The sequence below is a fragment of the Eucalyptus grandis genome, chromosome 11, assembly GCF_016545825.1.
Source record: "Eucalyptus grandis isolate ANBG69807.140 chromosome 11, ASM1654582v1, whole genome shotgun sequence".
Taxonomy (NCBI): Eukaryota; Viridiplantae; Streptophyta; class Magnoliopsida; order Myrtales; family Myrtaceae; genus Eucalyptus; species Eucalyptus grandis.
The window spans coordinates 24,446,525-24,518,613 of NC_052622.1; the positions used below are offsets into that span (position 1 = coordinate 24,446,525).

Below are 72,089 nucleotides of genomic sequence, written 5' to 3' on the forward strand. Positions count from 1 at the left end.
TATATACTTTGTAGGACTATCTAGATTGTATATTGCCATGTTTTCATCATAACAGTTCACTGAGAGCTATGAAAGCATTGTGATTGTAAGTTTTCAAGGGAATCTCTAGGTTGATAGCCTTGTACAAGCCAATTCAATGCCATCCTCATGTTTGAACAAGAATCTAACAAGGATGAAAAATCTATTTATGGAATGCACATATTTTGATGTTATCCACAAGTTTTATGCTTCACTGATGCCTCTAGATAGTAGTATGTCTAAGTCGATTGCTCGATACTTTTGCAAAATGTGTATGTGACTAAAGATATAGATGTCCTTGGTTTGCTTAAATCTCGATGCACCTATAGATTTCATCCAAAGACACCTATAGTCATGATAATTTGCCAAGACCTCCAAAAATTTTATGCCAAATTAGTTGTCATTCGATCTCGTACCTTTGTGTTTTATTTGATCCTGACATACAAAACACAAATCTAAGGCATTGAGGAGAGATTATATCCTAAATGTATCTCTTTCTTAAATTAAAGTGCAACCTCCAAATTTTATATGTCGATTCTAAGGTGTTCTAAATGTATCTCTATCTTGTGTTTTTATGTATCGTGTGATTATAAGTTTCAGGTAACATACAGATTATAGCATGTTCAAGTATTGTTCAAGACTTGAAGTCGTTCATAAGCAACAAGCTGCAACATTAATTAATTAATTTTTGGCCTGGAACAGCAAATTTATCAGTTCCATCGAACTGGACCGCAGTGGTCGGTTGGTCTGATTCTCGATTCCAAGACCGGCTGGTCTGGTCCTTGGTCCAATTCTCAATTCCACCTTGGAACCATATCAAACCAAAAATCGATCACCCTTATTTGTTATGTCTTTCTCAAGTGAGAAGAAGACCGAGTATATAGGTTGCTTAAAGTGAGGCACCATAGCAAATCGAACCAACCGACTAAGAGATGCTCTTGGAAAAAAGATGAGGCAATAAGATTATGGCCTTTTTATAGAAGAACTTACCAAAATGACTATTTTGAATGTAAGTTTTGTAAAACTTGTGCATTTAATTTATGGTATTTCATATTGTTGACAACATGTTTATGTTGTTGCAGCTTGGGAGAAGTTTGTAGGTGGTTCTCTCTAGGTGGCCCAACTTAAGAGTTAAAGGTTGCGTCAACGAAGAGCGCTCCAAAGAAGAAGACATCGAGTGCAGTTCCAAAAAAGCCACCAACAAAGAAGCTGGCACCAGTTCCATCTTAATCAATTGATCCTAGCACTAATAATAATGAAAATTGTTGCCGCTAAGAAGAAGGTATATGGGACTTGAAGGCAAGTTGAAGAACCTGCATATCTAGTTAGAATAGGTGCAAGGAATATAAATCAAGCCAAAAGTAAATCAAAAGGAAAAGCAACTAGGGTTATGCATATTGATTGATGGGAGAGTACTGTACATAATACTAATTTTTTTTTCTTTTTGGGATGAGAAACTTGACTAATAGGGGGTTGTTGCACATTTTTTTTGTTTAGGTTGGTTTTGATATGTTTGGTGGGAAGGGAACCTTGACTAATAGAAGAAAAGCTTGATTGATGAATGTTTTTATTTGTAAAGTTGAATGTCAATGGCAACAATATTTTTGTCAATGTAAACAAATAGTCCAATGTCAAGGAAATGATGTTTTTGTCTATATTTTTATCAGTTCCCATTTTTTTGTCTTGCTTTTGGTTGGTGCTTTATATGGTTGTTGTGTTGTATAAATTTCGTTTGATATATTCTTATGTTGTTTCTAAAAGTGATAGCTTGATGTTCTATGACTAGCGCTAGTTTGTTGTGGTCTTTTGCTATTAGTGCAAGCTTTCCTTGTCTCGTGTTGCTAATGCAAGCAGCTTGTTCTTGTGCTGCTGGTATAAAGACTGCACTAGTGCTCCTAGTCTAAGAACTAGCAATGTTCATTTACACAACATTACACCAATACTTATTTTTGCTAGTTTGAGCTTGCACAAGCATGCGTTTGGGCTATAGTGCAAGCATAAGATTGCTAGTATATGTTTGGCACTGAAATGATTATTTTTTTGTTGAGATTGACATTGAAATGATCACTTTTTAACAACAACTAGCACTAAAGTAATTATTTTTTAATAACTAATAATGAAATGATTACTTTTAACAATTACTAGCACTCAAATGATCCTCATACAATTTTTTGCACTTAATAATCATTGGTCAACTAGACTTGCCATTATAGCAAACCAAACCAATAGTTCCTACAAAAATTACAGCAAACCATTACAGAACTTAGAATATACAACTAAAACAAAAAACTTGTTATCATCACATTCCACCAAAGATTGGAAATTGTAGTGATAAAGCTCATGAGATCACACAGTAAATATGTCTATCCTTAACTAAACATATAGGTTTCCAACAAGCCAACATTTCCACCAAAATTTGTAGCAAACCAGCAATACAACTAGACATACAAACTACCCAAATACAATTACATATTCTACTTATCTTCAATTATGGTAGACTAAGAAACTCCTTCCTATCATTTTCTTTACATTTAAGCATAAAATAGATCAAACAAGACAACAAAAACACAATCCACACTTGGTAACACTTTCTTTTACTTTTCATCCTTGAAACTTCCTCTTCAAATAGTTGGCTAGAGATACTAAAAACTTCATTTTTGCTTGCATAGAGTTGACCCTGTTTAACTTGTCTGATAGTGTAGGTGGAAGTTGATGTTGTTCTTCAAGTAGTTCCACGATCACTTTTGTCACTCAACATGAAAATTTTGCATTGACATTGGAAACATTTGCACTTTGAGCCTTCTCTATATTTGCAACATCCATGAAATCTTTTTCTGGGATTCAGTCGAGTTCAAGATTTTTTTCTTAGATTCAATAGCCCACAATAACGATATTGTTTAGCTTCTTCTTCACCTCATTGGAATGAATTTGAGCCACTCGTGAAGCTTTTGTTGTCCATTTGCATGATATAGCTGCTAATTTTGAGAGCAACTCAAATAGGGTTTTGATTCTCAATAGAATGGTGATTAGGGTTTCAATTTGAGAATTTTCCCAAATTTCGCAATTTAAGGTTCTTTTTAGGGCATACCTTCTAGATGACGTTGTTTTAGGGGTTATATACTACCTAGGCCACCAACAAGCCACATAGGACTAAGAAACCAATAAAATATGGCCATATCGAATTTTTGATGGCTCAAATTGGAGTTGGCACTTAAACGACCACTATTTTTTAAAAAGTGGTACTTAAGTGATTCAAAAAAAAAACTTTTGGCATTGAAGTTAGCAACGTACATAACTTTTTACACTTCTAGTGCCTTCCCTCCCTCACCCCCCCAGGTGATATTGTCATGCAAAATGTCCATTATACAAACTAATCGAAATTATTGTTGTTATGAGCAACTCAAGTGTAACAGGTTGAGGAGGCGCAACAAATCATTTGCATAAAAATCCAGATTTTGCTAACCTTAAGAATGTAAAGGACACCAAAGGTAATTTTTGGTGCCGTTGGATTCATACTAATTTCTTAAAGAAGGCTAATTTTTGGATCTCCTCCCATACGGCCGTGTGCTCTTGGGCGTGGAAGAAAATCCTTCAACTTAAGAAATACTTCAGATTGTCCTTCTTCTGGAAGACAAGTAATGGCTTTGATGTATCTTTATGGCATGACAATTGGCTATCTTGTGGTCCCCTGGACTTTTTTATTCCGGCTTCTCTACTATGGAGTTTCAACCTTCCGAGTTATGCAATAGTGGCTGATCTCTTCTCCCCCACGGGTCGCTCGCTCAAATTGCTTCTTGACAGTTTGAGTATTTCTATACGGGTTTCTTCCTTAACTCGAGATCGCTTCTCCTAGCGGTATGATCCTTCTAGTTCTTTTTCTGTTGCTTCTGCTTGGTATACCTTTAGAACTAAAAAGGACCATGTGACTTGAGCTTCTTTTGTTTGGGATAATGCAATTGCCCCTCGGTTTCAATTTAACTTGTGGTTGATCACCAAAAATCGGCTTGCTACTCAGATGCTCCTACTCTCCCATGGAAGGATTGACTACTCTATTTGTGCTTTCTGCAATACCGTTCGGATTCTATTGACCATTTATTTTTTGATTGTGAAACCCCGGCGATGCTTGCCTTCTTCTGGGCGTCCAAGTGCAACCTTCCTTGGAGGAATAGATCTTGGATGGACAATCTCTCATGGGCGTTGAAGTTCTTAATGGGTGAGGATTTCTTCCATAATATTGTGCGGTTCTCATTTGGCGCCATGTGCCATCTCATTTGGAAGAAGAGGAATAGCATCATATTTCATGGTGAAACCTTGGTGGTCTCGACCTTGAAGAACCACCTCATCAAGGTTGTCAAAGACAAAGCTATCACTTTCAAGAATGTCCCGAGTAATCCTAGAAACAAGAGACTTCAAAGGAACTGGGTTTTGACCCTATGGTCTTTCAGCATCCATCCTTTCCTCCTTAGGCGTTGTGTGTCTTTTGTATCCTCCTACTTTTGCCTGTCACTACTTACACTCTCCGTTCTTCGTCTTTCTTATTGCTAGTCAAGGTTTGTTGAGTTATTTGTAGTGTTGCTTGTTCGCCGGCCTTGGGCTATGCTGCTGTGTTTGTTGTTTCCTTTGGCTTTTACTTCGGCTCCCTTACACTCTTCCTATTGTTGCAGCTAGAGTGTAAGTTTTTGGTGCTGATTTTTTGTATAATTGTCCAAAGTTCAATATATTCTTACCTTTTACCCAAAAAAAAAGGACACCAAAAGTGTTTACATTAATTGTGTTGATGCGTTTAATTTGAGGATAGTGTCTACGAGTTTGGTATGTCAGTTCTGCAAACTTTTGATAGAGCTGAATGCCTTATAAGAGGAACTGAGAGACCAAATAGCAAAAGATTAGCACTGAGAAGAGATAGTGACTTTTATCTTCTTAAATCACATATATAAGTACAAAATTCTTAGCAATTCGTGCCTTTTCTTTCTAACATTTTTGTTAAATCGTTGTCCTATTGGATACTTTGGTCAAACAAAGTCAACTCAATATGAATCCCTAGGTAAAGAAAGGAAAGTAAAAAGAGATGTCATGCTATATCGATTCCCTTTTGAAACTTTAGGCACCTATTTGTAAACGCGAGCTTTTCTAGATTATTCTCTTCCTATACTTGTTATGTAATAGAGGTGCCTATCAACTATACCATTAAGAGAATTTGGCCCATTACTATAAATAGTTCTAATATGAGTATGTAGGCTTTGTCTCAACTTAAGCATTTTGATCAAATCATATATTAAGTCACATGCATGGTATGGGTTAAGAAAGTACAAATACTTGACACCTTGCATGTAACAATGAGCCCATTCCCTTTGAAAAGCCCAAAGCTTAGCCCTTCTTTCATTTTTTTTTCTTTCTCTAGATTAGTACCGTTGAAGCATAAAGCAACTAAACGAATAATAACAAAGAGAAAAAAAGAAGCTCATGGGAGAGAGAAAACTGAGGAAAAAGCAAAAGTTCTCACAAATAATCAATCCGGACATACCAACAAGTTTATTCAACTGCGAATTGCAATGCTAGGTAAGTATTCAAGCCCATTTCATTAAATTAGAGTAATTTCGAAGTTGGGTCTTAAATTTGGAGCTATGTCGATTTTGAACTACAACATTTGATTAAGGAGTTTTTGAGCTGTGATTTATTTATATAAGAATGGTAAAGAAGGCATTGTGGAGCTATGAAGTTTGGTGAAACTCGAGTCTGAAGTGCGGTTTGATCATAACGAAATTTGAAAGTCTCAAATATGTGTAACAAAGAAAAATGAAAGTCCGTTATAAATTAGTTTCTTTATTAGCATTAGGAGTTGATCTATTGACGATTAAGTCATTCATTTGAGTAATGTTTTACTCAGATTTTGTGACATCCCAAATTTTCAGTCATGTTTTCTACTGAATAAATCGGGCATTTCATTGACACGTCTATAGGGCTGTTCTCAGAGCTTATCACTCTTGAGATAACTAGACTATCTGGGGAAATCATTAAGAATTTTAAGACAAATAGACTTGAGAATTCGACCAAGAATCAACTTCTCAACCGTGCTCATCTTTAGAGGTCATTACGGGGTATAAAATCGATTTGAGAAGAATTTTAAGGCAAATAGACTGGGTGACAATTCAACCAAGAATCGGATTCTCAACCGGTTTTGCGGTTCATCTTTAGTTCCCGGTTCTAATCTTGGAACCGACGGCCGGTTGGTCCGGTTCCCAATTCCAAGATGGGAACCGGACCGATCGGACCGGACCAAATTTTTTTATATATAATTTATATTCATATAATATATAAACACATATAATATATTAATATTATATATGAAACTTATTACAATCAGAATTGCAATTTATGTAACAACCTCTTATGTGGCCAAGAGACCACCAAAACTCTTGTTGTTACTCTTTATTTATAGAAAAAACTCTCCTCATGCTCCTCTCACTTGCAAACGACAAGGCACTTCAAGCCTTAAGAAGTCTCATATCGACTGAACATTCAAAGTATAAAAGAGAGATTGTCTATAAAACCTAAGCCAAGCACAACCTTTAATCACGTTGTTAATGGGTTTTATGCTTAAAATTAAGCATGAAACACATAAACTATGATTGATATTCACACAAGTGAAGTTTAAATATTTTGCACGTGGAAACATGTGTGAGTAGTTTTATTAGATTGCTGAAACCGAATTTGATTGATTGGTCCGAGCATGAATATTCTTTAGTGAATGGTCATTCTTTAGTGAAAAAATAAAGTGCCAATTCTTTTGGACCGGACCGGACCCGACCGGAACCGATGGTCCGGTCCGGTTCTAGGTCCTACGACCAACGGTCCAGTCCACGGTTCCCAAAATTGGGAACTGATTCTCCCAGTCCGGTTCCCGATTCCACCTTGGAACCGGACCGAACCGGCTAATCTTAGGTGACACCACTAAATTGGAAAATTCTCGTCGATCGGCACTAGACTAATTTTCTTATTGTTTTGGTACCCTGTGTCCGTATTTGAATCATAAAGATTTCCATGACAATTGAGAGTCGCCAATGGGTCGAGTGGGTTCATTGTGGCTTGAAGAAAATCGATCATGAGTCATTTGCACTAAAAAGTTTTGAAAGTTACCCAATAGTCTAGGTTACGCTAAAAACACGTCGAATGGAAATTAACCGCCAATTCAAGTCCAATTTTAGAAATTAAAGTTTCTGTCATGTCACAATAAATTCTAGGACCCACGACTCAGTCTCAGAAGATTTTTTTTGACACTCGACACTTTCTGGGAAAAAGTCGTCGCCGGGTTGTTTTGTGCATAAAAAGCGGCGGGTTGTTTTTGATGGAAAAATTTGAAAGCATGATGGATATGTGGGTGAGGAAAATGCCGAGGTAATCGATGGATGAACAATTGAAATTATAGAAGCCAAATGAGGATGATTTGAGATTATTCAAATGTCCAATTGAGAGGAGATAATGCCAATTTCGTAACCCCCCTCATGCCTAGCCAAAATGCACCATTTAAGGGGTTGTGAGAAGTGTTGGTGTGGCTCAATGGAGGCCAAGGGATTATACATGGCCAAGACAAAGTCTTGGAGATATTTTGTGGAAAAATTAAGCCCAAGAGGCCCTCCATCCCTCCTCATCTGTATCTCTTCTCTCCCCCACCTTCACTCCACCGTCCACCTCCATCCTCCATTCCACTTCTGTTTTGATCTTCGAAGAAACCCAGCGACCGCCCCTGCTCCTTCCACCGAGGCCATCGTCCACGACATCTCCTGTCGCCGCTCCATTAATCCCTGCGCCCCCACCAGCGTGTGTTTTCTCTACAGCAAACCGATAAACAAAACCATTCCAAGCCCACTCACAAGCGCCCTCCGCTAGCTCGCGTCTTCAGCGTCTCCACCGAAGCTGATTTCAGTTTGCTGACCCCTCCACTAACTCTTGTCACCAACACACTCCACCGAATCCCAATTCACCGAAGCTTCAGTCAATCTTGCATCTTCTCAGGTGGTTTGTCGACCCAACAAACCCACCAAGCAAAGCTCCTCCATGCACATGTATTTAACCGAGCAAAGCCTAAAGCAACTCCATTCTTCACCCGCGTCTTCTTCAACTCGTACCTCCCGCGCGTGACACCAACGAAGCCAACCATGGATTGAGCCCAACAATTTCAGCCCAGAGGCCAGCGTCCATTTCTTTTGCTTGTGGACCAACCACGGCGAGCCCATTTCGATTTTCAGCGGCCCAACTTCAGCTCATTGGAAGCCCGTGAGCAAGCAGCTCGCAAGCCCAGTTCAATTCAGCTGCAGCCCAGTCTAGTTCACGTAAGTTAATTGGCCCAAGCTCAATCATGCAATTTGAAGCCCAAGCTTAGGCCAGCCCATCTCGAGCCCAAGAAGCCAGCCCGTCTTCAGCAGGCCCAATCCAACTTGGGTCCAGCCCAAAATCAAGAACAAATCTCAGTTGGGCTGAGATTTGTTGGGCCAAGTTTAAGGCCTAGTCCAAGCCCGCCGGTAACGTCGAAAGCCCGATTTCGACCATCATCGCGGTGTCCCGGTCCCCGCTTTTAATCAAGTGAGTAATCTCACTAATCATTTCTTAGTAGACTAATGATATTTAAGGTTGATTAGATTTAATTAAGTGCAATTAGGTGGTTAGATTAGCATGGATTAGTGATTATTAGCTAATTGCATTGCATATTAGTTAAGTGGTTAGTGTACTTAGCTAGAGAATTGCCTATACTATTTATTGAATGCATCTCGGAATTTTTCCCGACCCTTATTGGGCTTCAATTAGGCATTACGGGCCTAAATTAGATTTTTAGTATTTATTTATTAATTTTCAAATTTAATTATTTAATTATTTATTTTTCGGAAATTAGGCAAGGATAGCCAACGACCGAAATTTCGTGATGATTGTCGTGGCGCAATTCATTTATTTATTTGAGCTCTACGTTGTGATGAATCGAATTAATTGTACAATTTGAGGAATTGTTCCTTAATTGATTTAAATTGAGTGGAATTGAATGATTGATTGGTAGATGGCTGAGTTTGGTTATTTAACCTTTATAATGCTTTGATGAGTTGTAAAGCGGAAAGAATCGTAAAAGTGAACTGAGAATTCTATTGGCTGAGACCAATTAGGTACGAAGTATAGACAGGCGTGGTTCGGTGATTAAGGATATCATTGTGCGAAAACGGCGCCTTAAAGAACGCATGTAGACTGTCTGTGATTTGTGACAGGCATGGTTCGGTGATGAAGGACATCACTGTGCGAAAACAGCGCCTTAAAGAACGCATGTAGACCATCTGTTACTTATGTCACCTTGGCGAAATCGACGCCCAAGAGTATTAATAGAGCTCTGTGACTAAGTGTACTATTGGAGGTTATGTGGGATGGAGTGAATGACCTAGAAATGGTCCGATTGACATGTAATCGACTAGATCGGTTGATCATTGCCTTGAATTGATGTTGTAAATTGGTTGGAATAATGGAAATGACCGTGAGTGGTCTTGTTGCCGTGTAATCGACTAGGTCGATTTGATCGATGCTTCGATCAATGATGTGATTGCTATAGTGCCTATTGAATTGTGCTAATATGCAGGTGGAATATGAGGTCAAGGTAAGTCTTCTAACCCGTGCGTGTATAGGCAGCCCGGTTAGCGTATTGGTTTCCTAATCGAGTCTTAGTGGGGTAGAAATTGCTGAGACATAGTCTCATCCCGATTGTGGGACAACATTTCAGGCCCATAGATGAGCCTGTGGAGGAGGAACCAGAAGAGGATTAAGATGATCCTGAGTACGACTCAAATGAGGACTGAGATCCCATCCTCTTTTGTGAATCTTGTTTAAATGTGAATAGTGTGGAACTAGAATGTTATGAATAATCTTGTGAATAGATTTTGAGTTATGCCATGTATAAAGGTTTGGTTGTGGATTTCAATATGAAAAATATGGTCTTGCTTTTCTATCCCATTGTGTTATTGTCTAGAGATTTATAACTACTTCCGCATGTGCTTAATAAACGAAAAGGTGGGCGATACTTAGTCCTGGGATATCGCTTTTAAAATCGACCAAATGTAAGTGATGTGTGTGTACCTGAGAATCGGGGCGTGACAAATTTTGATATCATGTTTTGAATACTTGTTAGGAATTCAAGTAATTGGCTCAAGTAACTATCATAAGTTGGTTTTCGCCTTTCCCAAGTGAGTAGTGCTATCTTTTCAATGAATTTGTAACTCATGACTTGAAAATGACAAAGATTAATATATAATGAGTTATAAATAAGCATGTTTGTTGCATAAGATCTAGACCATACGTTTACTACGATTTGATATTTGTGAACTGTTTAATAGTTCTTTTAAAATGTGTCGCAAAATGTTGTATACCGATTTATGAACTTAGTTTACGAAATAGATTCTGAAATGGTTTGAAAAATGTATTATGGTTGACAAATGGAGATGAGAAAAATCATGCATTTTGTTTTATGAAATCAATTTTTGATATAGATTATGGATTTAATCCTTGGTATTGGAGGATGTGAGTTTGGCACTTAATATCACTATGAACCCTATTGAGGGTTTATGGGTATGCACATACTAGTTTTGGATATTCTTTGATCTGAGCCTCCAACAATATAAGTAGAAACCCTACCAATGGGGAAATCTTAGTTGCCTTATCACGAGGCATTATGTATAATCATGGTTAGATATTTGAGCACGAGTTTAGTCAATAGAGTGAGCCATTGACATGTGATTTGAGATTCGTCGATGGAATGGACCAATGATGGTTGATTTGTAATTGTGAACTAATATTGTTATTTATCTTATATGTCAAAAGGTTTATTGGAAAGATATTATCTACTTTTGATATATTACATATACAGTATTCTAGCTTAGGGATTGATGAATGATGATATCGTGTTTTGTAAATGTTCATAGTGATTTTTCGATTTTCCTAGAAAAGATACATTACTCATTAATGTATAGTTACTCGCCCTATTCCTTTCAACCTTTTTCAAGTTCTTTAATTAGCAATGAATAGTGCGAAAACGATATCGACAAAGGGACTTTTGAGAGTTGAATCTTGATGAATTGAGGCTATGTCCTTCTAGTGGAAGGATAGCAGTGCCATAACCATTCTTGATAATTTTGGGCAATGACATTTCATAGATCCATGAAGAAAAGACATTACTAACAATACTCTGTGAATGCCAATAGAGCAGGCCTTTTTCAATGTATCAAGTTTTCTTAACCCCACCCCCACCCCTCCCAATGATCCTCCCATAGCTTATTTCATCCCCTTTTACAAAGTTACTCATGCATCTTGTGTTGATCACACTTTTTCTCATCAAGTATATTTTCGTGGGCATTATGAGTCAGTAGATTATTGGAGGCAGCTTAAAATTCACGCATTTGAAGTCCCATGAGCACCATCTATGCTACGAATAAGACATGGTATGTTTTCAGCACACAGAAACACACCGACTTGTATTTTAGTTGGGCCTATGGTTCTTCCTTTTGTCCTTTTAGCTTGCATATTGTTGGAAAAATATGGTTTTGAATCAATAAAGCAATCAAGTTAGACTCGAGATGCGATATCACTTTTTTGAAGGATTTATTTGTCCCACAATATTGCTAATGGTTACTGGCAAATATTTTTCATGATATAACAAAGTCTCAAATGAGAATACTAGATAACAATTATAATATTTCTCCGAAGTCTCTCTAGAAAACAATTAAAAAAATGGCTGTAGTTTTCGAAAGAAAACTCAAAAATGATTTCATACTCATTCATAAAAAAACTAACATATATATATAATCAATCTTAAAGAACATAGACAACTCTTCCCGAAGGATTACAAAGTGAACAAAGGTATGCCTTCGGAAGAAGTTGCAAAATGAACAAATACATCCCTTCAAAAGAAGTTGCAAAATGAACAAATGCAACCCTTCAAAAAAGGTTGCAAACTCAACAAGTATAATTTCCAAAGGTTGTCTTAAAAAAACACACATAAAAATTTGGAATAATAAAAATGATAAAAAATAATTTTTTAATAAATAAAATTCCGAATTTTCATAATTTCCAAAAATACTTAATAAACAAAAACAACATATGAACTAATAAAGGTTAATAAAATAAATGTACAAAATAAAATAAAAATATGCCTAATAATCGCACATCCACACGCAGGTATTGTGGAGTCTAGCCCACACCCAACCTTTTCTAAATACATTAGAAAAGGCTTATATTTATAAATTAGTCCATCTCCTTCTAAGTGGGACAAGGAAAAATATATTTTGTCTATTTTACAAACAAACATCCAACACATATTACCAAACTCTGGAATTTATTCAAGTGCTAGAGAATCCCAACAATGAAAGACCAGTTCATTGTATGAGTTGTCAATGCTGGTCACTTGGGAGCCTTCGGAGCACAGAATGCTCTGGCTTGTGGTCGCACTCGAAATCTAGATGAACGAAGGCTCTTTCCACTTCAGGTAGCTCTTCGATCTTTATTTGCAACGACTCTCCAATTGCGTGCGCTTCTTTCAGCGGTGAATCTTCGGGCAACTCAACATCTACCTGATATTGTAATGTAGAATGTGCATAGTTGAAATCATTTTATGGAATTAGCAACTTGAGCATAACAGGTTGAAGAGGTGCAACAAATCATTAGCATAAAAACCCAAATTTTACTAACCTCTACAAAGTAAAGGACACCAAAGGTGTATGCACGAACTGTGTCGACACGTTTAATTTGAGGATGATGTCTAAGGGCTAGGTATGTCAGTTTCTGCAAGACTTCTGGTGGAGCTGATTGCCCAACAAGAGACACTAAGAGACCAAACAGCAAAAGATTAGCACTGAGAGGAGACAGGAATTTTTATCTTCCAAGATCACATCTATCAGTACAAAATTTTTAGTGAAGAATTGATGAAATCGTGCTTTTTCTCTGTAAATATGTTAGTTGACTTGTTTTCATATAGCATACTTTGGTCGAACAAGATGGATTGAATATAAATCCTCAGAAAAAGAAAGATAAGTAGAGAGAGAGAGAGAGAGAGGAGCCACCGGCATTTTCCAAAACTGTGCCAGACCAATTCGAAATTGTATAAACAGCCAGGGCTACGGCACCAACTGGGTCGATCCACCAATAAAACTTATCTCCAAGAACAGCAGCAACTAAACCCACCACATTTGTCACCACATCAAAGTAATGATCCTGGTGGAATTAAGATCTTGTTAAAACAACTGAACCGTTAAAGCACTAGCGCAAATGGAATTTTGTTGGCTCAACAATCCTTGTCAATTTGGTCCGCCATCTTACCTTTGCATACGCGCGAACTATCTTGTTCCCCGAGCTTCTGCAGTAGATCCAAAGGATGAGTTTCACTCCAGTTGCCGTCAGCATAATGGTATATAACCACACTAACTGATCTGATGTCATCCTTTCCGAAGGTTGGTTTCTGATAAGTTGCTCAACAGCTTGGACAAGCACCTGAAACCCTGTATCTTACAGAAAAATAGATTGCTTATGTTGTAAAGTGTAGTTCTCCTAGTGTTTCCAGCAGGATTTTTAACAAATGTTTAGTGAAAGCTTCAAGACTGAATTCTATCAATGTTTTTGCCAATGGCTTACAGTTACATAATCAGATGTATACCACAGCAAGTGGAAATGTCCTAAAGCTTTTTTGCCTACTGTATAAGTAGTAATAATGCGAAAGATGTCATCAAATTCTTACACCTGCAACCAAATATATCCTATTCAATGAATCTAAACAATGTCAGGACAGAGTAGCAAAGCTGAGAATTGGAGAAACAACTCACCCAGAGTGGCCATGATAGCAGCGAAGATGATAATGCCTACTGGCTGTACCCGAAGTTTCCCAATAGGATACTTGTATATGTTTATTGTCTTCATCGACAAGTGCGTAAACCAAAGGATACCACCAGCCATTAAATCAAGCAAGGAATCTAAGGTTGATGCTGCGATGGCTATGGACCCACTCTTCACAGTTGCATATATCTGGTAAAGGGAAACAATAAATATCAGGTCATCTAAATCATTTTTGGTGCAAAAATGCTATAAGAAGATTTAAATTATGCAGTAAGTTGGACAGCATTTGGCAAGTTGAGCTAATTCTGACGTAAACCATTTCCAAATCTATTTGTTATGATAGTGCTAATTACATTTTAGAATAGAGGTTAGCGAAACTCAGCTATATTATATCTAAATTCACAATGTAGCAAGGTTAGTCCTTGAAGTTCAATAGTACTTGAAGAGATTGCTGAAGTCGTAACTACTGGATTTGTTAGTACTTTCAAAATATTGCCCTCCTCACATTTTCAACATTTCCTGTTTCATGCACAGAATGCGTAAGTGGGAGAGATTCCGTGTAATGCATACACCATGAAGACTTTTTCTATGACCATGTGGCAGCTCAAGAAGCCATAGAAATCCATGAATGATGCATTTAAATCACAAGGACCGTAGAATTAACAGTTCTATGCGTACCTTGAATACGAGCAGTAACACATTGGCCCAATTTGATATTTTCATAGCTCTTTCGTGTCGGGCTTGCAATTTGCTGCTCTGATCTTCATCGATGACATGAGGTGATTCGAGGGACTCAACCTCTTCGAATGACTTCAAGGTGGCAAACTGTCTCTCATAGTATTCCTTCTCCCCTGACCAACGAGGAAATGAATATACTCATTTTGATTATAGTTCATTTTCTCTAAGACAATTCTTTTTATTGATAACATATGAATTGCTGGTTTTGGTTATTTGATGTTTACATAGGTCGAAAATTTTTATTTATCAGTTCTGTTGGAAGAACGCTTTTGTAGTTTGGAAACAACCTCAAATATCTAGTCTGAAAATTTACCAAATCTGACATATTCATATTCAAAATTATAAAGATGACTTAAACGACATACACCCTTCAATTGTAAGCATAATTTATGAAGCGCTCATATGTGCGTTATGCGTCAGTCTGCACCTTTGGATTTGGGATAGTTCCATTGTACTCCAAACCAAAAGCAAATCAGAAATATGAATCTTCATTTGCCGTTTAAGTTTGGAAACCAGTAAAATAGAGTTTACAGGGAAGAAACCAGCTTTATCTTGATATTCAGAAGAGAACATATCTATACATAACAAATTGTGCTTAATCTGTGTGAACCATGGCTTATGAACAGAGTCTAGAAACTGAACGGTTACCTTCAACCAACCCAGTGGTCTTGGAAAGGTCGATATGAAAGGGGGACTCAGGGTCAAGCCCAGACCGGACCTTCTCCGGCAATCTCAAGAAGAACTCATGCCACAGAACCGAAACAGAGTTGCCAGCGTCGGCGTTGTTCACTTGTCCACAAGCGTCATTCCCATTGTCCTGACCAGTTTCGCTGCCATTTCTTGGCGACAAAAGTGGCGTTTTTGCGTCATGATCGGCGCCATCACCCCTACTCTCCATGGACTTTGTAGCACAAACCCAACAGTTCAAGAACCTCTCTTTGTGTAATCAAAGAGCTCAAGCAAGATAAATGAAAACAGACCCACTTGGAGTAGGCAGCTAGTAGGCAGCTATGACAGTCAAAAAAGAAAAAGAGGGACACCCAAAAGAAAGAAAGAGACCTCTTGTCTAACTTCTTTACTCATTCATTTGCGGAGAGACATCATCATGCTTCATCATTTGTTTAATGAATGGCCAGAGAGTAGACAACCCAGATGAATTGGAAAGTCGAAATCAATTTACCTCTGTCAGCTTTTCCTCAACAGAAGGAGAAGCACCTTTCTCGGTGCAATTCTTTTTTAGAGATCCATAAACAAGGAGTACCCAGCCACAAACTTGATGGAAAAGTTAGGAGAAAAGTGGCTTGATGCTGGCTCGTTACTTTTGTTCAGTAGAACTGAGGCTGGCCTTGTAGTTGAACCTGCTTCTTGAATGCATGAAACCGTATTCCTTCAGGCACAAAGATGCCCCACAGTATTTTTAAATTTTTATTTGATTAATTCAATAATTAATAGGGCATTTTTTTGTTGATATTAATTTATTTATTTTTCATTTAGTCGCTTAGCAAGTTTCTCAGTCCAATATTCGATAACCAAAATAATCAACAAAAAGACAAAAGGAAAACACATTTATCGTGCTTTGGTGGTTTGGAAGGTTGCTCATTAAGTGACATGTAGTTTCTTTTTTTGGACAAGTCTAGGGAAGTTTGAACACCTGTAAATCCAATCTTTTCTAAGTCGCTCATGCATTGGCTTGGGTTCGGCTCGGCTCCTCTAGACCCCTGACGCCTCGCCATGATTTATCGGGCCCGGTCAGTCTCTCTGCCAGAACTATGTTGGGTTCCTCACGTTTTTCACCCGCAGGCTCACGAGAGGAAATTGTAATTTTTTGTTTTTTTTTTCCTTTCTTTATATTCTTGGAATTTCATTGAGTCACATGGTTGAAAACATGGACAAGAGGGTAGAAGAAAAAAAAAGAAAAAAAGAAAAGTTCATGAAGGAGCACTCAATAGGGTTTTTCAGGCATAGCATGTGATCAATTTGAAATTAGGTTCACGCTAAAATAAGTGGATATCTCGTTAGGACCTTGAAGAATGAAATAAAAATGAAGTTATATCGTTCGAACTCATATAACTAGCGTGCACATAGATATGAGGTGGATCAAATTACATTTTACCTCTACTAATGTTGGGATTATCTGAGTCAATCCCTATTATTAACCTTGTCTTGATGGACCACTTCTAATTTCATTGCTTGTGTCAATTTGGCCCAAACCCTTAATTTAAATGACTGTTGTGACGAAATTCGGGACATGTGGCATCACATGCCTAAGCTTTGACCTTCAATATTGGTAAAATATTTGTGACACGTCTTTTTTCTTATTGATGACATTCAAAAATCACATATTCATTTCTCAATCTTTCTCATTTATGAAATAAAGGAAGTTTAGACTTATGTTGGAATTTTTATTGAGCAGAAAAAGGGCAAACACTGCAAGAACTAGGCCCTCTTTCCTTAAATCAATTACTAAGATATGAATTTGAGCACATCGACTAGGAATGCTAACTGTTGCATAATTTTCAATTTACTAACTAGTTTCGTGATATACAGAACAATGATCCTCTAACTAAACATGTCCAACAAGAACACCCTCAGCCAGTACTCCGAAGGCAGACACTCGTTCACAAGAACCTTACATAATTTACGAAGGCAAGAAGCTACTCGCTTGAGAATCTGTGTTGGGGCCAAAGCCAAAATTGTGATTTTAGGTCAATTTAAGACATAAATAAGATTGTAAATGGCTGGCCAAATAGATTAATCTATACAAGTTAATTTGACTTAGATAAATAAGTAAAAAATTTCGACATTTTAATGAGACTGTCGGTAGGCATTGAAAAACACGCTGATGATAATGGAATTGAATGGTTGCAATTGGGATTGTATCTTTAATGATCTGATCATAATCGTCCTGTGCAACTATTTTGGAAATTCCGGGAACTACCTTGCTCATTGCAGTTGGCATCTTGAAGCTCTCAAATGAACTGAGAGAAATAAATGGGCAGTGGATAATGCATCAGCATGCATTCTTTATCTTGCTTAACATGCCAAGGACATTAATTGACAATTCCTAATGCAGGAACCAGACAAAAAAAGTTTTGAGTGCCCTTAGGAATTCTCTTAAATAGAGTTGACCTTATTCAAGGTTGGCTGTGAGGATGTTTTGCATCACCTCCTTGCAACAAGCTTATAACTTTAGCCAAACTGCTATCTCGGGTTCAGTCAGGGCTCTACCAGTCATTTGTTTCTTGCTCCAACTACATCTACAATACCCAATCCCGCTCTCATGACCAAGACATCCAACCCAACCAAATACAAAAATGGCTCCTTTAAGACTACATGCCATACGGCAAAGCCAAGGAAATTTTTCGTTCTTTAGTGCAAAACGGAGAAAGTGTTGGGGAGGACTAGGCATAATGATTAACCACATGCCAAATATAATCCACAATCAATTTCTCTCCTAAAACTAAATTAACCAAAAGTCTCTTAACCACCAGTAACAACCAACAATATATAACCTCACAATGTACAAATATAATATCAAAATGATAAGTAGACAAAGTAAATAAGGACACTAAGAATTTAATGTGGGAAACCCAATGCGGGAAAAATCGTAGACCGTCCAAAAACATCCACTAATCACCAAGAATAGTAGAATATACAAAATATTCTTCTTTAGTTACACACAAGAGGCTCAACATTAATATTACAACCATATTTTCTCACCACATAGATGGATAAGTAAATTCGGAGTAAGAAAGTCCTAACCGCAATTGGAGAATTCATAGGCGGTTCTCAATGAACGAAAATCATCAACTCGTAGCCCTTGGTCTCACGACCAACATACTCAAATTTGAGCCAATTTCATCAACATTTGGCCTTTGAATCAGGACCATAACGCAGCCCTCTTTTGTTCTTCTCTTCTTCCCTTCTTCCCTATTTTGGTGGTTTTTTGTTCTCTCTCTCTCCTCACTTTTTGGGCACACGTTTCTTTCTTTTTGTTCTTTTCTCTTCTTCTTTTTTTTTACTTTTCTCTTATTCTTTTTTTATATATTTACATATTGGAAAGGACCCACAAATGAGGCGGACCCAACTAACAAATCCCCCTCGACCTCATGTGGGAAGATCTATCATGCCCTTTTTTTTACAAGAGTCAAGCTTCATCACGGCCAACGCCTTGGTCATCATATTGGATCCATTGTTGTCAATGTGGACTTTCTCAAATAGGAAAAGCTTCTCTCCTAACTTTTTTTGGATCCAATGATATTTCATATAAACATACTTCGATCTTGAATGCAATACCGAATTCTTGCTAAGATAGATAGCACTCATGCTATCATAATATAGAACACGCTTTTCTTACTTCAAAACCAACTCTTGAAGGAATTTTTGCAACCACAAGAGTCCTTTACCTCCTTTAGTAATAGAAATATACTTTGTTTCCATTGTAAACAAAACAATACATTTTTGCAATCTTGATTACCATGAAACAGCATCCCCTACAAAAATCATTATGTAACCCAATATGGATTTCCAAAAATCAACATCACCAACATAGTCCACATCTAAGTAGCCACTCAAATCAGGCTTCGCATTTCCATAATACAAGCAAAGAGCAAAAGTGCCTCTAAAATACCTCAAAATCCATTTAACAACGGTCCAATGCTCCTTATATGGATTTGAGAGAAATCTACTCACAACACCAATTGTAGGAGTAATATTGGGTCTTGTACAAACCATGGCATACATCAAACTACTCACAACCGATACATAAGAATTTTCATTATCTCTTCCTTCTCTTTCTCACTTGAAGGACACTTATTACTATTCAACTTGAAATGGCGTGCAAGTAGAGTACTTGTTTACATGTATTCATGTTGAATCTTTCAAGAACCCTTTTACTCTTGAGATAACCAAAGTTTCTTACTCTTCCTGTCACGAGTAATTCTCGTGCCCAAGATTTGCTTGGCCGATCCTAGATCCTTCATTGCAAAAGCTTTACTCAACTCATTTTTTAAGCTCTTGTTTTTCTTAGCATCTTGCCCAACAATCAAAATGCCATCCACATAAAGTAGGAGGATAAAAAATTATTATTTGAGAATCTTTTCATAAAAGCACAAGAATCGAGTTTATCTTACCTTATCTTTGTTCTTTCACAAATGATTCAAACTTCATATACCATTGTCTTGGCACTTGCTTAAAATCATATAGCTTTTCCTCAATCTGCTCCTTGCCTTCAACTTCAAAATTCTTTGGTTGCTCCATATATATTTCTTCTTTTGGTATCCATAAAGAAAATTTGTTTTTACATCAAGTTGTTCAATTTCTACATTCATACTAGTGGTCAACCCAATAACAACTTGAAAATAAGACATCTTTACAACTGGTGATAAAAAAAAATTTAAGTCAATGCCCTCCTTTTGACAAAAACCCTTTACAACAAGTCTAGCCTTGTATCGTGGTTGTCAACAATTTTCTTCCTTCTTTCAGCTTGTACATCCACTTATTTGTGAGTGTTCTCTTACCCTTTAGTAGCTTCACCAATTCAAATGCGTGTTTCTCATGCAAGGATTTAATCTCCTCTTACATGACTCCATACCACTCATTCTTTCATTCACATTATATACTCATGCTGCAAATATTTTTAAGAAGGTTTATGCTCTCTTCAGATCTTTTAACTTGGGGTAGAATAGATTGCTCTTTCTCAACTGGCTCAACTAGTTTAACTAGTTCAACAGGCTACTCTTACTCAACTATTTCACCTGGCTTGACTGAAAAATTAACTTTATGTAAGGATTTATCATCTTCATGATTTCCATGCACTTCTCCCCCATGATTTCCACCCATGGTAGGAGGATTTAGGTTAAAACTAACTGAACGTTGAGCTTTATTCTTTGGTCTCTCCGCCTTTTTGATGTCTTCAATAGTTTGATGCTAAAAGAACACTACATCTCGACTTCTAATAATTTTCTTTGCAACCGGATCCCATAACCTATAGCCAAACTCTTCATGTCCATAACTCAAGAAGATACACTGTTTAGACTTGTCATCAAGCTTGAATCTCTCATTTCTCGAAACATGGACAAAAGCCCGATAATGTAACAATTTTAAATTGTTGTAGAAAACATCTTTGTCACTTCAAACTCTTTGTGGAACATCCCCCCCCCCCCCCCAAGAGGAACCAATGGAGAAAAATTTATCAAGTCCATTGTTATTCTTATCACTTCACCCCAAAATGACTTAGGGATCATTGTATGAAAAAGCATACATCAAATCCAATCATTAATTTATTTGGTTCATTCTCTCTGCTACTTCATTTTGTTGTGGTGCTTCAGAACAATCTTCTCAAGCTTGATACCATAATTCTTGTAATAATATTCAAACAGGACTCTATATTCACCATCATTGTTAGTTCAAATATATTTAAACTTCTTCCCGATTTGTCTTTCCACATTGACATGAAATTGGTTGAAAGTGGTAATCACATAATCTTTAGATTTCAAAGCAATAGCCTATACTTTTCTAGAACAACTATCAATAAAAGTCATAAAATATAATGCACTTCCAAGAGTTTTAGCATCCATATAATAAACATCAATGTGAACTAAATCAAGTATATTTGATTTTGTGTGAGGAGAGGAATTACAAAATGAGAATTTATGTTACTTATTTGTAAGGCAACGAGTGCATTCCTTTGAATTTTTCTCTTTTAAGGGTAAAAGGTTCTTTCTAGCAAGGGTAGCCCTTTCTTCCTAAGATGACTAAGCCTCATATGTCATAAATCAGCCGAGGAATTCTCCACTACATTGACCTCTCACTTAATCAAGTTAGCTTGCATAGTGTAAAGAGAGCCTGTCTTCTTACCCTTTGCTACTACCATCGAACCTTTAGTCAACCTCCATTTGCCATCAAAGAAAGAATTGCAATAACTATCATTATCTAAGTCACCCATGGAGATGAAATGAAGTCAAATATCTGGAGCGTGTCTCACATTTTTCAAAAACAAATTACATCCAACATTGGTTTCCAAATATAAATTTCCATGCTAATAACCTTGGTTTCCATCCTAACATAACCAAAATTATCGCCGCAATAAAAAGCAAAATAGTCGCGCTATGAGGTGACATGAAAAGAAGTCGTAGAATCAACAGTGCACGTAGAGTCTTGGCATGTAAGGTTCACACATCGGTTGTCACATACAAACACAATATCACCATTGGATGCAACCGCTGCCGTAGCTCATTTCTCTTCTTTCTTTCAATCTCCATTTCTATCATGGGATTTATCTCTCTTTGGCAACCAATATTCTTTTGTATAATGTCCCATCTTGCCTCAATTGTAACACTTCACACTCCTCTTCAATCTTGATTTTGACCTTTTTCTTGACTTGCCCCGATTATCATTTATTCGAAACCTTCTTGATTGATTTCTCACCTTGTTTCTATGACAAGAGCGTTCGATATAGAAGCACGATGTTTTTTCTTCTTGTTTCTTCATTAAACAATCTTTCTTTAACCATGCTCATAGAAAGCACACCATAAGGAGCTGAGTTATTCAACACCACAACCAAGCTGTCCCAACTATCAAGAAGAGTACTAAGTAATGAGCATGCTTGCAATTCATCACCAAGCTCAATATTAAGATTTGTCAATTAATTTACAACATCTTGAAATTCACTCAAATGTCCTAACATACTACTCCCCTCCTTGTATCTCAAATTCACAATTGTTTACCTATAAGAGCTTTATTTTGTGAAGTTTTCCTCTCATGGAGATCTTTGAATTTCTCCACAAAGTGTTTGCATTTGTTTCTTAAGCAACATGATGAGTCCCAACTATCGAGAAGAGTACCAAGTAATAAGCATGTTTTACAATTCATCACCAAGATCAATTTCAATATTTGTCAATTGATTTGCAACATCTTAAAATGCACTCAAGTGTTCCAACGTGCTACTCCCTTCCTTATATCTCAAATTCACAAGTCGTTTAACTAAAAAAGTCTTATTTTGTGGAGTTTTCCTCTCATATAGATCTTGCAATTTCTTCCATAAAGCGTCCACATTTGTTTCTTGAGCAACATGATGAAACACAGTATTATCAATCCATTGCCAAATAAATCCAATTGTTTTCTTATTCATTCTCTCTCATTCTTTGTCTTCCTTATCTCCTTTGGCTTCTTCACCGTCATCCGGATCAAACAAGTCTTTACAGTACAACACATCTTCCATCTGAGACTTCCAAATAGAATAATTTAAGACATTTAACTTAAACATTGTGCCACTAATTTCCTCCTTTAATAACTAGAATCTCAACCTAACTCCGATACCACTTTGTTAGGGAGAAACAGAACAATAATTCACCATGAGCCAAAGATAATCTAGGATCAATTTCTCTCCCGAAACTAAATCAACTGAAATTCTCTTAACTCTTAGCAACAACCAGCAATATATGACCTCATAATATGCACAAATGATAAGTAGACAAAGCAAATAATGACACCAATGATTTAGAGTGGAAAACCCAAAGCGGAAAAAACCATGACTCGCCCAAAGAATAGCAAAATATACAAAGTATTCTTCTCTAGTCACACACTAGAAGCTGAACATCAATATTACAACCATATTTTCTCACCACATAGGTGGATAAGTAAATTCGAAATTAGAAAATCCTAACCGTAATTGGAGAATTTGGAGGCGGTTCTCAATGAACGGAAACCATCAACTTGTAATTCTCGGTCTTATGAACAACATACTCAAATTTGAGTCGATTCAGTCAACATTTGGCCTTCGAATCGAGACCACAAAGTTGCAGCCCTTTTCTTTTCTTCTCTTCTTCCCTATTTTTGTAGTTTTTTGTTTTCTCTCTCTCTCTCCTCACTTTTTGGGCACATAGACACATGAAGCCACCACTTTCTTTCCTTTTATTGTTTTCCCTTTTTTAACTTTTTCCTTTTTTTTATTACATAACTACATATTGGCTAGGCCCCACAAATGAGGTGTACCCAGCCAATGGAAAGGAAATGAAGAGAAAGGGCTCTTGTGAAACTTTGGATTTTAAATGGGTTTCCCTCGGAAGTCACAACTCGTGGGTTCGAAGTGGGTGAACTCATCATTGTAACTTCATGAAGGCTTATCTCAAACATTGTTTATGCCTCCCGAGGGAATATCCACTAGCCATAAAAAGTTGTGAGAAGATGTGCTTAACAATGTAAAGATTTGGTCATGGCAACAAATACTATTACATCATAATAAATCGACTTATGTCGTGATTACGATTGAATATTTCTTAACAATGACATGCTTTTTTACAAAATTGTCAAGCGTAGCTCACACGAGTGCTTGGGGCATTTTATTTATTGAATTTTTCATAAGGGTTAATATCACAAAAATCTCAAATCGATACATTTGTGACATCTCAAACTAATTTTTTGACCATAAAAAATTTCAGATGACAAATTTACCCTCCATTAATTATTATCAAATTACTAAGTTTTTACTTTGAGATTTTACCTATCCGTTAGTCACAGAAGTACCTGTTTGAGATTTTTCGTGGTAGTTTAATGGAAACTAATATATTGTAAATTTGTTAAAATGTATCAGCTTGAATTTTTTGTTGATTAGAAAATTAATTTAAAGTAAATTTATTTTAGATGCATCAATTCAGGGTTTTTCATGGTATACACCTTTTTCATAATAAAAACAAATCCATAATTGAGAGCCTTATCAATTTGGAAGTTCGAGGCCTTGTACTACAGGAAATAATAATATAAAGAACATCCGTTTTGATCCTCAGTCCACTCAAACCAATGAACGCGCCCAAAAGTTGGCCCAATATTAAGCCCAACGTCCACAGAGCAAATAAAAGAAAAATCTCAACTGAAAAATCACCGGAAAGGAGGGAAACCGACGACGGCTTCTCTTCTTTCAACTGAAAAATCTCTCTACACTCACACACGCTGACACTCTCATATCTAGTGGTAGCATCTTGCTTGAAAGCTCAAAGTGATGGAGTTAAGCTTTTGGGACTCTCGGAAGAGGGAATTCAAATAAGGAAAAAGCGGGCTCAGGAAAGGATTCTCAGGAAGGGAACTTTGTGGCGGACTTCCTTATCCTGGTGACCAAGTACGCGGTTCACAGGTACAACTGCTTGGTGTTCTCCACGATTTAAATCAGCGAATGGTGGACAGGGTTTTTGTTCATTTGTTCGTGGAATGCAGGTTGCTACGGCGGACAAATCAAGGGTGGTGCTCATCTCGATTCAAGCGGTGAAGGAAGTGCAACAAGCAGCAAAATCTACTTGTTGCACTCTGTTGTTTCAGGAGACTGCTTTTGCTTCTGGAGCTCGGATTTGAAGCTTGATCATGAGAACACAACTCTTTCTTGTTTCTCTGTACCGAAATTGCAATAGACTCCAGCTTTCTCGAAACGGAAGTAGCGGTGGATAGATCCTGCATTTTGAGGCCCCTTTTTGTGGTGCTCTAGCATTGAGTTCCCCCCCTGAACATTACTTGGATGGAACATTGGCTGCAAAATTCTCACACAATCCTGACATATCTTATATTGCTCAATGCAAATATTTGTGAACTTTCATTTTTGCTCGAGTTTAGGTTGTCTCCTCGCTGATGAGACAGTGTACTAAATTTAAGATGAGATGACAAAAAGGATGGGACAAAGGAGTTGCCGTGATGAAGAGGGGAGAGAGGGCGATCATCATGATACCTCCGAACTTGGCTTACGGTGAAGAGGGATCTCCACCTCTCATCCCTCCCAATGCCGCTCTCATTTTCATCATCAAGATGGCATCGCAGATCCACATCAGGTTTTTGACGGGAGATGAAGGACTCCTGAAGAAGATTATTAGAGAGAGAGAGAGAGAGAGGATTGAGCTACTCCTTGGGACGCTAATGAAGTTTTAGGTAATCACTTCATTTGCTCAGTTTTTTAAACATTCGACGAGCTGCCACTTGTATGGAAACGGGAAAAGTTATCCGATGTCTTTTTAACTGGACTGTCACACTCAACCACGCATGTTTGAGTTCAGAGTTTCACGATTTTTAGGCTGATTCATCTTCCTAGTAAGGTAATAATGACAAATGCGCCTGGACCAGATTCCATGAATAAAAGTAAGAACTTTCGACAACTTTCTATCCTTGGATATATTGAGAATGGGAGGGAATTCACAAATAAGTGCTCCTGTTGCAGTCACATCCTGAAGTCCGATGGAGATATGGAGTTTCAAATCAAGCATGGTGGTTGAACTTGAACTTGCCTCCCCGTGGTATTTACATTTCTTGGTAGAAAAGAGAAAGGCTCTCTGAAATATTCCTAGTGATAATTTAGATTATAGTTCCAAAAATGTGCATCTGTGTCCATCAATGAGCATAGCAGCAGAGACAATGAGAAGGGCGAGAAAGTGGAGCTAGTGGTGAAGTTTTCTTGTATGTTGAACTCTGAACTTGTCTCCTTGTATTATTTACGTCTCCCGGTAGAAAAGAGAGAGTGATGTGAATCATTGCGGAAAGATCGTTCTACGAAAGCCCGGATGGTGCGAATTGCGAATCTCGATCTCCAATCAAACCTGTGATTGGCAACCTTGGTATGACATGACCTGTTAACGAACGCATGTCAACCAACCAACATTATAGACGCCACGAGCAAAAGAATTCACTATCTCGCTTGATAAGTCAAATTGGCTGTCACAAGAAACCTTGATAAGGTCAAGTCCTCAAAAAAACAGATTCTCTCAACTTTTTCCTCCAAAAAAATATATCCCCCAAACAAATTCAATCAGTCTTTAATATAGACTTCTAGCCACCACACAAACCCTAAAACCAAATCGTCATATTTTAGAATATACCTAAACAAGAATATATATATCAAATATTTGGTGAACAAATAATCAAATTGCACCAAGATTTTCAACATTTTTCAAGATTTAATCCAAGTCATCTCCACACCAAAGATCACGAACCATGACGCTAGTAGCTTGCCTGAATTGCTTAGCCCATGCTTAAGTAATTGAACCAATAGGAATAGATAATGAGTTCCTAGCACCACCTCGCTTGATTTCCACAAAGAGAGGCTCTTTGGAATCTTCCAGTGATACTGGAGATTATAGTTCCCAAAATATGCATGTCCATCGATGAGCCTAGCAGGGAAAACAATGAGAAAGGGCAAGAAAGCAGAGCTAGCGGTGAAGTTTTCTTGTATTTAGCTGGTAATATTTCTTCCCTCTAAGTGTTAGCGTTTAGCAGATGTCACCTTTTCCTGGAGCGACACACGTGAATCTTAATTACCTATGCTTCTTCAGATGGCTTCAGGTAGAGCGAAAGTGTACCTGAAAGCATTGAAGTCGGTGCTTAAGCTGATTCCAATTTGGTCATCCTGCTCGAGTTAACCATGTCAAAAAGTGTGGTTGATGTTACTGGAGATACGAAAGTATTTACGAAGATCGTAAGAGAAGGTGAGTGCTTTGACCATCCTGATAAAAGATCAGTTGTCAAAGGTGATTTACTGCAAGCAGAGTGGAGCGATCTGTTGTGATGTGAATGTCAATCTAGATCTCTCCTGTTTAATCATTGCGCTGGAGATTCTTTCCTTCAGTGGCATATTATTGGTAAATTTGAAGATGAAAGCACTTCTGAGAAGAAGGGATCGACCGAGGAGCCTTTCCAGTATGTAGCCCTTGAAGGTACCATGCATTCATCAGCAATCCCAGACGGCAATTTCCAACTTCGTCGAATGAGTAGAAGCTGATTATGAGTGTTTGCGCCTGCTCAGAACAAGTCAATGAGGGCCTAGACAGAGCAATCCCGAACATGAATAAAGGAGAACAAGCCCTTGTGACCATAAGTACCAACTTCGTCGTCCATCTCAATGATTCAGTGGTTTCGGCGAATTCACTGTAGAGTTTTGAAATATAATTGATAAATTTTATTGAGGTCATTTTCATGTTCTTTTTCACTTTATCTGATACAATTAAAGAATGTTGTCACACGTGGAATCAAGTTCCCTTCAATAAAGGACAAATCGCTTTACCAGATGAACAGTCGTGAAAAGTTAGAAGCATCCGAAAACGTAAAGAATGACAGGGAATTCTCTGTTCAAGACAGGAAAGTTCTAGTGCGCATCCAAGAAACACAAGAAGGTGACTATTGAAAAATGCCATCACAAAATGCTTTTTGGCTGAGTGATATGTTTCACCACCACTTTTGATGGATTATAACCTGCTCGCAGGCTGAGAGATATGTACAGTTTAACCACGATTTTACTGATGAAGAGGAACTCAGTGCATGCGTGGCTATCGAGCTATTCGAACTGTGCTGCTTGTAAACTTAGTGAATTTAGTGCAGAGTTGCCAACTACAATCATGAAGCCAAACTCGATATTGGTTTCCCTAGATTATTCTTGAAGTTGGAGCTTGGTACTTGTTAAGCCAATGCTTTTATTTACTCTCTTTTTTTTTGCGAATTTACTTCTTCATATTTTGCATTAGGGATCTAATGATCGTTGTCTTCTTCATTTCTCACTTGCAGGTTCACCTTAGTTGAGCAAAGGTTGACCTTACTGGCTACCGCGAACAAAATCTGCTTCATCTCTGTGTGTGGAATTGACTCCCATACTGATTACTGCAATTGGGTTGCTGTAGAACTCACTGAAGAGCATGTGACAGTATGATTCAAGTCAGATTCTGGCAAGCACTATCAAGTTCATCGCCTGTTTCATCACCTTATGAAACACCATACACCATGCTAGTTTTTCCTAGTATTCACTGGTCTGTTTGCTGTTATGCAGTAGTCCTCCCCATGATGAAATTTTGGAATATGTCTTGTCTTCATTTCATAATCTGTGTCTTTTGGACTGGTGCTGTCTCCTTAACACTTGGGTTGTGTCTGGACGAATGGTTTTGGGTCATCCTGCAACTGAAGTTCCTTATTTTAAGCTAAAAGATAGGAAAGGTCCTTGGAATTGCAGTAGCAAGAATTCTTATTCCAATTTGTGTGAGAAAACCAGATTTGTTACACTGTTCCATGGGGACCTATCTTTTGCATCTGAAACTATTTAAAGATAGTTGCTTTTGTTCTCAACTGGATGATATATGTCGACCAAACATACACGCATGAATTGTTATTCCTTTCAAATTTATTGAATAATTTTGTTTTCGCTTCTCTTTACTATGAACTCTTTTACTCAGTCAATTTCCTTTTCTGTAGCTCCATAGACAACAGCGTATATTTTTCTAGTCGTGATTGACACGTTCAGGTAGTTTATGGCCAAGAAGTCTACTTCGTAGAAAACACAAGACAAAAATTACCTTTCATTGTACAAGGTTTGTTCTCTTGCCGACCAGCAGTATAGGAGGGAGCCATTCAGCCAGCATGGAATGAAACCCCTTAAAAATATAAAAGAAAAAATACTCGAAAACCGACCAGTCCAAACTTAAGGTTTTCACTTCAGGTCTAATGTATTTTGAGTCGAGTCGAGCTAGAGAGAGCATGCACGAAGCGCTTGTGATTTGCGTGGGATTAGGAAACAATAAAACCCAACCCGATCCATTGACACCGTTATGAATTTATATTAATAATATAATAAATGAGAAAAAAATTACACGTTATAAAAGTGCCATTTATTAAATTCCGGAATTTACAAAAAGATTGATTTTTTTTTTTTTTTTGACTAATCTCGTGTTCTACATTTACTGATGTGAATATAATCTCCCCATGGCACTTTAAAGTCAACACATTTTTAACATCCCTCCTCTGCAACTCTCTCTATCTCTCTCTCTAGAGCTCCGCCTCCGGCCGCCGCCTCCTCCCCACCACCACCGCCGGCCATGGCGGCGACGCCCGGCTTCCTCTCGTCCTTCAGGTACGGCGACGCCCTCACCGTCGTGGGGATCTCCGTCTGCACGGCGCTGGTGTGCGAGGCCATCTCGTGGGTCCTCATCTACCGCACCGCCTCCTACAGGGCCCTCCGCTCCTCCATCGACAAGGCCTCCAAGAAGCTCGAGTCCATGAAGGCCACCACCGGCGCCTCCTCCGCCGCCGCCGCCTCCGCCTCCCTCCGGAAGCCCTCCAAGGCCAAGAAGATGGACCGCGTCGAGTCCAGCCTCAAGGAGTCCTCCCGCGACCTCTCCCTCTTCAAGTTCAAGTCCGGCGCCGTCGTCGCCCTCGTCCTCGTCGTCGTCTTCGCCCTCCTCAACTCCCTCTTCGAGGGCAAGCCCGTCGCCAAGCTCCCCTTCACCCCCTTCGGCCTCGTCATGAAGATGAGCCACCGCGGCCTCCAGGGCACCGACGCCACCGACTGCTCCATGGCCTTCCTCTACTTCCTCTGCTCGATCAGCATTCGCACGAATCTGCAGAAGTTCCTTGGGTTCTCGCCGCCGCGGGGCGCCAGCGGCGGGCTCTTCCCGATGCCGGATCCCAAGACCAATTGATCGATCGGCTCGGCATCCGCCTCGGTATTTCGCGCGGAACTGTTTGATTCGAGGTCGTAGAAGTACTTTATCTTGATTGTTGTAAGTTAGATTTATGTGACACGATGGGATTCTTCGGTGAGAACAGAAAGTAGGCTGATTGGGGTTTGGGATTGCGCCAGATCGCAAAAGTGCGAGACTTGAATTGATCAATATAATTCGCGTAGCGACGAGTTCCTCGTTTTGTTGAATTAATGTTTTGCTCTTACGAATTTCATGTGTGACGATGAATAAAGTAACGATTTTTTCGGGGCTTCGTCTGATGAATTAGTGAGTGAAGCGGCCGTATGTGCTGTGTCCAATAGCTATAGTTTGAATCTGCTTGAACTGAATATCCTGGTATCAACTGTGACATTTGGGAATTTTCTGGATTATGAGTAGAGGTGTAGGACTGATTTAAATGGCTTGGTATGTGACTACTGACTAGTGTTTCTTGTCGATTCTCTTCTTGCTTCAGTGCTTCTCTTGTTCTGTCCCTGCTGTTTTCCTAACTCGTGGGTCTATGTCAGCATATCTATATCTTCTGATCTGAATGCCTATTCGACTTTGCCGCCTAAAGAACTCCTTGGTCAGTACCACTCAGGGATATTGGTCTACTGCCGGTATCATCAGTTTATTGAGTTTCTATACTGAATGTAGCTATAGGGATCTGATTGCTCATTTGGACTTAGTTTCTTGGACTGCAGTGAAGGTGAATTAGATTCGTGTTTGATGTTGTGAAATAGGAGGTGAGAGAGTTCTATTTCTTGGTAGATCTGTTAATTAATTAAGAAGTTGAACTTCATAAATATAAACATTCCAATTGTTTTTCTTCTCTTTTGGCCAATGCCAAATTCCAATTACTTGACTTTCATGCTACACTAGATGTCAGGATTCTTTGATTTTTATCGGATCTCCTTCCCTTTGGCGACTTCTTTCCTGATTAGATGTGGTGTTCTCCTTTTTTGTGCCCATTGACCAGACTTCTTTCTTTGAAAAAGTTCTTCTCAGAATTTTATTTTATTCCCTTCAACCGGTAGTAGCATTATGGGGAGCATATAAACAGGATGTCTGTGGTAAATTTTGACTGAATATCTTTGAGTTGTAGATTACTTTGGTACTCCATTGAGTGAGGTTTTACTATCGTATCATTGTCCATAAGTTGGTTACAATGTGATTTGTTTTGACTGAGTAATGACAGTGAGGACTTATTTGAAGTATAGAAAAGAGACAGTGAGAATATTTCTTTATAGTTTTTGCTGTTGAGGCTCCATGTGCATTTAGCCTAATCTCTGCTGATTGGCTTTAGTTCAAAACACTGCAGGAATTATCAATGGCAGTAGTTATCTAGCAAATTACGCCTCGTTCAATTGAACAGAACTGTATCATCAAGACTTAAGAGGCTTGCGGATCTATTTTAGGCAGTACTATTCAGCACTGTTGACCTAGTGCCAGTATCAACAATGTCTTGCTTTCAATACTGAGTAAATTGCTTCTTCAGGTTTCATTGCTTTGTGGAGAATTCTTATCACTTAGATGAATTTGGAGTTAGTGACCCTTTCTTAGACTACCTTGCAGGTGAAGGAGGAGTCTGTCCTTAGATCTCCTAAATAGTAAAGACAAGATGGTCTTGTTTCTTAGGTTTTTCACCAAGTAACCTACTAACAGACACCGGAGGGTTCAAAATGCCTAACGTCGGTGTTGACTAATCCCGGGGTTGCATTGATTATAAGCTACATTAAGATCGCCTGAGAAAAGGGGGGTGGGGGGGGCGGAGAGAACTCCGATTTGGGACATGAATCTCTACTTTGGAAAGGTTTTTTTTTTTTTTTTAGTAGATGATCCGATTATTTATCAAATAAAAGTTAGCTAAAATTGATGTCAGTTATCTTATATGTAGTTCCAGTTACGTGACTTACATATTATATCGAACATCTGATATTGTTTAGCTTGTGTTTGAAGTCTTATCTAGTGAGGTCTGATTTAAATCGGATGTGGGTTGGCTTGGCTCCTCTGTGATACCCATTGATTAGAATTCTTTCTCTAGTATCCGAAAGGAAAAGAAAATTTGTTCACTTGTTAATCTTTTCTTTGACAAATAGTTCCCCATTGCGCTTAAACTGTGCATGTCCCTCGGTTTTTTCATCACTTTGGCCGGAGATTAGGATATGATAACAATTTTTCAAATTATGACTTAAGAATTTGTTTGCTGTGCCGATGAAAAAACAGACCAAATCTTTGTTTTTGTTAGGGAAAAAGAACATTGAAAATGTCATAACTTTCATGTAATGCTTATTTTAGTACTAAAACTTTTTGAGTATTACTTGAGCGTCATTTTGTAAAATAAAAAATAAAAAAAATAAAAACAATCATTTTAGTGCCAATCAGCCAGCAAAAATTTGTATGGCAGGAAAATTTGCATTAAAATGCAACGAGGTAAAATTTGTATTTGTAAATCGAAATTAAAAAATTATATTTTCTTTTTATGTGACTAGCCAGCAAAGTGAGTTTGCATCAATTGACTTAAATGACGTTGCCTTTATATTTTTCCCCGAATTCAGCCTCTTCTTCAAAACCTAACCCCACAACCGAGGATTTGAGGCAAAATTAGCAGCCGAAACTTGTAATGGAGGTCTGCTACTTCTTTTGTATGATATTGTTTGGCCGAAACTTGGAGGTCTGAAACTTTTTATACTGGGAAACTTTTTATAATGGATATGGAACACAGACGAAGCATTGACGTGTGTCTGCTTCATTGAGGAGGCGATCGCTGCAGGCAACAAAGAGCGTGCGCTTGGACTGCTATTCGCCTGCTGCTGGGTTCTTGGACTGCTGCGAGAAGCTTAATTTTGGTTTAGAGGAGACCAATATTGGAAAGAAGTCTGATTAAGATGAGGGTAAGTACGGAGCCGTGATGGAGATTCAAACGCCGGGAAAAAGAAATACAAGGAAGAACACATGCAGCTAATTGGGCAGATCAAGAGAACGATGGATTGTCATGCACTTTTGGGATTGGAGAACGGGAATAAGTTTTAACATGAATAAAAGGTTGTTTTGTCAAGAAGGGTCAAGTCATCATCCGTGTTGGACTTCCTTTTGAACAAGAAAGCTTAGGTACAAAGTAAGATTTTATAGTAAAATAAAATAAGCCACATTAAATGATCGCTTTTTCTGCTATGACACTTTTCATATTAAAGTTAACGCTGTATGAGAACCATAGCACTTCCGGGGTCGTCTATCTATTTTTGTTACTCCAATGACTGATTCCTGCTGAGATAAGTTCAATGATAATCTCCTCTTGCTCCGGTAGAAAACAGTGGAGTTTCATTTCAAACCAGGGAGTAGTTTATCTATGAACATTTTCTGATGTATACGGATTATTCCAAACTCTAGCCCGCATTGCCCCAAGAAGTTAAGAAACGGAAATCTTAAATTGAGGGAAAACACTAGTAGCCGTATATCATGAGCTTCCTTCCTTTCAGCAGTAAATCAAACATTCTTAAGTAAGGGAATATTATCAGAGCCATTAAGCTTAAAAACTCAGATCGATGTCATGCACTCCGCAAGCTACATATTGCACAAAAGAAATCTAGTGTAACATCTATTGCTGAAAAAGGTACATTGGAAACCAAGAAGTATCTCGCTCCTGGAAAGAACAGGAGAAGAAAAACAAAGTGTAAAGACCTACGCTATTCACACCTTCGCCAAGGAAAAAGCGCCTGAAGTTCTTTTTCTAAGATATCTAAGCAGCAGCCACGTTCATCTCATTGAGAAGATGGTAGTATGTGTTGTGATCTGGACTGCTCCTGAAGCCAGGAACATAATCTGAGAAAAATCTGAGGACCGCAGCTAGATGTTGTGAATCGCTGGAAGCAAATGCTGCTTCAAGGAACATCGAAGGACGCATGGTAGTTACCTGAAAAATTCACTTTCTGATTCTTAGGATTGGATTGTTGTTTGTCCAAATTAACAGACTATAATATAGGACAAATACACCACCATGTTTTTTCACTAAAAAATTTGCAGGAAAATCTGAACAACAGAAATTACAAAAAGATTAAAAAAAAAAAAAAGAGTTACTGGTAAAGAGCAAAACATGAGTCGACAAGATGTACTGGTGCAAAACTAGGAAAGGAAATGATGTGCATGAACCAGACCTAAGCTTTGTGATGGAAAAGAGTCAAAATAAAGACAAACTTTTGGCTTGGCACCATTTACCTTATGCTTTTTCACGTAACGTAGAGCTTCGAGGTAATATCCATCTTGAACCAAAAATACCACATATTCAATATGCAAGGAGAGTTGCCTTAGCATGTCCAGACCCAACTTCCTAGTTTGTCGATTATGCCTACCAGACTCCAATAATTGCAAGGCGACTTCTTTAGAAGGTTCGAGAATCTGCAACAAAATGTTTGTCTCGTCAATAATTCTGCCATAAATAATTTACTCTAAACACCTTTTAGAACTTTTTTACATGTTAAAGCAAAGACTTGAGAACCTTGTTTATGATGAATAACCCAAGTTCTGCATATCTCTCATTGCGGGCCAGCAGTTGTGCTGTCAAGGCATAAATATTTGGCCGTACCTTAATCCTTTCCAGATTACACCTGACAATAGAAGCACATCAGTACTCATCAAACCAAATTGAATTGCATTTAAACTTTGGCAAGAAGGAAAGAATAAGAACATCACTCTCTCAAAGCACTCTCAGATTTGTTATTTGTGATCTTTCAGCTGGCTAAGATGACCAATGGCACGGTCCAAGCTTGTCAAGGTGTCTTGCCCATGTCCAGGCGCAGACCGTGACTACCAGCTAGAGAGATACTCAGCTCCATCACTCAGCTGGCTAATTTATAAAATACACACAGGGATAACTTGCCAATCCGCATACACTGGCCAACTCTCTAGTGAACCCACATACAAACGCCTAACAGACTAGGTGGTGGCCTCATTGGGAAAAAGATTCCTTATGCCATGTATAAGTTTGAACTGTCAACCCAAAAAGTATGGACACAGAGAAGCAGGATAAAAAGGTAAAATTCCAAGGAAACAGGATCCTCTTCAATCCCCTCAACATGGCTATTAACATTGAGTGACATAATGGATGGATTAGATGAATAAATACTTTTTGCAACAGGGCATAAATAGTCTTTGCAGAGACGACAAAGACATTCATTGGTCAATTACCCGCGAAGGAACTCAACAATGACCGCAACCAGGTATGATGGGTCTCCAGCCATCTCTTCCTCAACCGGAGCAAATACGTATGTATACATCTCATCAGGAGAAATTGCAGGTGATGTAACTAGAGCCTCAGGCTGTAAAGTTGATCTCAAAATGTTGTTACTTGCTCCGACATTTTCAGAATGTAAAGATGTTTGACCTCCAGTTCTCCGAGTTTCAGCACCCAACAACAATTTGCTGCTGCTGCCGTTGGAGTTGGGTTTCACATATCCCATATTTCCATCTTCATCTGAGTCTGTATCTGAAAAAGTTGGTCTTTCAAAAGATTCTCCATCCAATCCAGCAACATATTCACGTTCCACAGACTTTCCAGTTGTATCTGATCTGCTGGCATTAACACCAGTACCATGAATAGTAGCATATGCTGCACCAGAAGATTGTGCTTTCTCAGCTTTTGTTCCCTTAAAATAACCTGTTTTGAATGAATTGGAGTAGGATGTAACTAATACATCTATTGCCTTGGCAACCATGGTCACAGGTCTGCGCTCTAGAATGGCTGTACGTGCCATTGCCAAACACAAGTGTTTAGCCTGAAATAATAGAAGTAAATCCATAAGATAATTGCCATTGATGTATTCACAGAGAAAAGCTGAAACAATTAAAAAAAGGTAACATTTTCATTTTTTGAAACAATTATATTCACAAATGTTCCCAAGTTGGTACACCCAACTCTGCTTCCATGGAGTCTTATTGAAATATTGGAGTTGCCTCTTGCACAAACAAACTGAAGCTGCCATGATAGCATGATATTACCTCCGCGTTTGTATCATAATTATATCTCATGGAACAACATTATTCCGCTAAACACGTATTTTTCCCATAGGTGATTTAAATCTAAACCATCACCAGCCATTGCAGCCAAAAGCAGATTAGCTATGCTCCCTTTGATTGCATTGTACATGTATATCAAATAAACCAGTACATCCATCAAAATGAAGTCGCAACAATGTGAACTACCCCGTATGACCCATGAACTATAATATTTCATGAAATCAATCATCACCAACCAAGAGAATTGTAATAACCATCGCATTTTCTATACATAAACTCCAAAGAAGTTCTTACATGACTACTCCAATCAGATTTTCTTAGAAAGATTTTCTTAGAGCTATTGAAGCAAATCATTTTACACTCCAGTCTGCTTTGCTTTATCCTTTCAATGGGTTCGTCCTTTAATAACTAAAAAGATAGCTTTAACAAACAAAGAAAACAGCAGACCTTGTAAGCTTCTAACTTCCGTCGTTGCAAAAAATCAAGTACTGATGACACTTCCGAGCTACTAGCAGCAATGGCCTGCACCCAAGAGAAGAGGAAACTAATCCAAGAAGGAAAATGCCATAAATAGACACAGAAAATAATTTTCAAGCAAATCTACCTCTAAATCAAGATGAATCTTCCACAGGAGTTTACTGGAAACATCACATATCAGGTCGGGCACTAGGAAAGTCCAGTCATCTCCGTACATGGTCGCTTCATGATCACTTGGATAGCTTGCTACCTCTGAACTTTCACCATCTTTAAAACTGGACCGCGCACCCAAACTACTGGATCTTGGAAAACCCCTCAACAAAAGCGGAAGTGGAGCTGATATTGGTGCTCGAGAGTCCAGAAATATGTCATATAGTATTATGACCTTGGCATCCACTTGATGCACAAGCAACACATTATCAACCACACTGATTGCGACCTTGCTTGAATAAATTGGCAAAGAGCCCTGAAAATAGCAATGGGCATTATTTACAGCATAAAGCTATGGTACAGCATAAGATACAGTGCTATTATGTTACACACAAATGTTGATCATTCTCCTACATAATTTGCTTTCTCTGCATTCTAAGACTAAAAGAAGATACACATCAAGTCTAACAATCAGGAAGATCATGTGAAAGTTTAAAAATAATCAATAACTACTGTCTGAGCATGTGAGGATGGGTCTGAATGCAACGAAGGGACTAAAAGCTAAGAGGTAACAATGGCTTTATGAGTTAATCAGTTTTGCCAGCTACCCAATCTATAGTTTTCCTGTAGAGCTCACTGAAATTATCAACAGGACCTCCCAAAGGAGGGTTGCTGATCTTTTTGAGCTTAAACCAAAGACAAGTCTTAAAAACTTTTTCTACTAGTTTACTGAAGCCTTCTTGTAGTCCAAAGAAATAAGAGTGAATTGAAACACAATCAGAATAGGAAAAAGAAGAAAAGAGTGTATCCTCCCCCCTGATTTGACTAAGAACTGACAACTATGAGATGCACCATAAATGCAATTAACATCATCATCACAGCACCACTGATCAACTTTATATTTTTGGAAATACTTATCACTTACTCCTTTTTCTTTTTCGTTTTCTTAGTCTGGCGCTTGGTCTTTTACTCGTGGAGTGAGAAGATCTCTCTATCAAATGATTCTCTTTTTATAAAAGATAAAGAGGAAGGGGGTGAGGAAAACATGAGAATATTCTTCTAAATGATGCATTGGAGGGAAAATCTTTAATTTATGCCAATTTTCACTCCCCGCCCCCAATTTTCCACACCTCTCGAGTTCCTAAACAAAGCATTAAGATGTGAACTGAGAATATTCCTAAATGATGCATGTGAAATTTTGAGTCTATATAAATTTTATTAAAAAAAAAAAAATTTACTTCACATTAGTAGGGGGAAAACACACATCTTTAAATTGGTTAGTTCCATGGAATTGTAACAGGGATAAGAATTTGTCTTCAACTTCCAGAAAAAATAGCCACATTCATAGCAATGGAAACAGAATCTTAAGCAAAGATATACCTGTTGTACAACAGCATCACGATAAAACCGATAAGAATGTAGTAGCATCGCCACTCTATCAACTTGCAAGCAGTATATTCTACCATAGCTGCCAATCAGGAGAAGGACGTCTTTTATACTTGCTAATTAGGCACATTTAATCCAAAAGAGGGGGGAAGAAAAGGTACACACATGGTGACAATATAAACATCCTCAGCAGCCAGCACAGGCTTGTTGTTTGCCTCGGTCTTTGCCATGGCCATCTCAAATTTTGGCAATCTAATGATTCCAACAGAAGAAAGCTGAAATAAAAGAGAATTGGTTATTATCTTCACCAAAAAAAAAAAAAAAAAGAAAGAGAGAATTGGTTATTATATACCAGTGACAGAAAATGCAGGAAAGGCTATGCCTCCATTTGTTTCACGGAAAATTAATGCTTCGGAAAATATTTTCCTAATTATGATTGTTTTAATCTCTTACAAAAATGAATGAATGAAAAATAATTTCATAATTCATAAGAACTTTGACAGTGAAATATTTTTTTTTCATTAATAGATTATTTCAAGTGATACAAGCAATCTTTTTTAGGAAAACCTTTTCCAAATCATTCATTTTCTGTAAAACAAACGGAGCCTACATGTCATATTCTTCCACCAATAGAAAAAGAAACCACACAACTACTTCAGTCAAAGCCTAAAAGGCAAATTTTACCTAACTAAAAGACAGAAAATGACCCCATAATGTCTTAAGTAACTAAATCCAACATAATGTTACTTTGCAGAACAAGAAGATGAGCAACCCAGAATTCACAGGCATGAAGTTGCACCAATTCAAAAATAAAGAAAGTAACCAAAAGTTAAAACAAGAAAGCTGAAAAAGAAGAAGAAGAAAATGCTTTTAATCAATCTCCCCTTCTGCTACTGTCTCAATCATAAGCATCAACTCAGGCACACATCTAGAGAAAAAGACATTGCCACTGACATCTTCAAGGCAAAGATTAATACAAAAGACAGCCAAGTCAAAAATTCTCATTTTCATGATCCATATAAGCATACTAACCGACAAAATCATAAGTATAAACTTGTTGAAAAGCCCTGGAAGGACAGTTTCTAAAGTTGAACATGTGGTTCCATCTAATATTAAATATCTGGGTTAGTCCATGCCCCATGAGAACTACCAAAGTCACCAGATATTGGTTACTTATCCAAGGCGAGCACCAATAATTTTTGTGAGAAAAGTATCTGGATTTGAGTCAAATATAATACATGGGTGCATAGGAATGAACTTAAAGAGACCTCACAAGCAATAACGAAAGACTGCTAACGATTCAATAAGACATGCCATATTTTAAGAGGCATACTAAAATTGTGCATGAACTTGCACATACTTTCATAATACAAAGGCCCAAAATAGTCGTGCCATAGGAAGATAGTAAATGGATATGTTTATAACAGGAGTCTAGGACCACATACATGCAACTCTCCCCAAATGACATGCATAGGCATGTTCCGTTAAGTAAAAGTGGAGCATGGAAATTAAAAATGAAACATACTACTTTGATTAGTAATATTCCTTTGGGGAGAAGTACGCTAGAAGTGCTTTCACTTGTGTACGGCACTCATTTTAGTACCAAAACTTTTTGCTGGCTCACTTAAGTGCCACTTTAAAAAGAGAGAAAAAAAAAATCCTTAAATGCCAACTCTAATTTAAGTCATCGGAAATCTGATATGACAATATTTTATTAATTTCGCAATCCTACGTGATTTGCCGGCATGCCTAGTCAACATACAATTCTCTAAATGAGATCGTGGAGCAAGTTAAAAAATGATCACTTTAATGCAAGTCATTGTAAAAAATGATCATTTCAGTGCTAATTGTTGTTAAAAAGTGATCATTTCAACGCCAATCTTAATGAAAAATTGATAACTTCAGTGCCAAAAAAAACCCCTAAACGACGTCCATAGCAAGTTAAAAAGCAATCACTTCAATGCTAATCATTATAAAAAAAATAATCACTTCAATGCCAATCATTGTTAAAAAGCGATCATTTCAATGCCAATCTTAATGAAAAAGTGATCACTTTATTGCCAAAAAATGCCACATCAAATAAAAACTTTAATTATAAAAGCTACGTAATTTTTCTAATCAGAATTTTTCGCCAAAGGCACTTAAATGATTTTTTTCTCCAATTTTGGCACTTAAGTGAGCCAGCGAAAAGTTGTGGCACTAAAGTGAGCATTGTACACAAATTAAAGCACTTCTAGTATACTTTCCCCTCTCTCTTTGATCATCCTAATCACCAATCCTTGCAAAACAGGTACGGACATCCAAAAAGTTAGAATGCAATAAAATATTTAGGAGAAGAGGTGAAACGAAAACAACGTGAGGACATCAAATAAAGAAAGTGCAACCAAATTCTAGGAAGTTTATTCCCTCTCAAAATTAGACTACAAGTTGTTGGAACACAAGCACTTGAGCTCCTGCAGATGAGCAATTAAGTACAAATGTAATGCTCCTGATGCATTTTCCACCATTTCAAAGCTCGTTGCCGATAAAGGCCACCATTTTAAATAATGGCTGCAATCTCCAAACAGAGAAATGTCCTCATAAAACAGAAAAACGTAAGGTTGGGATAAAAATTACCTGGAATCCAGTGAAAGTCTTGCACTGCATTCCGGAAGCAAGTAGAACCAAACGACTTTCATGTGTGTATACATACCAACTCACATTCAATTTCCTCGTCTCCACCAAATGAAGTGTCTTTGAGTCAGAATTATAAGCAAACAAATCTAGCCCACTGAAACAAATATAGAAATTTAGAATATTAAATTTTCATCACAGTTAAGAATACAAAAGGAAGTCCAAGAAAAGAATTGAAAGGTATAAAATGACCCTAAACCTCCAAAACTGCAAGAAAAAGGTACAAATAATATACATGGGACCGGTAAAAGCAACATGGAAACTGAATTGTTTATTTAAAACAGCATGACTGCTACATTATTATTTTATTAAAAAAAAAAGAAGGAATGAAGTCCCAAACTAGTTTCCCTGCAATGGTAAGCTTGAGCCTACACACAGAACTTCAAATAATAATAAAGCAACATGGGCCCAGCACAGGACATCACCAATGTACCAAGGTCATATATATTTTCAAACGGTAGCATCTCAGTCAGGAATACAACAATGTAATTGCTAGTACTGGATATCAAAAAAGCTGGCAATAGAATCTGAAGAACATTGGCTCAACAATCAAATCAAAAGCTTTTGCCACTACAGTGTGTTTTCAAGAAAACATCAGGATAACACATTACTGTAGCCAGAGGGATAAAAGCCTAATCAAGTTTTGTGCAATTAGTGTGTCATTCTGTGACCAAGGGGAGGCATAAATGATTGGCACTAACAAAAAAGGCAGTACTTCCATCTCATGATTCATATACCCAAAATTGCCACCAAAAGTATTTCAACCTGGATGCTGTTTTATCTTCCAAGAAGGAATTTTCACAAAATTTACTCCAACTGCTTCATTTGTACACCTATTAAACAATGTCACAATTTTGAAAGAATTGTATCCTAACGAATTACTGCAAAGAAGCAATTAATGCACTAAGTCATTTATGAAAGTATGCCGCCATGCTGAGATGCTCCAAGAATACAGTGAAAAAATAGCACATAATTCTACCTCTTATCAGCCAAAACAGGCCTTTCTTTTTCTGATAAGTCAAAGTACCTAGTCTTTGGATATACCAAAGTGTAAGAGCAACGAATAAAATGGTTATAAACTTGATCAACCTATAAACTTCATATGCTCTTCTCCCTGAATATGGTGTTGTAATCAGGAGAACAAGGTCATTTTATTCTACTCAAAGTAATCAAAGAAATTGAAGCCAAAAGTGAAGTTTATCCATACCTGGTTTTTACGAAAACGATGTCGCACAATGGACAGTCAGTCCAAAAAAATCCCAATATATTCTCTGACTCTGATTTGCAAGTGTGACTAAAGTTTCCCAGTTTCTCTGTGCTGAAACTGTATTTCATGGTTTGAACGTTGAATAGCAATTAGCTTTCCATCCAAAGAAAAACGAATTGCAAGAATCGGCCCGTCGCTTATTGAATCAGAGATAGGAGCAGCCGCAGGGTCAAAGGGAACAACTTTCCAGGAGTAAACCTATGTCAGAGTTAAAATAATTAACAGAAGGTAAGAAGAATATATTTAGTTCAATTAAATGTAAACGAGCATATTGTAAATTTCCTGAATTGAACAGGATTATTCATGTGCATACACTTCCAAAAGACAGGAGTTCCATTTAAAGTTGATTACAATACCTGATCATTGGCTGGTGAAAGAATAATTTTATTACCATCATCATAAAATAAACCCCTTGATCCTGGGATGCTGCAACGCAGAGGTGGCTGCTGAATATAAATGTGTGAAAGCCCACTTGACCCACTCATGCCAACAACAGGATGTGAACTTGATGCTAAACCAGACATCAATAGGTTCCTCGCTGTTCAACCTTGAGAATATAATTATGCCAGGTCTAAGCTCCACTAATTCATGTAGCAGTTAAAAAAAAAAAAAAAAATCAGAGTAACCTGATGGATGCACAAATTACCTTTTAAAAAGGATGCTTCAAGCTGCTAATCAGGATTCCACAAACAACAATTGCAGTATACTCACACGTTACCTCGACAGATAGATTGACAGGAGTATGTATTCAACCCTTTCGATTGACAGGAGTATGTAGTCAACCCTTTCGTTGGAGCTATCACAACGAGGAAGAGACATGAGGCACGAGTGTTTTTCTTAAAGGAAATCATACTAGACGAGATCAAATGCTCAAGATATGAAATATTCCAAATTATCATACCGTTCTCTGCATGCAACTCTTGAGTGCAAGAAATTCCTTCAAACACATATCACGTTCAACCTCTGGAACCTTTGCTGCAACGCAGCTCCCATACAGTTTTGCCTGCAAATACGGCACTTCATGTCATATTAAGCACTAACAAAGCAGAAGCTCGTATGGTCCCCTCTTTTCCCCCAGCCAGACTACTGACCCCAAAAAGGACAGAGAAAAGAAGAACACCCAGAATAAACCAAGATGATATAAATTCCTTCAAAATGTTCAGGATGCAAGAAAAAATTGTAAAACCATATTACTCTTCACAAGACTATGAGGAACACCATATCCAATCATACATCTGCCATGCCGGCAAGCTTAAGCCTCTCCATCAATTAACGTCAAGGCCCCTAGGGGAAAAAAGTGAGCATGGAGTCATCTTTCTCATTATACCATAAGCTTTATCTGATTTTTGCTTAACAGACTTTCTTATAAACATAAGCAAAACTTGTCCAAATGTGAAGTCTCATCAAGCTTCCACAAACGAGTTGCTTACAAAATTCAATAGTACTTCCTAATACATAACTCATCCTTTTCGTATTAAAAAGCCAAGTAGAAGAAAATATGGACATTGCCCCGAGATCTGAATCTATGGACGGAGTACCTAATAACCTGACTTCGAAAGTTTTGCAACCTCGCGTTACACCGAAGCTGATTACTCTACATTCAAGGAGTAGGCACTAGCGCAGCTTCTTCATGTTATCAATCATTACAAAAAAATAGGTGAGGAATAAGCAAACATCATGGCACTTACTCTAGGTATAGCCAAGGAAAACACAGTGCGATACCAGCGAAACCAAACCAAAGGCGACGCTTATACAAAAGGTATAGTCAAGAACCAACCTGGGAAGAACAATTCACCAAGATTCGATTAAGCAGGGAGGTAGTATTCCTCTCCTTCATACCCGCATTCCTGCCAAGAAGACTCGACTACGTTAACATCGACAATTTGGACTCATGTCCATCCCGACCCACGCAAGACCAGAACTTTGATCATCGAAAGGAATTGTCATCGTTAAAATGTCTCGTAAGCTCGCGAACATGACGAAAACATTTCCGGGCCAAAACTAGAAGAAACTATGACTATCGACAAGATCTTTCACCAAAAAACAACTACAAAGGTCGGACGATCGGGGGTTTCCACTTCGGGCAAAGCACGAAGCCCTAAACGAAATGCGCACCCCACAGCAGCAATCACCGTCGCCCATATCCACCCCGAGCTGAAATCCTCGCACCGTCGAAGTACGGAGCCGTCGTTCGGAACGTAAATGCGCGGGAGTTGCAGAAATCACCTCTCCGACGTCGGAAACGCCTGCGATTCGATCCGCGAGCGGAAGACTTGATTCCGTTCCGTTCCGTGCCGTGCAGATTCCTCCGGGAAAAGAAACCGCGATGATCGGCTACGAGTTGTAATCGCTCGAGCACCTACCGGTCTCGTTGATTTCCTCCTTCATAAACGAGGCCATTGCCGAGCCCCGCCTCGCGCCGCGGAGGCGGGGGCGTTCGCGGGCGGGTCGGACCAAATTCGGGTCGAACCTTTTCGCCTGGGCCCGACACGTCGGGCCTACCGTATTTTGGCCCATAAGAAGGCATTTACGTTTCGGGCCGGAGCAAACTGCACCATCGAGCGGGTCCGGAGCGGATTTTTATGGATTTGGAATCTTGTGCCTGACCTGCCGACTTCAACGTCACATCGTACGAATAATTTAAAAATATTTTTTTTAAATAATCGCTTCTATTTATATAAATGGATAAATGAAAAAATACTTTCATTGTTCGTGAAAATGTTTATATACGAATTGTTTTTGATAATAAAGCATTTTCCATCAAATAATTATTTCCAGTAATATAAACGATTGTTTTGAGAAAAATATTTTCAATCTTTCGTGAAACAAATGAATAGTTATTCTATCTCAACGCTTGACAAGATGTGAATCGGGAACTACACTCAATGATTCAAAGATTTAATTTTATGCCTCATGCAAGGTTTCTTTATCTTTGAAATTCTAAAGTTAACCATACTTATATCGATAAATTTCACGAGCAACTGACACTGAAATCCGTTTTCCTTGACATATTGGATATCTACATCCACACAAAAATTAGGTTGAGAAAATCGCTCTCGATTTATGGGTTTTGTCATTCGCCAGTATATAAGATGAGACCTTATAATAGGGGTGATTAATTCCTGAACAATTGGTTCCTACTTAGACCGATGTCCCCTAAAATCAAATCGACCGACTGATTTAGTTCAATCTAGTTCCCGAATGGGCCAATAGAATGGGTGGCATGTTCATTTTTATTTTTTTAAAATTTGATTTGTCGTTAATGTTCAAGACAAAATTAAAGATGCTCTTGATAATCAAGGCATTTCTATATTTAGTAAGGTACATGTAATATTGTAGGTTTCATGGAGATTTGTCCGATTTGTGGCAAAATTTGGTTGAAGTGAGCAATAACTATTGTGTTTTGATATATTATTGTCATCTTACTCACATATTTGAGTGAAATGGAATTCATGCGACTTGTTCTTGTCTATATGCATGAGTGAAGTGTAAAATGAGAAATGAATTAGGATTTTTTTCATAACTTTTCAAGAAATAAAAAAATAAAAATAGTCTTATCCAGATGTTTTGAGGGAGCGGTTCATACCTAAAACTAGAAATCATACCGAAATTCACCAAAGGAATTATGAACTAGACAGGTACCCAAAAGTCGGCTAACATGATCCAATTCAAGCAGTTTCTTTTCCTCACTCTTACCTTAAAGTCGGGGAGATTGGAGGTGACCCACAAAGCGAGATCGAATTTTGCGCCTTTTCATATTCAGTGATAACCCTGTCTTCGCGACCAAAATGTTGGGTGAGCAAATAGCAAATAGCAAATCCTGGTGAAGGGTTAAGCGTTTCATTTGAGCATTGATTAGCAGAAGAAACGCTTCGGAGTCGCTGTCCAGGTCTTCTCATGATCTTCAATTTTATTGGCCGACAAGGCTGTTTTAGGGCTCGTCCCTTCCTGTACAGCCCATGACAAGACTTTAATCCCATAGTACAGACAAGTCAGGGTAACCCATATTCAATAAATGCTAATCAAGGTGAGTTTTTTTTTTTTTTTTAAGGTTAATATCTTAAAAAATCTCAATTTAATATATAAATAACAAATTTATTCCAATTTTTGGCCATCACAAACTCTATAATAGCACATAATTTTTTTACCACAAAAAAAAACTTATACTAATATATTTATGACAGTCTTGTCCTCCACTAATTTCTATCAAATTGGACAATGTTACCAAAAGCCATAAACCTATATATGTGACAAGAACTATAAAATCTCAAACTAATACAATCCATATTATTAAAGTCATTGATTTTAATGAAAATTAATTAATGATAAATTTGTCACAAATTTATCAGATATGGATTTTCAATAGCAAAAAAATCAATTTATGATAAATTTATTACACATATATCAGTTTGAGATTTTTCGTGATATTATCATTTTTTCCATAAAATGAATAACTTGAAAAATATTTTTCAAAAATTATCATTTGAATCGTTTGCAAAAATGAATAAATGGAAAAAAAAAATTTATCATCCACGAAATAAATATAAAATACTATCAATGACGACAACAATTTTTATTAACTTATTATTTCAAGTGATACAAATAATCATCTATTAAAAACTATTTTTAATCATTTATTTTTTGCGAAATAAATGAAGGCTAAAAGCAAAAAAAAATCAAAGCTCTACTTGTTAAGCAAATGCGGAATGTTTTTATTTTTTTAATTTTGATTAAAGAAAATAGTTTGTGAAAAATTGCAAACTTACTTTATATGAGTTCTTAACAAATATCTAGGGGCACTTCTCATTAAAACCTTTGAAAGAAGTGCCCGTTTTAAAAAAGAACATATTTTGTTAGATTTGAATTTAGAAATTACTCTTTCAACAAGTCTCCATTGTATGAGTTCGTCATATATCTTTGATCAGTTTATTCCAAATAATGATCACATTTCAAAGGTTTTCCATTTAATAATTAAAAAGGAAGAGTGTTTTAATACAGGTTACATAAAAATCCTTTTTTAAGGTTTAATATCCTCAAAAATCTCAAATTTTAGGTCTAGAGAAAACTCACTAAACTGAATATGCAATTGTTCGAAGTGGTTTTTACTTTTTTTCTACATTTTGTGGAATTTTTCTTTGATTTTTATTTAATTGAAAATTCCTGAAATTTTTATAAAATAAGTAAATGTCGATATATAGAATCATATTCTATTTATAATAATAATCTCTTAGAATTCATGTAATTTTTTTTTTAAAGATTTTGAAGGGCCTACCTAGTAAAAGTTAGAACTAGGTACAAAGTTTCCCCAGACAAGCAATGAATGATTTGAAACGACGCAATGCCCCACAATTTGGGATATGACAAGGTGCTGCGCCTCCCACAGAGTTCTGCAAGAATTTATGGGCCGGGCACAGAGGACAAGAAGAATTAATGATGGAATATTCACCGGATACTCGTAATAAAAAAAAAAAAAGGCAGCTTTGTGTCGTGTCGGTGCTTGCCTAAAGTGGTAATTCTCCTGAACATTTTGATAAATCTTCAATGAGATTTCGAAACGGCTAAAAGGGTGAATTAATCTACACTTGATTATTCTCATATACATATAAAACGTAAAACATAAGCTTTTTCCAAGGAACTTGTGATAGAATATTAAATATTAAATTACGTCTTCACGTAATAACTTCATCTTTTGAAATAATTGATGACGATTTTACAAAATTTCATGAGATACCAAAGTAAAATGACTATAATTTCATATTTTTCTAATAAAATATTTTCACTTTTAATACTAGCCTTTTTGGTCGGATACTTTTAATATTAGTTAAAAAAAAAACCAGAAAAAAAAAATGAGAGGAAGTTATATATTATTAATGGCACACCTTTAACCATCACTGCTTACGATGATCGCCATGAGCACCATCGTCATACCGCCGCCGCCGTCAGGAACATCTTTCTCTCAAAAGCTCTCGACATAGATCTCGTCGCTCGTGTGGCGAAGCAAAGCTCAACACGATTGCGTCAAGCTCCACCTCGTCCCTATCGAGGAGCTGATCAACCACGAAAATACGGTCAAATGGTACAATCTCGTGAGCAAGATGACAGATCGGGTCATCGAACAAGACAGCGGATCCGCGTCCATGCCCAATTAAGGATTTTGCTGAGAAAATTACTGTTTCAGTGGTTACCCGAGCAACAAAGAAAGAGAGATTCCCATGTGTTTTCTTTTCATTTGTTTTTCTTTTTTCCCCTTTTAATAGATTTTCTTAACCAATAACTTTTATTTTAAGCAAGGGGAATAGAATATAGGATGTATGAATAACCTCCGGTATAAATTATTACATATATTTATAATTATTTATGAGAACCGAATCACATACGAAATGAAACCTAAAAATGAGGTTTGAAGAAAATAGATACATTACATGTATGTAACTCGAGCATTTCTTAATCCAATTTGTACAAGCATAGTTAGTGAAATAGTTGTCTTACATTGTTAAATTCTTCTTGTACGAGATATAAAGCTTTTCGAAGCAACTAATATTAAACTTCAATATGAATATTCAATATTCAAAGTATAAAAGAATTGGCATACGTATTGCCCATAAAGACGTTAGACAACTAATCTAGAAAAAAAAAAAAACTAACAATTTTTTCAAAATTAATCGCGTTCATCAAGTATCTCGGAGGTGCTTATCAACATGATAATTCAAGAGGCCATGGTTAAATTATTCCACCAACTTTGGCCGTCCCTTTTACTTCTGATGGACGGAGGATTTCTTCTCTCCTTCAAATTGAATGGAGGCGACGAGTCCAAACCAACTACCGAGTACCGACCCGGTGAATTGAAGAAACTCCTCTTCTGGTGGCCTCCATAAATGGACCCCGTCCGCACGAGGTCCTCTCGGGTCTATATAGCAGCGCCCTCCCGACCACGGCATGCAACATTCCAAATCCCGCCCCTCCATCGCTCTCTTCTCTAAGGCTCCAAGCTCGTCCCCTGCCTTGGCACGCAGTGGAAGTCAGCACCGCAAGGCCGTCTCGGGTTCAGCCATGGCTACCAAGCTTCCCCTCTCCTCTCTCTTCCTTCTCCTCGTCCTTCTCCTCTCAGGTAAAAAACCGGATACCCTTACTCGCTTGAAAAAGTGTTATGTGCATGTGACCCGTCACGCCACGTGGCGGTGATAGCATGGCATGACCAGCATTCTAATCAATTAGGTTACATCGCGTGTCATTGTCACACAAAATTGTTAGTTTAGACCTGGATCAGGGGCACAAGTCAATGCGGTCTGGTCACCGAGTCTTACTAAAAAGAAAGGGATAAGTGTATTGGAAATCCTAAAATTTGTCATGAAAATGTAATTAAGTCTTAAAATTTTCAAAAAGTGCAATTAAGTCATAAAACTTGTCACAAAGTGTAATTAAGTTCTAAAACTTTCAAAAAGTGTAATCAAGTCCTAAAACTTATCAAATGGTTCGATTTAAATCCTTCCATTGATTGCACTTTTTGAAATTTTTAAGATTCGGTTGCACTTTCTAGACAAGTTTTAAAACTCTATTGAACATTTTGAAAGTTTTAGAACTTGATTGAACTTTCGTGATAAATTTTAGAACTTAATTGCACTTTTTGAAAATTTTAAAATTCAAATGCATTTTCATAATCAATTTTATAACTTCTAATACACTTATCCCAAAAAGAAAACTTAACACTCTTGTTATGTAATCAGTCATGTTCATCACATTAAATACAGACCAAGTCTGTGCCATATAATCTTCCCGTTACACCTAATCCAAGCGTGGCCGCATGTTGACCGGACTTTAAAAGTTTGCTTCCAATGCCTCGTCATGTTCAAATCATGGCGAGAATTCGCTCGAAAAGCCATATTATTACACCACGAGCCTCAGTGGTGCTGAAAATCGTGGCAAAACTTGACCCTCTAGGAAAATTTGCCATGTCTTTCTGACTTTCCATTTCTGATTTCCTTGTAGTCGCGTGGATGCCGCCCATGGCAAGCGCGAATCCGAGGACTTGCTCCGTCGAACTGGACTCGAACGGCTGCACGCCCCAGGACTGCGTTGCAAGGTGCGCCGCCCAATACAGTGGGATCGGCGAATGCGCTCATCAGGAGTACGTGAGTAGCTACCACTGCGTTTGCCTCTACGCTTGCCTCTGAAGTGGCTCCCTTTCGTTTCTCTCTGCCTCTCCCGCTTCCTAGACTCTATGAAGCCATCAGTCATCAGGAGAGGAGAGGGAGAACTCAAAAAACTGATTTGGAATGCAAGTCTGCACTTGCAGAGTACCTTCAGTTCAGAATAAGAATGTGTTTAAATTGTTCTTTTGTTTCGAAGAGAGTAAGTGTAACTTGCACTTGGCTTTAGTTTGCTCATGCTTATTAATAAGCTCGTGTTCAAATCACAATATCTCCTGCTTGAGTTAACTTTTCGGAGGCTGCAATTGCCATCTTGCAAATGGAGTTTGTCTTCCACAATACTCGGGACAAAATGAAACAATGTGTATATGTGGAGAAGAGCAAAATAAGACAAACTCTGTGATAGCCATTTTTGTACATGTGCTTTCCAGATAAAAAAATATATAAATTGAACATAGTAAAGTAAGAAATTAAAAGATTTCGTTGCAATTGTTTGTTTGAAAATTTCATGAAAGGATAACCTTATGTTCTTCTCTTCATCAGAACAAGAGGATCGTTATATTCAGTACTAAACTTGTTGAAGAGATGAAATATAACTGATCTTTTTGAATTAGAAGTTTAATCAATCATCAGAAGAGGAGTTAGGCAAAAAATTAGGATACATCTTGGGAAATAAAACTTTCATCAAAGAGAAGCAGATGAAATGCTTTCATAAAAATTCTCATAGAATCAAAAATAACGTTTTCATCATGTAAATAATAGGCCGTTAAGAAAATAGTTAGCGATTATCAATTAAGCGAGTCGGGTTACCAATTCTCGCTCCACATTTTCAGCTTAGGTTACTTAATCAATAGACTCAGCTAAAGGTTCCAAAATTACCTTATAACATCGATAAGAATTCATTCAAACTTGTAGCTAATCATGACACACGATAATAAGAGTGTAGGTTTTTAGTTCAGTGTAAAGCCTCCCCCATTGGCAGTCGGATGTCAGTAAGAATTTATATGCGTTACTAGAGTGAGGAGTGAACAAATGTATCATTGAGGCAAGTACAAGTGAACGAGAGTCGGGAAAGAAGATCGAACGCCGACCCAAGAAGAGACCCCTTTCGAGCTATCATCCGGACCAACAATGCTCAAGCAATGATGAAGATTCTGAGATTGAGCTAACATTCAAAGCAACCGATAATTCAGCGAGCAGTCTAATGAGAGAGAGAGAGAGTAAATGAGTCACCAAATCATTGGTCTGGCCAGCACCCCCTTCAAAGCATTTATCGATACAGCGTAAAGCATTTATTAGTCAAGGATGAGTAGGAACCGCCCGCAACAAATGTGACTGGCCAGCACCCCCATCAAACTCTGCGTCGACAGTGTACGTATCTGAGGCTTCCCGAGGCTGCTGGGGCGTCCATTAAAAGCTGTGGTGTCGCGCTCCCTTTCGCCTTCTTTGCAGAGAGAGAGACTGGCGCGGAGATGAGACTGGCGCGGCTTGCGATGGCGAATCAATCGCGTTGAAAGCGGCATGCGAAGCCCCAAAAGCGACAGTGGAAGCAATAGGGGCGACTTTTGAAATGAACAAAGGCACAAGGGACCTGGGGATGTACAAACCCTTCACTTAAAAGAATAAGAATTAATACCTTAAAAAATCTCAAACTGGTACACTTGTGATAAATTTACCCAAAATTATTTTTTTGACCACAAAAAACTCAAAACTGGTATGTTTTTGACAAATTTACCCTAAACTGGTACATTTGTGACAAATTTGTCCTCTGTTAGTTTTCGTTAAGTTAAATAATACATGACAATTGACTGGTATATTAATTTGAGATTTTATACTTCGTTTATCATAGTTTACAATTTTTGTGAATTTTTTGTGGTATTAATCCAATTTAGCGAATGGTATAATTGTCATAAATTCACCAGTTTGGGGTTTTTTAATGATTGAATAAATTAGTTCGGGGTAAATTTGTCATAAATGTACAAGTTTAGGGTTTTTTTATGGTCAATCGGGGTAAATTTGTCACAGGTGTACCAGTTTGGGATTTTTTATAGTCAAAAAAATAATTTGGGGTAAATTTATCACATGTGTACCAGTTTACGGTTTTTTAGGGTATTAACCCAAAGAATAATTGATGTTCTTTTGTTAGTATTGAAATGTATAGCCCGACAATTCTCCCATGTTATTTGATGTGTGATCCAATGAATTTCTTACATCCCATCTGTCTTAAAAGCTTGCACGGAGTATGGAAGAATGATAAGTGAGTATATTGACTTGGGGCAAATGCTTTGCTAATTTCTGACATTTTTTGTTATGTATGTGCATTTTCTAAGTACATTATTCAAGTAATTTACATATATAAAAAAGAAATCATAATGCAAAATTCACCTTTGTTTATTATTACCGTCCCTTTTTCCACTTGTTTTTAATACGGAGAAATGAAAGAAATATTGACCCTTATTACTTTGCGTAAATGTGGTATTTTTTCAACCAAAAAAAAAAACCAAATTTGGTATTTTATTTATTTATAAAAAAAATAGTTTGGTATTGAAAAAAGGGAAATTGGTCAATTTTCAAATAGTTAGGGATTAGATAGAACATTAAATGAAAGTTCATGGTCTAAATTGAGCAAATCGAAAGCTCGAGGATATGAAATTAAACATTAGATGAAAGTTCATGGACTTAATTAAGCAAATCAAAAGCTCATGAATGAAATTGAACATTAGATAAAAGTTCATAAATCATTTGTGACATTTTCCCATTTGGAATCTTGTACGACCTAACGACTTCAACGTCGCATTGTACGAATAATTTAGAAAATATTTTTTTAAAAATAATCGCTTCTATCATTTATAAAAATGGATAAATAAATAAAAATGCTTTCATTGTTCGTGAAAATGTTTACATACGAATTATTTTCGATAATAAAACATTTTCCATCGAATAATTATTTCCAGTGATATAAACCATTGTTTTAAGAAAATTATTTTTCAATCTTTCATTTTCAGCAAAACAAATGAATTAATTATTCTACCTCAACACCTAACAGGATGCAAATCGGGAACTACACTCAATAATTCAAAGATTTAATTTTATGCCTCGTGCAAGGTTTCTTTGTCTTTGAAATTCTGAAGTTAGCCATAGTTATATTAGTAAATTTTGCGAGCAATTGCCACCGAAATCAATTTTCCTTGACATATTGGATATCTATATCCACACAAAAAATTAGGTCGAGAAAACCCCTCTCGATTTACAGGTTTTGTCGTTCGCCAATATATAAGATGAGACCTTACAATAAAGGTGATCGATTCCTGAACAGTTGGTTCATACTCAAACCAATGTCCCATAAAACCAAACCAATTGACCGATTTAGTTCAAAAGAATTAAATCTTCCGAATATGGACCAAAAGGTCATTGAGTTAGCAATAAATGTTGTTAAAGAAAAGATAATCAAGGAACTAGTAATTTTGTTTCGAGTATATCACGATACTACTGAGATGTGAGCTTACTAACAGGAGTCAATCTCCAAGAGGTAATCGAGCGTCTCTTTGATATTGAATTCAGTTTACCAAGACCTCAATGAAGAAAAACTAGTTACAATTTTTTACTGTAGAACAGAGGCTCACATTCTATTTAGAAAGAGCGGTATCAATAACAATAGGTATAAAAACGGATCCGTCCGAAAAACTCTAATAGGTCTACTTTTATCGGCTTGCTCTTCTTGGCTGAGGGGTGAAAACAACGTAATCTCTTATCAAAGAATACAAGGTTATTTACCAAAGTATCTACCAAAATAGAAGAAATAACAAGATGATCGGGCCTTACCGAAGGCTTAGGCTTCTATGGGACCGGCTAAAAATCATCGAATAAAGAGAGAGAAATCCACTCTTAGTCGATACCCAGTATCTCCCTTATATAGGGGGAGTTTGGGCCATGCATTCGAAGATATTGGGAAACTCCATTCAACCAAATGGGCCAATAGAATGGGTGGCATGCTCATTTTTTTCCTTAAAAAAATTGATTTGTTGTTAATGTTCAAGACAAAATTAAAGATGCTCTTGATAATCAAGGCGTTTCTACATTTAGTAAGGTACATGTAATATTGTAGGTTTCACGGAGATTTGTCCAATTTGTGGCAAAATTTGGTTGAAATGAGCAATAATTGCCGTGTTTTGATATATTCACATATTTGAGTGAAATATGATTCGTGCGGCCAGTTCTTGTCTACATGCATGAGTGAAGTGTAAAAAGAAATGAATTAGGATTATTTTTATAGCTTTTTAAGAAATTAAAAAAAAAATGTTATCCGGATGGCTCGAGGGAGCAATTCCATACCTAAAACTAGAAATCAGACCGAAATTCACCAAATGGACTAGGAACTAGACAGGTGCTAATATGATCCGTTTCGAGCGGTTTCTTTACCTCAACCTTACCTTAGAGTCGAGGAGATTGGAGGTCGCCGACAAAGCGAGATCTGTTCTTGCGCCTTTTCATAGTCATTGACAAACCTGTCTTCGCGGCCAAATGTTAGGTGAGCAATAGCAAATCTTGGTGAAAGGTCACGCGTTTCATTTGAGCATTGATTAGCAGGAGAAACGCTTCGGAGTGGACAGCAATGCTGTCCGGGTCTTCTCATGAGCTTCAGTTTTATTGGCCGACAAGGCTGTTTTCGGGCTTGTCCCTTCCTGTAGAGCCCATGACAAGACTTCATCCCATAGTACAGACAAGTCAGGGTAACCCATATTCAATAAATGCTAATCCAGAGTGAGTTTTTTTTTTTAAAGATTAATATAAAAAAATCTCAATTTGATATAAACATAATAAATTTATCCCAATTTTTGGCCACCACAAACTCCATACTAGCACATAATTTTTTTACCACATAAAACTCATACTAATATATTTATGATAGATTTGTCATCTACTAATTTCTATTAAATTGGACAATATCACCAAAAACCATAAACCTACATATGTGGAAAATGGATGATAAAATTTCAAATTAATACATTTATCAACTGTTTTTTTGTTGTGACCCAGGGAACCCACGCACCGTACCAACACGGATAGCCTGGAAGGCCCGAGGTAATGGGGAGTAAACCCTGGGGGCAACACGTCCCACCGGGTAAATCACCCTGCGACACTCAGGAATCGAATTCCTCCCCTTACGTTAGCGGGAGAAGCTCGCCGCCAGCAGCGTCACCTAGATGGGTGGTACATTTATCAACTGTTACGTATCATTAAAGTCATCAATTTTAATAAAACCTAATGAAGGGTAAATTTATCATAAATGTATAAGTTATGGATTTTTTATAGTAAAAAAATTAATTTATGATAAATTTGTCATAGGTATATTAGTTTAAGATTTTTTGTGATATTAGCATTTTTTTCCACAAAATGAATAACTCGAAAAATATTTTTCAAAAATTATCATTTAAATCATTTGCAAAAATGAATAAACGGAAAGCGTTTTTATCATCCACGCAAATAGTTAAATATAAAGTGCTATCAATAATGTCTATATTCTTTTATTAAATAATTATTTCAAACGATACAAATAATCATATATTATAAACTATTTTTTAAATCATTCATTTTTTGCAAAATAAATGGAGGCTAAAAAGAAAAAAATCCAAAGCACTACTTGTTAAGCAAATGCGGAATGTTTTTATTTTTATTTTTATTTTTATTGAAGAAAATAATTGGTGATAAATTACAAACTTACTTTAAATGAGTTCTTAACAAATATCTAGGGGCACTTCTCATTAAAACCTTTGAAAGAAGTGCCCGTTTTAAAAAAGAACATATTTTGTTAGATTTGAATCTAGAGATTACTCTTTCAACATGTCTCGATTGTATGAGTTCGTCATATATCTTTAATCAGTTTATTCCAAATAATGATCACATTTCAAAGGTTTTCCTTTTAGTAACTAAAAAGGAAGAGCATTTTAATACAAGTTACATAAAAACTCCTTTTTAAGGTTTGATATCCCAAACAATCCCAAATTTTAGGTTTAGAGAAAACTCACGAAACTGAATATACAATTATTCGGAGTGGTTTTTACTTTTTGCTTTTTTCTATATTTTTCTGGAATTTTTGCTTTGATTTTTATTTAATTGAAAATTCCTGAAATTTTTATAAAATAAGTAAATGTCGATATATAAAATCATATCTATTTATAATAATCTCTCAGAATTCATGTAAATTTTTTTTTTTTAAGATTTTGTAGGACCTACCTAGTAAAAGTTAGAACTAGGTACAAAGTTTCCCCCAGACAAGTAATTGATGATTCGAAACGACGCAACGCCCACAACTGGGGATATGACAAGGTGCTGCGCTTTTTTCAGAGTTCTGTACGAATTTATGGGCCGTGCACAGAGGAAAAGAAGAATTAACGGTGGAATATTCGCTGCATACTCGTGATAAATTAAAAAATAAAATAAAATGCAGCTTTGTGTCGTGTCGGTGCTTGCCTAAAAATGGTAATTCTCCTAAACATTTTAATAAATCTTCAATGAGATTTCGAAACCGCTAGAAGGGTGAATTAATCTACATTTGATTGTTCTCATATACATATAAAACGTAAAACATAAGCTTTTGCCAAGGAATTTGTGATAGAATATTAAATATTAAACGCCTTCACGTTTCACGTAATAACTTCATATTTTGAAATAATTGATAGTGATTTTACAAAATTTCATGAGGTACCAAAATAAAATGACTATAAGTTTATATCTTTCCAATAAAATATTTTCACTTTTAATAGTAGCTTTTTTGGTTGGATACTTTTAATATTAGTTAAAAAAACCAAAAAAAATAAAAATGAGAGGAAGTTATATATTATTAAAGGTGCACCTTTGACCATCACTGCTTACGATGATCGCCATGAGCACCATTGTCGTATCGACGCCACCGTCGGGGACATCTTTCTCTCAAAAGATCTCAACATTGATCTCGTCGCTTGTGTGGCGAAGCAAAGCTCAACACGATTGCGTCAAGCTCCACCTCGTCCCTATCGAGGAGCTGATCAACAACCACGAAAATACGGTCAAACGGTACAATCTCGTGAGCAAGATGACAGTTCGAGTCATCAAACAAGACAGTGGATCCGCGTCCATGCCCAATTAAGGATTTTTGCTGAGAAAATTACTGTTTTAGTGGTTACTCGAGCAACAAAGAAAGAGAGATTTCCATGTGTTTTCTTTTCATTTGTTTTTCTTTTTTCCCCTTTTAGTAGATTTTCTTAACCAATAATTTTTATTTTAAGTAAGGGGAGTAGAATATAGAATGTATGAATAATCTCCTGTCTAAATTATTACGTACATTTATAATTATTTATGAGAACCGAATCACATATGAAATGAAACCTAAAAATGAGGTTTAAAGAAAATAGATACATTACGTGTATGTAACTTGAGCATTTCTTAATCCAATTTGTACAAACATAATTAGCGAAATTGCTATCTTACATTGTTAATTAATTCTTATTGTACGGGATATAAAGCTTTTCAAAGCAACTAAGCTTAAAATTCAATATGAATATTTAATATTCAAAGTATAAAATGATGGACATCCTGCCCATAAAGACTTGTTAGACAGCTAATCTAGAAAAAAAAAAAGCTAACAAAATTTTCAAAATTAATCACGCTCATCAAGTATCTCGGAGGTGCTTATTAACATGATAATTCAATAGGCCATGGTTAAACTATTCCACCAACTTTGGCCGTCCCCTTCACTTCCGATGAACGGAGGATTTCTTTTCTCCTTCAAATTGAATGGAGGCGACAAGTCCAAACCAACTACCGCCCCGGTGAATTGAAGAGCCTCCTCTTCTGGTGGCCTCCATAAATGAACCCCCTCCGCACGAGGTTCTCTCGGGTCTATATAGCCAGCGGCCTCCCGACCACGGCATGCAACAATCCAAATCCCGCCCCTCTATCGCTCTCTTCTCTGAGGCTCTAAGCTCGTCCCCTGCCTCGGCACGCACTAAAAGTCAGCGCCGCAAGGCCGTCTCGGGTTCAGCCATGGCTACCAAGCTTCCCCTCTCCTCTCTCTTCCTTCTCCTCGTCCTTCTCCTCTCAGGTAAAAAACCAGCTCTCCTTCTTGCGCGAAAAAGTGTTCTGTGCATGTGACCCATCATGCTACATGGCGGCGATAGCATGGCTTAACTGGCATCCTAGTTGGTCGGGTTATATCACATGTCACTGTCGGCATCCTAGTTGGTCGGGTTATATCACATGTCACTGTCGCACGAAGTTGTTAGTTTAGATCTGAATCAGGACACATGTCAGTGCGGTCACCGAGTCTCACTAAAAAGAAAACTTATCTCTCCTGTTCTGTTATCTGTCATGTTCATCACGTTAAATACAGACCAATCCTCGGTGGCCGCGCGGTTGAGAGCTTGGTACCCTTTTCGCAAGAGGGGAAGAGTTCGAAACTTCGTGGACGCAGTGTGTCATGCACAAACGCGCGTCTTAACTGCGAAAGGGACTAGTGGTGGGAGGCCCTGAGCTCCAGGGTTTACTCTTCGCCGCGAAGCGGCAGTGCGGAGGTTCCCTGGGTACAAAAAAAAAAAAAAAAAATACAGACCAATCCTCTGCCATATAATCTTCCTGGTACCCCTAATCCAGGCGTGGCCGCACGTTGACCAGACTTAAAATGTTTGCTTCCAATGCCTCGTCGCGTTCAAATCGATGGCGAGAACTTGCTCGAAAAGCCTCATTATTACACCACGAGCCTCAGTGGTGCTGAAAATCATGGCAAAACTTGACCCTCTAGGAAAATTTGCCATGTCTTTCTGACTTTCCATTTCTGATTTCCTTGTAGTCGCGTGGATGCCGCCCAAGGCAAGCGCTCAGCCGAGGACTTGCTCCATCGAACTGGACTCGACCGGCTGCAGGCCCCAGGACTGCGTTGCAAGGTGCGCTGCCCAATACCGTGGGATCGGCGAATGCGCTCATCAGGAGTACGTTAGTAACTTCCACTGCGTTTGCCTCTACGCTTGCCTCTGAAATGGCTCCCTTTCGTTTCTCTCTGCCTCTCCTTCTTCTTAGACTCTATGAAGCTATCAGTAATCAAGAGAGGAGAGGGGGAACTCAATAAATTGATTTGGAATGCAAGTCTGTTCACTTGCAGAGTACCTTCAGTTCAAAATGAGAGTGTGTGTTTAAATTGTTCTTTTGTTTCGAAGAGAGGAAGTGTAACTTGTACTTGGCTTTAGTTTGCTCATGCTTATTAATAAGCTCGTGTTCAAATCACAATATCTCCTGCTTGAGTTAACTTTTCGGAGGCTGCAATTGCCATCTTGCAAATGGAGTTTGTCTTCCACAATACTCGGGGACAAAACGAAACAATGTGCATATGTTGAGAAGAGCAAGGGTTTCTTGATCATACGAATAAGATAAACTTTGTGATAGCCATTTTTGTACATTGGATGTGTTTTCCGGATAAAGAAATATATAGAATTGAACATAGTCAAGTAAGAAATTAAAAGATTTCGTCGCAATTTTTTTTTTTTTGGTAAAGAAGATTTCGTCACAATTGTTTGTTTGGAAATTTCATGAAAAGATAACCATATGTTCTTCTCTTCATCGGAACAATAGGACTGTTATATTTAGTATTAAACCTGTTGAAGAGATGAAATATAACTAATCGTTTCTAATTAGAGGTTGAATCAATCATCAGAAGAGGAGTTAGGCAAAAAATTAGGATACATCCTAGGAAATAAAACTTCCATCGAAGAAAAGAAGATGAAATGCTTTCATAAAAATTCTCATAGAATCAAGAATAACGTTTTCATCCTGTAAATAATAGGCCGTCAAGAATACAGTTAGCGATTATCAATTAAGCGAATCAAGTTACCAGTTCTCGCTCCACATTTTCAGCTTAGATTACTTAATCATTAGACTCAACTGAGGGTTTCAAATTTACCCTATAACACTGATAAGAATTCATTCAAACTAGTGGCTAATCATTACACACGATAATAAGAGCGTAGGTTTTAGTTTCAGTCTACAACCTCCCCATTGGCAGTCGGATGTCAATAAGAACTTACATGCGTTACTAGAGTGAGGAGTGAACAAATGTATCATCGAGGCAAGTACAAGTGAACGAGAGTTGGGAAAGAAGATCGAACGCCGACCCAAGAAGAGACCCCTTTCAAGCTATCATCCGGACATTAATGCTCAAACAATGATGAAGATTCTGAGATTGAGCTCACATTCAAAGCAACCGATAATTCAGCGAGCAGGCTAATGCGCGAGAGAGAGAGAGAAAGTAAATGAGTCACCAAATCAGTTGTCTTTTATGATTGATCGATACGACCTAAAGCATTTATCAGTCAAGGACGAGTGGGAACCGCCCGCAACAAATGTGACTGGCCAGCACCCCCATCAAATTCTGCGTCGACAGTGTACGTATCTGAGGCTTCCCGAGGCTGCTGGGGCGGCCATTGCACGCGGTGGTGTCGCGCTCCCTTTAGCCTTCTTTGCAGTAGAGAGAGAGAGAGAGAGAGGGAGACTGGCGCGGCTTGCGATGAGCAATCAATCGCAGCGGCATGCGATGGCGACAGTGGCAGCAATAGGTGCGACGTTGTAACGAACCAAGGCACAAGCGAAGCCCCAAAAGAAGTATTCCGAGGACAGTATAAATGAATGTTCATTCGAGGGCTGAATCTTTTGGTTGTGCACTACTTACCGAGGCCTCGCCTATCTAAAGTGGGACCTGGGGATATACAAACCCTTCACTTAAAATAATAATTGATGTTCTTTTGTTATTATTGAAATGTATTGCCCAACAATTCTCCCCTGTTATTTGATGTGTGATCCGGTGAATTTCTTACATCCCATCTATCTTAAAAGCTTTCGCGGAGTGTGCGGAGTATGGAAGAACGATAAGTGAGTATATTGACGTGGGGCAAATGCCTTGCTAAAATTTCTGACATTTTTTGTTATGTACGTGCATTTTCTAAGTATCAAATACCTCAACTTTCCAAATTTGGCTCAATGTGAGGCACCTTATGTAAGTACTTATGTAATGTGATTTTGCCAAAGTAGCTCGCTTATTCATCAAAAGATAAGTATAATTGGTGATGTGACTTATTTACGCAGCAAAAATCTTATCATCTTTATGTAGTTGTCAAATATGTGTATGATGACATGATATCATCTCAGAAGGCCCCATTGAATGTCAATGTAGATAATTGATGGCTATTTAACGACGTTAGTGTCCACGTTAACATCTTCTGTCCTCAATTTTTTTAACAGAGGTCTTAAATTCACCGACATTTGAAATGTTGAGAGTACTTGATTAAACTAAAAAAAAAAAATAGGTACTTGATGGTAAAATGAGTAAAAGTTTAGGTACTTCCAATCTCATAAGCCCCTTTAAAATTTGAGAAAAAGCCAAATTGTAATGGTAAATATGTTAAACATTTTCCATTTTTAACAAGTCCATGCCATCTCAACCCAATAAAACATAAATGAAATAGAATTGCTCCTACCACAGCATTTCTTCTCTAAACATGAATTCAAAAACATATTTTCTTTTTCAAATGATAATTACTCCGAATGGCCATATAAGGTAATGCTCATTTCAGAGTAGCTCTTACTCATGAATGACTTAATAGAGGATCTCCCATCCAATGTGGTTGAGATATCTTGGGCACAACAATGACAAAGGTAAGGAGGGGTGGGGATGAGGGAGGATGAGGGAGAATGAGAGAGAGAGAATGAAACCAAGATCCAGCGTGATCACAATGTCAATTGGGTGGTTGGATGAGATATAGTTATCTCATAAAATAAGAGGATCTTTATCCTTATTTTTAAGGGTGAGTAGTCCTTAAATGGGTAGGTTCCAAATCTAAATCTGAAACTTACTATATCCGGATTAGTTCTTAGTTTTTTAAATTTAAAACCTACCTACAAATCCTAGAATCGACTATGTTGATCTGGCCTAGGTCTAGGATCTACGTAAGAACCAACCCATTTCTTTAATTCCTTGAAATGACAAACTTTAGTAAAACACCTCACTATTTACAATCAAGACAAATAGCAACTACAATAAAATGATAAAACAACAAAACAATGAGAAGTATAGTGCAAATCAAACAAAAATGTAAAGTGATTGGGAAATGTCTCACTCATCCCTTAGTCAAGCAAAATGAAAGTTAAAGGAACAATAGAAACTCCAATCCACCAAAAGTAACAATTCATTAAAAATAAAATAAAAACCATAGTATCTTTAGCTACGTTATTGTGAAGTACTGAGAGCCGTCAACGGCTTGAAAAAATTAAATTCCCTAGACGATACCAAAAGTTGCAAAAGACATCATTCAGATGCGAAAACAATCATGACTTTTAGTATTGTAGGACAAATAAGTGTCATCGAAAGTGCAAGGACTTTGATTGGACAAGTATGAAAGGTGTGCAATTTAGGAGTGAGCTGTTTCGAGGTGGGTATGTTACAATTTTAGGGTGCATATGATCTAGACCTGGAACTTGAAACCTATTATGTAGACTTTGTAACCAAATCAAAATTGGCCGAATAGGGTTGATTCAGTCCGGTCCTAGGGTCTATCCCAATTTGACATTTACACGAGACTTTTTAGAAAAAATATTTTGTTAGATAGTCATCATCTAAAATTATCAAATTTACCATCCTAAAAGGAATTAAATTTCCCTTATCCCATATTTAAAAAGGTGAAAATGAATCCACCGGGGATCCTTGAATTATTGTAATTTAATTAGGTCCCTCAACTTTTTATTGTACTATTGGATCCTTAAATCATATGTTTTTCTCAATTCCAGTTGCTCCTTTTGTTAATAAAGTACACAGAAAAAAAAATGCCAAAGTGGAGTCAAATTACGTCGAGCGATATGATCAAAAAAATTTGAAATGGTTCCCTAGGTACTTTTTATCCCGACAATATTTTGATAGCTTTTGGTTACATATATACATATATGTATATGTATATATACAGAAATGCAAGGGCCCAACTTCCTTAATCTTTGGGCACTGGGCATTTGATTTCTTTAGTTTGTTTGATGGGCCTGATATTCTTCACCAGCAGGCCGCGCGGCCTAATCTGTCGTCGGCCTCTGAGCCAATCTTTGAGCAAGGAAATCTTGTGGAAAATCTACATCATCCATCCTAAGGTCTCCATCTCCATGCCACGTCAGCAATCCGAGGATTTTTAATTGAGTTTCGTTCTCCAATGCTTTTCTCACGCCATCAACATATGTGGTCCTTGGAATATCATAAATTGCATTGACTCACGGCACTTATTTGCTCCTGTCGTTCTCTCTCTCTTGCAATTCGTGCACGTAGGCCAAGCATTACTATTTAAATCCATGACCATTTCCATGATTTGAACTCGACAAACCGAGAGATTCAATTTTGAGAAAATTATCCAATCGGTCTTGATCCTGATGTACGGATAGTAATTTATTTATAAACTTTTTCAATTTTGCTAATTTAGGTCTTAAATCTCTGCACGAACGTAGGATAAATGACTGTGTTAGTGATTTCTGGTGAAAATTCACCATAAGGACTATACTGGAATTTAGAATTAAGCTTTATGACTAAATTTTAAAAATTGAAAAAAATTATTACTAAATTGGCATTGGTGCAATATGTTTAGGATTGATTAGTGAATTTTCCCAAATGAACTTTGCAAATATTTGGAGGATCGACTTCAACCAATTATGACTCTAGCGAAGGCGAACGTCGAACATAAGACCGAGTCATTGTGTCAAAGGCACGAGTTAGCCATTAGTTTCCCAAGGTTTACACAATACCAACATTGAGGCTATATCAAAGAGAACTAATTTTGATAAGTATATGTATTTTATCTGTACTATTAGATAAAATAAATAGAACCCTCTCAATTTTATGGGATTATAATTTTTTAGTATCCTCAACTAGTTATTATTTTTCTTATTATTTTCTCTCTCATGTTTCAATTTTCAAATTCGAAATTTTTGTATTTCATAGTAACCTTACCAAAAAGTTCATTTCCATATTTCTTCTTTTAGCAAACATGGGCACATATGTTTCATATTGTGTTAAATAATTCAAATATTTTGTAGTAAGCCGATTATTCAATATTTATTAGGTGCCAATTTTTTATATACAAGTAACACGTGTGCACTTTTCCTAATTACAATTATGGCAACTAGGGGTGATCAATTTTACAGGGTTGACTGTTTCCCAATTTTTGGAATCTGGGATCTATCTTGTTTGCCCTAGACCAATTGTGGAACTTAACTTATTTTTGATCTAATTCCAAAGTCTACTCGGGAGCATGCTTTTCTTTTGTTCCTTTTTTTGTTGGTTTCATTCTTTTACTATAAAATAATGTGAACAATAAAACAGCTCAAAGTAGAACCTGAAAAACAAAAATTCCTTGTCCGCCAAAAGTAATAATCTAGAAGATGAACATGTAATCACGCACGACTATAAATGATAAAAAGTTCAAACAATGTACTGTAAAACATAAATTATAAAATTTCTTTATTATTTCATTTATAAAATTTTGCTCTAAATTTTAACCACCTATAAACAAAACAAATAGTATTGTTAATCAATTAACAATAGTTTAAGTGAGGGCGAGTTGAGAACAAGCGAGGATTGTGAGGCTCAAATGAGCGACTGCAAGCCACGAGACACGTGCATGAGAGAGAGAGAGAGAGAGAGAGAGAGAGAGAGAGAGAGAGAGAGAGAGAGAGTTATAAAGTGTTTGAGTGAGATAGGAGCCTTGAAGAGAACATTAAAAAAATAAAAAAGAAAAGAGAGAGAGAGAAAATGTTAAGAGAAAAACGTGGGTTAAAAGACTATGAAGTCAATTCCAAAATCAGTCCAATAGGTCTATTGAATCTTCACTTGGAACTAGGAATCGGACTGGTCCCAACAGGAATTTGAATCTGGGCTTGGTTTCAAGATGGTTTGGTCCGATTTTCAGGTAAAACCAGTCCAAGTGCACAACCCTAATAGAAACCTACCTCAAAATGTGAGGCAAAAATCACTATATGCGTAGTTCACGTATTTATCATCTAAGCAGCACTGATACTGATATGCGACATGCAATACGACATGCCTACACATCATCTCTAAAAAAATAGAGTTTTTCAATATGTTGGGACATGTTGTATAGTAAATATATATTTTTATATATACACGATAAATTATAATTTTTATAATTATTTCAACCAAATTAATTTGATTTGAATTCACAAATAAAGAAATAAATAATAAAGTCTAGAATGAATTTACAGTATAAATATTAATCAACCATTTATTAATATCATTCATTATTTTAATTTGAAAAATTCAACTCTATTCCAATAATTCATAAAACTTGGAGAAAAAAAATAAGCAATTTACATTTTGAACTCGCATATCAAATGTGTTAGAAGAGAAGGGGAAAAAAAACTTGGGGTGAGCTGTGTACGGAAGTGAGAGTCAGAAGATAAGAAAATATTATATTTTTATTCTTTCCCCATTTATTATTTTTATTATTATTATTTTTTAATTTCTCACATATATACATTGTGATCTCTCATCTATTTAAAAAAAATTTAAAATTGATGTGGCATGTTGGAATCATGTGTCGGAATTATATGTCAAAAACTAGTATGTTAGAGTGTCAACTCAGTGCCAGAAAAATTAATCAAATGTCTAATTTTTTGACACATGTAGATCAAGTGTTGGAGCATTCAATACACATAGAGGTTTTTAGATAGTGTCGGTACTTCCTAACTTATCATTGAAGGAGAGGAAATATAGTGCCCATAAATGAATATGATGGATTTTGTAAACCAAATGAACAAACTTTGAATATAACTAATCAAAGATATCATATATTTAGTCAATTCTTTTTTTTTTTTTGTGGTAATACTATGAAAAACTCCAAACCAATACACTAATGGCAATTTTAATTCAAACTAAATTTTTTAACACAAAAAACTCAAATTTGGTACATCTGTAACAAATTTACCTATCGAATAGTTCAGTTGGATGACACATGATAATTGACGGGTGTACTAATTTGAAGTTTTACCCTGCGTTTGTCACAGGTACACTAATTTATATATATGTTTTTTCGATATTAATCATATTCAATAGAAACTAATGAATGATAACAAAATATACTAGTTTAGGATTTTTATTGGTTAAAAAATTAGTTTAGGGTTAAATTATTATAGATGTACTAATTTTGGCTTTTTATGGTCAAAAATTTAATTTATGGTAAATTTATTATAAATATATCAATTTGAGATTTTCATGGTATATATATATATATATTTTAATATTTTTTGGGCAATTGATACGCTTTTTGACCTTAAGCTGACCAGCTTTCAAGAGAAATGCTGACTTTAGCGAATATGTGACCAGCCGTGTCCCAATCATATCTGTCTGATAAATTAGTACTCATTCAAGTGCTAATTGGACTCTAGTTAAAGTGCGTCATTTATTAAAAAATAGAAAAAACAAAGAAAGTTAATGAATTGTGTGATTAAAATCAAAATTCAATAACCAGACTGCAATATGTATTAAAGTTCAACGACCACCTATGAAATTTTCTCCGATGGATTACATAGATGCCTCATCATCCATTCAAAATAATCACCTAGAACAATATACACACACATATAATCGCTTATTTAGGAAAGAAATATATTTGCCTCCACACTATGCTGAAGCCGTTTAGTTTGTGCTTTTAATGCAAGATTTTGTTTATAGGTCGAATATTTACTTGGATGCTGTCCTGGCAAATATAAGATTTCATTTTTAGAATAGTCAATTATAATCGCCATTTAGTAAGAATGGGCTAGATATAATATATTTTCTTATTGTAAACAAATACATACATTTATTTTTATCTAAGTTTCACAAGTAAGTACTGACACACGGTGTACTTTTGCTTATTTATGGGATAAGTACACTATCAGTGTTATAAGTTGTGTACGGCGCTCACTTTAGTGCCAAAAGTTTCTGTCGGATCACTTAAGTGTCAAAAAGTTTGAAAAATGCTTACTTTGGTGCCAACTCCGATCTGATTGGTCGAAAATCTGACGTGACCCCTTTTTATTAATTTCTTATGCTGATGTGGCTTGCTAGAGAGTCCAGTTAGCATCTAAAGTAAGAAACAACATCGTCTAGTTATATTTCCCCCCAAATAAGAACCCTAATTTGCCAAATTGAAAGAAATCCCAAATTTCAAACCCTAATTATTGTCGACGAGCCCATAACTCCCCGGACGTGTGCCAGGTGGACGTCTCGACCTCCTCCTCCGTAATCGAAAGACGAGATGATGATGCCGCCTCCGCCGGTGGCTTTCCAATGGACAGATCCAACGATGAACACAGGGCTGAGGAGCCTGGTGGACACTCGTGATGTCTCCCCATGACCTTGAGCCCCGATCGAGGACCTCTTCCCTTATCGCACAATCTTCTACCGGTAGGTCAGGTGGTTGGCTTGATTCCGATTCTATGCGTGACGCCACCACTTGTGCGATGGCTCGACACTCGACAGTGAGAAGATGTCTCGAGTCAGAGGGTTGAGGAGATAGGTCACGCCATAGAGGTCCTAGAAGCAACACGACCTGTGACTCGAAGCTCTAGCTTCGTGGAGCCATGACCTCTCGGCCAAGTTGGGGGAACAGGGCTCCGAGTTATGGCTCGGGTTTGAGCCGGGGACTTCGGACACCACTCACCGCATGTGCATGGTGGTGGAGGGTGGATCGTCAATGATGTGGGACTATCCTCTGTAGATGGACTTGAGTTTTGTGGAGGAGCTCTAGTAGAGGGGGGCAACAAGGACCTTGTCTTCCTCCTCGGTATTTCACGCCGAGAAGAAAAAAAAAAGCAAGGAAGATAGGTGTGAACATTGAAGAAGAAGAAGAAGAATAAGAAGATGGACTAATTTTCTTTCTTCTTCGTTGGACAACAGCCAAGAAAGTCCACATGGACTGATTTTGTAAAAAAAAAAATGCCCAATCATATTAAATTTTTAATTAAAAAAATCACGTCATTTTTTTGTCTGAATTTTTCACCGGAGGCACTTAAGTGATCATTTTTTCGCCGGTTTGACACTTAAGTAATCCGACAAAAACTTTTGGCACCAAATGAGCGTCGTACACAACTTTTGGCATTGATAGTGTACTTTTCCCGCTTATTTACTATTTGAGGTTGTGACCGAGTGGGGGTAGAAGATACCAAATCAAAAAATTTATAAATTTGACACATGCGGGTTAAAAGTTTAAATTCAAAGTTTTGCTAAATAGATGTATTGTAAAAAATACAAGAGGAGATAATGAATATAATTAACTTCACAGGTTTAATTTAATTTCATTTCGGAGTGTATAGATTTCCTTATTTTAGTGTCATATTCTTCAAACGTCACTTTCATTCAATTTTTTAAATGGAAAAATTAAAACTCGAAATTATCTATATTTTATCCATTATTCAAATTCATTTTGAATAGTAGTATTTTAAAAATAATTTGTTGAACGACAAATGAGTACATTAAAGCTTACGAAATTCTCTCTTATCTTTTTTCTTTTGGAATCAATTTATTTTCTATTGAATAAATTGCTTTAAAGGATGTACGATATATTAAAAATAATTGGATTTCAAAAGGAAGTCAAAAAATTGAATGAGATGTCAATATGCATGCTTCAAATAAGCTAAATCTCTTAACTTCTTTTAAGATAAATATTTGCCATTTTAATATTTATATTTGGTGACTATCAAGCACGAGAGTCGTAACATAACCTATCCTTCGAGTCATACTAATATAATTTTATATTAAGTACATAAGTTGTACGCTTATCCACATGTGAAATTATACTCCATAACATCAATATTATTCATCTAAGAAGATTGTCGAAAGGATAAATGCTTTGAAAGGATATTAATTATAATTTTTGAGATATCTTGTCCCTTTCTTGTCGTTTTCAAAGTTAAAATCAATGACAGAAAAAAAAATTGAAAGAAATAAATATTGGAGAATATATTTGAAATATTTTCTCTTTAACCATTTTGTTTTCTAGTACTTAAACTCAACAACGTTGAAGAGGAAGCATTACCTCCTATGGAGCCTTCCGCGCCTTTTCTCTTTTAGGGTAGACTCTCTAATACATTCTTTATTTTAACATATTAGTGTCCTCGAACCCTTTTGTTGATATAATACATTTATTAAGTCATGTACTCGACTCTATGCCCTGATTGCTTTACGTTCGAGGAATGCTGAGATTCGTACGAAGCTTTGGACGAAGCAATTAATGTCGTTAGGACGAAATACTTTTTCTTTACCCATTTTGCTTTTTGACACTCAGACTTAACAAAATATAAAATTTGAAGAGAACAAACTAATAAATTGATGTTCACTAGCCAACTGTAGGCCCCATGGCAAAAACCATATGTCTTGTCTCTTATTGTGCGACAATCATGGAGATAAAGTAAAGTGTCACGCAACGATAACAGAGTGAAACTCTTTCAAACGGGTTTTAACTATATAATAAAATTGATGTGATATAAATGTACATTGACAATTAATCCAATGCATATTTTGAACCCTCAACATTCATTATCAAAAGATATATTTTTGGAAATCAAGTAAGATATTTTAAAAATAATTTTTTTTCTATTGTTCATTTAGATTCGAACAGATTATTATTCGAGATGTCAGTGAGAGGCAATAATTTAATCACTTTTAGGAATATTAGCAATTCATAAACATCCGTGTGACATTCATTTATGAAATGTAACATAATCTTTCCTCTTGTAGGTAAATATCAAAATCGGAAAACATTTTGAAAATCGATTTTCTCATTGGCAACCTTAGAAATTGCCAAATTATTTATAAAAAAATTAAAATATCAACTTTACTTTTCCTAACGAAAGGAATTACTAATTATCATCATGTGGCAAGCTTAGTACATGATATTTTAACCGTCATCTCATCGGTTATGATTAATTAGCAATGACAATAAGTTAATATATAATTTTTATTTTACGATTAAATGAAAATTACTAATTTGAACATCCTATAAAAAAAGTCTGCTATACATAACACAAGTTTAATCTATGATTTTCACGTAGTAGTGATTTTTGAACACCTCTACACGTTCTAACGATATATACTGTTATTTGAAGTTTTTTTTTCCTTTTTTTTTTTCGTGAATAAGGAAAAACATCTTAATTTTTGCCCGAGACTAAACCAAGTTAAAATACTATCATAATTTCTCCCTTCTCAATTTTTTCGTTTTTTTTTAATCTTGTTGATGATTGCTATATGCACCTTTTTCTTCATTAATTGATTTTCTCAACTATTTTATGATAGTACTCTAAGCTAGGGGTGTGGAAAAGAACCGGAATCCATGTGGACTGCTTAGAACCGGACCATAATTGGCCAGAACCGATGGTTCTTGAGGGAACCTGGTCTAGTTCCCGATTCCAATTTATGGGAACTGGTGGATAACAGTTTGGTTCCCGGTACCATGGGCAGATCCATCCATTTGCCTACCCGAATCAACCGATTATATTAAAATAATATATTAATTTTTAATATTAAAAAAATGAAATTACAAATTAACAAATCCAAATCAAATAATTTAAAAATTAATTAAAGTGGGAAAAAAAGTCCAAAGCGCACCAAATGGAGAGGCACTGATCTCCAGTCAAACAAAATGGAGAGGTGTTGAATCTAAGAAGTCCAAAGTGCACCTTGACAAAACGTCGAGCAATTGATGGACAAAAAGCAAGCACGTGAAGAAGCAGGGCTGCAAGGAGGAGGAAAAGAAGAATAAGTTAGGCGACGAAGAACCAGCAATTTTGGTTGAAAACCAAAGTTGTTTCCGTCAAGATGATGTTATTATTATTGTGATACCGATTCCATGGATCCACCCGGGAATTGGACCGGACCGATGGTTCGGTTCTCGAGTGGATCCATGCAACTAACGGGTGGATCACGGTTCCAATTTTTCAGAACCGGTTCTTAATAGAAAGTTTTCGGTTCTAGGTCGGGAATCGCCCGCCTGGACCATGCACGCCCCTACTCTAAGCCTCCGGAGAGTGCAGCTGAATCTGGTTGACCTAAAGGTTTCTATTAAATTATTTCTTCCCTTCAATGGCAAAAACATTTTCTTAGTTGAGGATCTACATGTTTTAAATAAAGTTTACTAATTTGAACATCCAATAAAAAGTCTGCTATCCATAACACAAGTCTAATATATGATTTTCATGTATGGTGATTTTTTAATATATACGGACGTTCCCATTATATGTTCTATTATTTTAAGTTCTTTTTTCTTTTCTCTTCTTGATTAAGCAAAAAACATTTTGATTTTCGCTGGAGACTAGCCCGCGTTGAAAAGTTATTATAATTTCTACATTCTCAATTTTTTTTTGGGGAATTGATAAATGCTATATATGCCTTCTTCTTCATTTATCTATTTTCTCAACTATTTACTAGAGCACTTTAAACCTCCATCTGACCATATGTTGTTAAAAATTCCAATTTGGGTGCAGTCGAAACTTGGTTGACTTAAAGTTTCCTATGGAATTATTATTTTCCTTTGCTAGTAAAGCCATTTTCGCAGTTTATGATTTAAATTTTCAGTTTTCATAAAATACAATTTAAATAATTAGATTGTGCTACCTATAAAAATACTTTCCATTTTTTAATACGATTAAAAAGTTTATTGTTGACTTCTCGTCAAGAAAATAAAGACAAAAACGAAACGATGTACACTTTTTTTCCTGCAAGTTTGACTCAAATGTGTTTTCTTTTTCTTTTTTTAGATAAGTGATAATGAATTTTAGAACAGATTTTAGACATTCCGAGATTTTCTTTTCTCCCTCTCTTTTTCAATGTGTAGAAAAGAAAAAAAAAAAAAAAAAGCCAAACGACGTCGTCTCGAGCTTTTG

At 36.9% G+C, this 72,089-nt stretch overlaps 5 protein-coding genes across 7 annotated transcripts; 3 read left to right on the forward strand and 2 right to left on the reverse strand.

Annotated features, from left to right (window-relative positions):
• Positions 1-12,217: 12,217 nt before the first annotated feature.
• LOC104425505 (metal tolerance protein 4) lies at positions 12,218-15,634 on the reverse strand. Its single transcript, XM_018864630.2, has 7 exons — positions 15,250-15,634; positions 14,542-14,714; positions 13,854-14,052; positions 13,354-13,532; positions 13,098-13,248; positions 12,727-12,860; positions 12,218-12,608 (listed from the first exon to the last, which is right to left on the reverse strand). Exons 1-7 carry the CDS (start codon positions 15,497-15,499, stop codon positions 12,429-12,431), a joined length of 1,266 nt encoding a protein of 421 aa, XP_018720175.2. The 5' UTR covers positions 15,500-15,634; the 3' UTR covers positions 12,218-12,428.
• A 12,180-nt stretch (positions 15,635-27,814) lies between these two features.
• Positions 27,815-30,324, forward strand: LOC104425506 (calcium load-activated calcium channel). 3 transcript variants are annotated; one of them, XM_039304086.1, is made up of 3 exons: positions 27,815-28,016; positions 28,129-28,367; positions 29,381-30,324. In XM_039304086.1, the coding sequence occupies exon 3, from the start codon at positions 29,427-29,429 to the stop codon at positions 30,027-30,029; it is 603 nt and encodes a 200-aa protein (XP_039160020.1). In that variant the 5' UTR covers positions 27,815-28,016; positions 28,129-28,367; positions 29,381-29,426; the 3' UTR covers positions 30,030-30,324. The 3 variants fall into 3 exon arrangements, with proteins under 3 accessions (XP_039160020.1, XP_039160022.1, XP_039160023.1); XM_039304088.1 differs by having other exon boundaries at positions 28,129-28,286; XM_039304089.1 differs by having other exon boundaries at positions 28,129-28,275.
• Positions 30,325-33,523: 3,199 nt separating this feature from the next.
• LOC104425508 (regulator of MON1-CCZ1 complex) lies at positions 33,524-44,403 on the reverse strand. The gene is given in 16 exon segments (XM_010038206.3): positions 33,524-33,963; positions 34,266-34,445; positions 34,546-34,654; positions 35,235-35,821; positions 36,510-36,584; positions 36,667-37,005; positions 38,070-38,157; positions 38,241-38,350; positions 40,692-40,845; positions 41,956-42,045; positions 42,047-42,213; positions 42,372-42,562; positions 42,662-42,811; positions 42,917-43,018; positions 43,793-43,862; positions 44,242-44,403. Coding segments are annotated over 12 exon segments (2,241 nt in total). The 5' UTR covers positions 42,540-42,562; positions 42,662-42,811; positions 42,917-43,018; positions 43,793-43,862; positions 44,242-44,403; the 3' UTR covers positions 33,524-33,789.
• A 4,508-nt stretch (positions 44,404-48,911) lies between these two features.
• LOC104425509 (putative defensin-like protein 157) lies at positions 48,912-50,501 on the forward strand. Its single transcript, XM_010038208.3, has 2 exons — positions 48,912-49,123; positions 50,002-50,501. The coding sequence occupies exons 1-2, from the start codon at positions 48,952-48,954 to the stop codon at positions 50,184-50,186; spliced, it is 357 nt and encodes a 118-aa protein (XP_010036510.2). The 5' UTR covers positions 48,912-48,951; the 3' UTR covers positions 50,187-50,501.
• A 7,450-nt stretch (positions 50,502-57,951) lies between these two features.
• On the forward strand, positions 57,952-59,439 carry LOC104425510 (putative defensin-like protein 157). The gene is made up of 2 exons (XM_010038210.3): positions 57,952-58,242; positions 58,987-59,439. Exons 1-2 carry the CDS (start codon positions 58,071-58,073, stop codon positions 59,169-59,171), a joined length of 357 nt encoding a protein of 118 aa, XP_010036512.1. The 5' UTR covers positions 57,952-58,070; the 3' UTR covers positions 59,172-59,439.
• The last annotated feature ends 12,650 nt before the right edge of the window (positions 59,440-72,089 follow it).

What these genes read in the sequence shown, in the direction of transcription:
- LOC104425509 (XM_010038208.3), top strand. Translation starts at nt 48,952, where the DNA reads ATGCAACATTCCAAATCCCGCCCCTCCATCGCTCTCTTCTCTAAGGCT. An exon ending in CCTCGTCCTTCTCCTCTCAG is followed by an intron (nt 49,124 to 50,001) that starts GTAAAAAACCGG and finishes ATTTCCTTGTAG; the next exon opens with TCGCGTGGATGCCGCCCATG.
- LOC104425506 (XM_039304086.1), top strand. Translation starts at nt 29,427, where the DNA reads ATGGCGGCGACGCCCGGCTTCCTCTCGTCCTTCAGGTACGGCGACGCC.
- LOC104425510 (XM_010038210.3), top strand. Translation starts at nt 58,071, where the DNA reads ATGCAACAATCCAAATCCCGCCCCTCTATCGCTCTCTTCTCTGAGGCT. An exon ending in CCTCGTCCTTCTCCTCTCAG is followed by an intron (nt 58,243 to 58,986) that starts GTAAAAAACCAG and finishes ATTTCCTTGTAG; the next exon opens with TCGCGTGGATGCCGCCCAAG.
- LOC104425505 (XM_018864630.2), bottom strand. Translation starts at nt 15,499, where the DNA reads ATGGAGAGTAGGGGTGATGGCGCCGATCATGACGCAAAAACGCCACTT. An exon ending in TGTTACTGCTCGTATTCAAG is followed by an intron (nt 14,053 to 14,541) that starts GTACGCATAGAA and finishes TCCCTTTACCAG; the next exon opens with ATATATGCAACTGTGAAGAG. An exon ending in GTGTCCTTTACTTTGTAGAG is followed by an intron (nt 12,609 to 12,726) that starts GTTAGTAAAATT and finishes TTACAATATCAG; the next exon opens with GTAGATGTTGAGTTGCCCGA.